Here is a 72,089-nt window from a genome sequence, read left to right as displayed (position 1 = left end):
ATGAACAAACTCCTAGAGAAGCTGTTTGCAAAGCCGATAAGGGGTTGACAAAATTATCATATTGACATGGACTGTGCATCCACAAAATTAGTTTATGAAGGAATGGAAACATTTAAGAATGTGCAGTATTTTATGAGATTTGTGGCTAGAAAATAAGTTCTTTTTGTATTTTCAATACATGAGTCTGGGCACAGTTTTATTGTTTAACTATTAAACAACCCTTTCAGAGCATCAGTCACAATCAATGCTGAAACATAGAGCTATGGTGCTATGGTGTGTTAAACCCAGGGAGCAGACACAGACCTTGAGCTTTCCAATTTCTTTATTATAATTAATTATTTTTCCCTTTTGGGGAATGATATAGTATCTAAAAGGGGGAACACCTACCTTAAAGTTTTTCTATAACACGGTCTGCATGTATATTTTTTGTCCAAATATTGCTTGTCTAGAGTTGTGTGATGCCAGTTTTTGCACCTGTTATTTGGTATCAACTTCAAATGTTTTATGCAAATTTACCAGACTAAAGCACATGTGGAGCATTTATTGTTTTGCCATCTGAAAAACTTATTGTCCACTCGCTTAACCAAAAGCTCTTCATGGCATGGGCCTCCTTCCTTATCTCTTAGTACTTAAAGAAGAAGTAAACCTATTTTTCTATCTTTAAAATTACCTTTAAAGCGATACTGACAGAGGTTTAATTTTTTTTTAACTTGCCATGTTATTTACTTACCTGATAGCTACTGAAACACTATTAAAAAAAATCCCATGGTCCTGCTGGTCCTCTGTCTGCACCTTCTGAATCTTCTGAGTCCCACAACGCCGCCATCTTCTTTCTTCTCTTCCTGGTTCCTGGATCGCCGCCCCTGCAATAAAAATAACGCTTACCTTTACACCAATCGGCGACGGGCCCTGTGCTGCCCTTTCTTGCTACAGTGCGCAATGACGTAATCGTTTAGAGTAATTTTAAAGATAGAAAATAAGGTTTACTTCTTCTTTAAATGTGGATGTTACATAAATTTGCAATCATGTTTTTTATTTTGCCATTGTATTTGCCTGTTTGTTCTATACAATGATTTTATTTTATTGTAGTGCTGTACGTACAAGTGGGGCTATTTAAATAATATACATGCATACACACATTTTTAGGATTTCAGAGGATGCATAAAAGAGAAGTTCATTGTGAAGGCTGAAGTTTAGAGTTGCTCTCTCCCTTACAGGTACTTCATGCAGGATCTGGATACCTCCATATTGTCCCCTTAAGCTTCACACAAAAAATAAGCATCCATATTTATATTGCACTTAGTGCAAGAACACTAAGAAGTACGAAATTGGGCCCCACAGTGCACATTCACCCTCCCTTTGCCAATACAGTACTAGGGAATACAGGCAAGATGTAAACTGTTGCACCTTCTGGAGGATAAGGTGTAAAAAACCAGGATGCCTTCAGATATTTATTGCAGATCTCCCATTGCCCTTAATTTTGTAAATTAACTCCTGTGCCTTCCATACCAAATAGAGAAACAAATGTGGTTAAAATGACACATTTAATGAGCATGGTGTGCTTTATCTAATCATTACTTTAGGATGAACATGTAAAATAATGGGTAAACTATTCAAAGAGATGTACACTATTATTTTGGGGGTTAAATAAGCTTTAAATTGGTGGAATTGAATCATGTCTCTAAGTGTAAATGAGAACATAAAAACAACAGACACCAAAGGATACAATGAAAAGCAAACCTGCCTTTCAGGATACTGACCTATCTCCGCATTGCCACAAACAGTGCCCTTCATAAATAAATGATAAGATAAACTGGATCATGGCACTGTGCTCATTGTGTCTTGATCGCTCTCTCCCTCTCCTGCCACTGGCAGATCTCTGAGAGATGACAAAATAACCAGTGATTACAGGCAGGTGTTTTGTGCACTCAAGCCTGATCAGCCTCAGACATGTCATTCCTGTAATGTGGGTACAGAAGTTAGGCCTTCAGTTTGTGTATCCTGTCACAATCAAAGCTAAAAGTAAATACGGATGTCTATCTATCTTTATCTATTTATCCACCTATAGTATCTATAAAGAGAGAGAGCACTTTCATGAAATTAAATAATTTCGAGACTGTATGCTATTTAACCATTTTATTCATACTCCAATATGCACCCATAGCTGAATGGAGGAACACATCTAAATAAACCAGTACTAATGCTGACATGAGATAAAGTGGTAGACTCACCTTTACATTAACTCAATATAATGTAGGCGGTGATATTCTGAGATGATATGCAGCTGGTCTTCATTTTTTAATTTAGTGGTTTTGAGTTTTGTTCAGCAGCTTCCCAGGCTGGAATTTCAGTGGCTATCTGGTTGATGGGGTCCAATATTCCCTTAGAAACCAGGCAGTGGTGTAAGTGAAAGAGTGGAAGATGAATAGAAGAAGACCTGAATAAAAAGCTAAGTAACAAACAAAGTATCAGTGATCCCTATTTAAAAGATGGAAAGAGCCAGAAGTAAATGGCAATTCATAAAAATGAAACATGAAGCCCAACTAAAAAGTCATTAGGAATAGGGTACTCTATAATATGCTAAAAGTTAACTTAAAGGTCCCTAAGCCCAACCATTGTGCCCTATAGATCTTTATAAAAGACGATGAATTACAATGCTACTAACCAAAACAGATAGATTGCCAATGAGAATGCTGAGCACTATGTTAAGTAGCATGCCCTTATTTTTCTGAGATTCTCATATAAGGATTATTTTGCATTTTAATGTAGCCGTGGTTCGGTAGAGCTGGTAAAAAGTTTAGTAAGCAATATTACTTTGAGAATACAACCCCAAGACCCCAAGGTCCCAGCATGCATTAATCTGGATAATAAGTTAAAGTATGCTGGAATTAAGTAAGCGTAGTTGAGTCGTACAATACAGAAGAGTATAGGGTCCCTTTAAAGGTGAACTACCCCTTTAAAGTTAATCACCTCTTACTAGGCAGAAAATGTACAGTTAGCAGATAAAATATCAAACAAAATCTGAATAAGATGTATTTGAGCCACGCTTTTGCATTACAATAGGTTCAGTTTTAACTGGTAATGAGCAAATCAACAAGAAAAACATGGGAGAAGAGTAGATATAATAAACCTAAACTGGTTATACCTTCAAACATTCCTGACTTAGCCCAATATTTTCTTTTACTTTCTCCAACTATAAACCCATCATGATAAAAAATACAGTATAAGTCATTTACAGTAGAGTTTATATACTAAGCCCAATAAATATTGAAAATTAATGCTGTCCCATTCAAGGAAATGGAGGAATTTAAACAACATGAAAGAAGAGAAACACTGAAAAACAGTTGTGTTAAAGGGGTTGTTCTCCTTTAAGCTAACTTTATTATTAAATGACCAGTTCTAAGCAACTTTTTAATAGGTCTTCATTATATATTTTGTATAGTTTTTGAATGATGTGCCTCCTTCTTCTGATACTTTCCAACTTTCAAATGGGGGTTACTGGCCCCAGCAGCAGAAAAACTACTGCTCTGTGAGGCTACAATTTTATAGTTATTGTTACTTTGTATTACTTATGTTTATATTTAGGTCCTCTCCTATAAATATATCAGTGTCTCATTCAAATCACTCCCTCATTGCTAAGGTAATTAAAACCCTAGCAACCAGATAACTGCTGAAATTCTAAACTGGAGAGTTACTAAACAAAGAGTGAAAAAGTTAAACCACAAATAATGAAAAATTAAGGCCAATTGCAAATTGTCTCAGGATATATTCTCTACATCATACTAAATGTTAACTTAAAGGTGAACAACCCCTTTATTGATTAATATCAAGCACTCATTATGATAGAAGATGGAAATCACTGTAACAGATATGGCCACAGCTAATCTGCTCAAGCCATCCAACAAGAGGTAAGTCAGTACTGAGCTGGTTGAGGTCTGGGCAGAGACATTAAATTAGCAGTGGAGAGGCTAAGTAATAGTAATATCCAAAATACTCTTAAGCTGAGTCCAAACACATGTAGCTGATAATAGCAACACAGGTTTGTGCAAAGCAAGTGTTTCACACAGGTCACAGGTGAATGGCAGGCAGCCCATACTACCTAACAACCCAGTCCCTCCCCAACATTTTTGTGCTGTCCCAGTCCCACTACTGATGCTGTGGCACTTACTTTTATACACCTGCTCAGAGATGGGGTGGGCAATATAAATCAGAGCAGCAAGCAGGGTCAGTCTCAGGTTGATTTAATGCAGATTAGGCGTGGTGCATCGCCAACCCACATTTTACTAATGCTTGTCCAGGAAGTCATCCAAGCCACTCTTAAAGGCATTAATAAAATCTGCAGTCACAAGCTCGCTGTAAAGCTTTATTCTTTGGGCGCAACTCAGCTGCAGGGTACTGGATAAAATCCTGGAGCTACTGCCTGGTCAAAAGGTGGGGGTAGCTCCAGGTTCCTCTGCGTCAGTAGTCATAGCAGCGCCCAATACGGGACAGTGAGCAGGAAGGACGAGCGACACCGGCTCCAACTATAGGGAGGAGCATGCATTTGATGTACCTTTAATAAAAGTAGTTTTCCACTCAACTGACTGCAACTGTCATGTGGGCATAAATGAGCACTTCTGTGGTTTATCTCATGAAAAAAAACTCCATCAAAGTCCCTTGGGGAGTTGAGAATTGAATTAGGAGCACAAGTTTTTCTCATTCAATTAAATTTTGTTACACTGAGCTTTGAAGTGTCAGTATCGATTTAACTAAAAATCAGCCTATACCTGCCAGGCACAATTATTTCTTAGGTTATGCTTGTGATTGATTTTGTACAAGGGGTAAGTAATGTTTAGTACTATAGCTCAAGAAAACAATTTAAATAGGCAGCAATACACCATTGCATAGGGGTACCTACAAAATATGAAAATATAACATAAACTGTAAAAGCAGAAATGGCTCCAACATTACTGAGCTGTTGTACCTACTTTTGGGTTATACTTTTGTTATACACCTAAATGCATTATAAGCAAGCTTTGAATTGCAATCCTGTTAATAAAAACAGAAAAACAGGCATGGATACATGCTTAGAGCATCACCCTGGGAAGCAATATCTTCTTATTCTCCTATGTATAATTTGTACATGTTGTATGTTTTAAAAGTAAATGCACATCTTTGGTGAATATGGGATGCTGAATGGTACCTGGTTGTTCATTTCATTCAGAGCAAATCTAGTGATGCACAGTGATGAAGAGGGAGATAGAGAGTCTTTTTTTCCTACAGTTTTATTGATTTTCTTCAGTGGATCAGGTATCTTGCTGTGTCAGTGGTGAGATACAAACATGCCAATGAGTTAATAACAGATTGATTCAGAGCCCACCTCTCAGTTCACAACCAGGCAAGTGGTCCCCACTATACAACAGTATACTTTTTATTTATATAGCAACAACCTAATTCACAGCATTTTTATAGAAATAATAAATAAGGGTAATGCCAGTATTCACATTTTGCAAAGAGAATAACATATTTTCTATTTTTGGGAAGACTGCTGTCCAGGGTCCTGAACAATATGCTTTGCCTTTCCTTGCAGTGATTCCTTGTAAGTTTTCTCTGTCATTTGATCATGTAAAAATGTATAAAGATCCCTTGCTGACTTTTACTTTGCCACATAAAAATATTTAAAGGATGGCAAACAGATTTTTTGTGGTTTGCATGTATCTTGTGTTTTAGCAGTTCTGTCACAAGATAATTATTGCTGCCAGATATATGGTTACAGTGACAGAGAGCATTAACAGTCCAAGAGGAAGGATGAAATGTCATAACTAATATACCTCAGCCACGTTTTAGGAAATCTCTGTCTAGTAAGACTAATCCTCTTGAACTGAAGCTTTCTTTTACAAAGTAAAAGGTCAGCAACTATGCCGACTTTATTTTATTACTTTCTGCTAAGGAATGTATTCAAAATTTGAAAGAAAGTAAACCCTTTCCCTAGCCTTATACAGGAGATTGAAATTGCTTATTATTAAAGCATACTGACAGCATTAATGGGGAATAAACTCTATGGGAATTTTATATGGTTATATCTTAACCATTTCTAACTGAAACTAGTTGCTTAGTCCCATTTCCAGAATTCATAAAAAATTTGGCCTCCTCACTGTGCAAAATGTAATACAATAAAGACAATGGGAACAGCTAAGGATCTATTTTGAAATGCATGTGAAAATGTACTTTGTTTCCCAAAAAAACAGGAAGTCCAGTTTACCAGAAAATGTCCACAAATGCATAAAATGAATGTATACTAAATACTGATTCCATTTGAAAAAACAATGCATTGTTGGGTGCTCCCTGCAGATACTGGATCAATAGAATCTCAATAATAAGTACATTTTCCTTTTTTTTTAAATCCAAAATATGCTTGCTAAGCCAAATGATTCATAATAAATTAAAAGGCAGATGTTATTTTTATAGTAAGCAATTAAGAGATCAGAATTACTTGTACTGCTCAGCTGGGCATTTGTCAGTTATTATTTTTAATTTTATTTTTTTCTGGCATTTAATGCTATGTATATTAAACATGCCTTAGCTATTTTACTAAAACGTAGCGTATATTGTTTTATTCCAGTAACATGGAAATTTGTCACATCGGTCTGCATTAATGTCATCTCACCAAATCCGCTTTTACCCCAGGGGCCCCTAAATCACATGCCTTAGGCCTACATGATGAAGTCTCCAAGACTATGCTTAAAAGGGTCCATTCTCAGCAGTAGGAAAAATACATTTTCCTTGCATCATTTACTTAGTCAAAGAGCATAGAGTAAGTGGCCTGAAAGATGAAGCGCAATATTCCCAGCCTGCACGCACATTTGACAGTATAATTTTTTTCTTTTTAGACAGATTTCGTGCCCTTTCACCTCCACAATCTCTTTGAGATGTTTACAATAATATGCTGTATAAGTGCTTGAAAAGTACATTTTCTGTATTCAAATGAATTAGTCAACAAGCAATGTAAATAGAGCACACGTTGACACTAAAAATAGATGAGCATTTTTGTGTTTTTACAGGCTGAGTGAGGGTTACTTGACTTGGGTATGACAGATATCTGGTCATTACTGACCTGTGATTACCTGTGTTGTTATTGCTAATTGCAGCCTGCTTGAATAGTAAACATGTCAAACAAGGACTTGTTTTCTGTGTTCCTCCATTTTTATCTTGTTTATTTTTGTTTTCACTTATATTTTGCACAAACATAAATGCAGGAAAGCAGTTGTCATAGGAATCAAAATGTTTTCACAAAAATAACCTTGTTTTATTGTACTTTCTTTATTAACACATTGTACAGAGAAACTAATATGTATATATTTTTTTTTTTTTTTCATACTGCAGATGTAAGTCATTGTTTGCTCACTGTGGTACAATTTATGGCAGGGAATACTGAATAGTGAATGTAATGCTTTTTTGGTGGATGAGATAAGGTATTACTGTAGCTGCTGTGCATTTCTTAAAATCTATCCCTGGCTGTACCCTTCTGCTATCTCACCATCTAGCTTCTTATCTTTGTCTCTTAATGTATGTACATTTTATGTGAATAGTATGTAAATAAATATGTATATACATCACTAAACCTTCAAATAATACATAAAAAAGCATACAGATAACAGTACAATAATAGAAAACACAACTATATACAATATATACAGTTAAAGTCAAGGTTACGTTTTAAAATGAAAAAAGGGGAGGATGCTCTTGCCCAACAGAAACATATAGTAGGGTTGTTAAGTGTTAAAATTTACAGAAACCGATACACTGCCTCATAAGTGCCAAGCTTAAATCAGATGTTTTGCCAGTGCTCCATTTGAAATCTTCTCATTTGAGATGACTTTAAAATGAATTTCCATTTTTCTGTGATACACCATTATACTGTATATGCCATATTTTCCTCATTTGTGTAACTGTTTTATTCCTCTGCAAACCAAATTATTTTCCTTTATCCATCAAAAACTTTACCCCTTGGTGCTTGATTCAATCCCACTTTCTGGAACTCTAGTAATAGGCAGGTCTGGGTCATCAGCTCTGCAAACTGATGTGCTTAGCCCAATCACAAAAGAAAATTTAGGGCTCCGTCCCTGTTGTGCTGACTGCCACCCACATGTGCGTGGATGTAAACTTGGCAGCTGGAATAATGAAATGTGGCACCTTACAGCAGAACCTGTGGCTGGTCTGGGCTTCCCTATTTTTCCACTCCCTACCCCCAGCTGTATGGTAGTTATGCAACTATTAGCCACCTTTTTGTGTCTGTTAGCCTTTAATCAGTTCAAATGTAAGCACTACATGGCAAAGACTTTATTTGTCTCTGGATTCTTAGAAGGTATTGTAATAAATTGGCTCTGTTTTATTGTTATTCTTATTTTTAATGTCTCCTGGTGGCTTGGGTAATTAAGTCATAGCAAACTGATTACAGTTAATATTTTAAGACTGATACCTGCAGACCACAAAATATTCATATAAAAAAAAAAACACCAAAAAATGAAAATGTAAACTATTTATATTCTTTTTATACTAAAAGTTCATTTTTCAGGTAAGTTATCCTTTTAAGAGCACTCACTCTCTTAAAATGCTCTGCGTGTGACGTAACGGATAATTCATTCTTATAATGTTGCATTACTAGACGAGGACCCAACAGCCTGGAAGAAAAAATTGTTTTCTCAAAAAAATAAATAAACTGCACAGTAGCTCAGGTTCATTTAGGATTTGGAATCCGTTACATATAAATATACTATTGTTACTGCATGTTGCTTGATAAGGGAATGTGACAGTCCTCATGAGAGTTTTATTACTCCTGACAGTGTTGGTTTACATATTGCACTTATTAAGTATTTTACAGTACTGGCAAAAATGAAACTATAGCTAATGCTTTAATAATACAAATATGCATGCATTTATTTAAGTGTGCTCGCAATTATCAGCCCATAGAGATTTTCTGATATTTGCTAGGAATTATTAGTCTGTTTCTGTCTCCATTGGTTCTGCATGATTATCCTCCTAGCTGGAGAGCAGCGGGCAGCTTGGAACAGCCGGGGTGGAGAGTGAAGGATGAAGTGCAGAGGAGTTCAGACCTCAAATCCATTGTTTTTACAAAAGAAAGCACTGCATGGTCGCTCATTACTGCTGTTTGTGCTTTATTGCCACTTATAACCTTATAACCTTATAAGCACTTACTGCACTGGAGTATATGTTCGGGAAGCAATATCCAATTATAATTGCAAATACCCACACTGAAATATTTTCCCAGTCTTATATACAACAAATTAAAAAACAACAGCCAATGGCAATTCATTTGGCATGCTTGTAATCATTATTCTGCATGTAAAGGGATAGATACATTATTGGCATAACCCTCAGCACATCTGACATTATCAGTATGGCAAAGCTAATTTCCTTTATTAAAACAGTTTCATTTCACAACTTATCTGTCTCACTGGGCAACACAGGGCTAAGGGCACCACGCTGGGTGGCATGCCGCCCCTAATTTTGTGCCACCCTAGGCTCAGGCCTTTGTGGCCTCAACACAAATCCGGGCCTGTGTACACTGCTCTTAAAGCAGCACCAATAGCAAAGTAGACAGCCACAAATATGGGACACTTTGTAAGAGTCTGACACTCATCACGCTCACATCATGCATTATATCTATCACTCCAGTTCCTGGGTCTCAGCTGTTCAAGTCCAGAGCAGCATCACAGTATGACCAACATTGTGAGCTCTGTCCCATATGAAAACATACTGTCAGCCAAGAGCTTTAACACTTCCACTGTGTATAGCAACAGGCTGAGAATGTTTCTACTCTAAGGGGCTGATTTACTAACCCACGAATCCGACCCGAATTGGAAAAGTTCCGACTTGAAAACGAACATTTTGCGACTTTTTCGTATGTTTTGCGATTTTTTCAGATTCTGTACGAATTTTTCGTTACCAATACGATTTTTGCGTAAAAACGCGAGTTTTTCGTATCCATTACGAAAGTTGCGTAAAAAGTTGCGCATTTTGCGTAGCGTTAAAACTTATGCGAAAAGTTGCGCATTTTTCGTAGCGTTAAAAATTAACGCTACGAAAAATGCGCAACTTTTCGCGTAAGTTTTAACGCTACGCAAAATGCGCAACTTTTTACGCAACTTTCGTAATGGATAGGAAAACTCGCGTTTTTACGCAAAAATCGTATTGGTAACAAAAAATTCGTACAGAATCCGAAAAAATCGCAAAACATACGAAAAAGTCGCAAAATGTTCGTTTTCAATTCGGAACTTTTCCAATTCGGGTCGGATTCGTGGGTTAGTAAATCAGCCCCTAAGAATGCAGAGAAGCAAAGTATTCCTAGGACTCATCAGGCATGAAAACATGTAGGGGCAGACTTAGCAAAATGTGAGATTAGAGCTCATCATAGAACAATTCACCCAGTTACTATTAATTCGTATGAGATTTTTAGAAGTGTATTTATCAAATGGTGAACAGTTACTCTAACCCACTGATAAATATGCTTCTAAAAATCCCATAGGAATTAATAGAAAGTGGGTGAATTCTCACATTTTAATAAAGTTGCCCCAAAGTGAAGAAGTTGTGAAAAGGGAATGTTCTGGAATTTCTATATTAAAATAAATGTGCAGTCGATAACAGTAACATGGCTGGGAGTTGTGAAATACATACTTGTGAGGGAGGCTTTTCAGATTTCAGGCGAGAAGAAACATGAGCACTGAAATGTATGGATATGTAGGAGAGAGCATGCCTAGTGATGGCAGTTAAGCATTACAGTAAAATGCTGGGAACTGCACATGATAGGGGCTCACATAATACCTAAGGAGTAGTTGGGAACTGTGAGAAATTAAAAGAGGGTCTCTAATTAAAAAAGTTGTGCACCACAGCCATGATTTTGTATTACTTTGTAATGTTTTGTCTTTACTTGTAGATTATGAAGGATAAATATATAACCTACTAAATTGTAAGACTATTAGAAACAATTTTTAAGTTCTGTGACCTTTATAAAAGCACTCAGCCCAGGCCTTGCGCTTTTATACAGATACATCTACTGTAGGTGACTTCTAACAGCCTTATAAAATACAGTGGGGGTACATTATTTTTTTTATAAATTGTATTTTCTGACATCAGAACTATTTATTTATAACTTATATAGATAGCAATACTGAGAGGCACTGCTATGAGTTCACAGACAAAACAGTGCTTTTTGCAACACTGGCAAGCAGAATATCAGCGTACTGAGGGTTTGAATTGAAGTTTCAAGCAGTGCAGCGTGACATTAAGAAGGGAGGTAAAGTAAGTAAAGAAACCTGTGTGGAATTAGGAGAGGGTAATTAATTTGAACAATTCTAAAGAATAATATATACCCTACTAAACTTAAAAAGGACTTGTAGTCCCTTGGAGTAGCTTCCAAAAGGTTGATAATCACATAGAGGGTAGATTAACCTCTCTTTATATTAACAGCTGTCAATCTCTCTCTCTCAGGCATCCTACCTGGCTATCAAAATATTTATATAATACATGAGGCATCAATATTCAGAAAAATATATAGTGAATAATGTACTATCTGTTGTAAAATATAAGATATTATGACACAGAGGCGTTCCATGACCATTGCACCAAGATGAAGGCTTTATCAACTGTATAGTATGGTGGTAAAAGCATGATGGCCTGCTTTGCTGCATCAGAATCCCCTATGAATTCTCCATTGCAAGGGGTCAACGGACACCCTGCTTGGTTTTCTGGGTAAAATGTGGGCTGTAATCTAGGCAATCTGGCCCCCAACTCCATCCTAAGGATAACCATTAAATAAAGCCAATAGTATTGTTTTGCTATAGTAATTAAACATTTTACTAAGTAAAAATAGCAAAAAATAAAAAAATAACAAAAAAATAAAAATAGCAAATAAATAAAAAAAAAAAGTAAAAATAGCACCTGTGATAATTAAATATTTTGATTTGTTAATAGCAGAGGCCATGAAAAAGCTTAGCCAACAAACTTTTAGAAAACGTTATATATATTTTTCTATATATATATATATATATATATATAAAATAAGAATCTTTGAAATCATAGAAAATTTGCTATTAGTAAAGCATGTGTAAAAAAATAAAGTATAATTATACGTATAAAGATGGAAAAGAAATATGTTTTGGCAGTATCCTTTTATGGATCATCCATAGCACATGGGGCATTCTGACTGCCATAGCTGTGGTAATCAAAACACTATTCCCTTCCAGCAGAACACTCACATTAAATGGGAAATTGACTGACCAGGACAAGTGGTGCCATGGGTTTTTGTTTACTTTTACATTCCTGAGCAATAGGTGCCAGCTGTAACTTGTGTCTGTCTAGGCATTTTCCTTTCAAATAAGTGGCTTTAGAGGAACAGCTTTCTGATTTTAGTGCTTCTCCCTGAGAGGACTGGGGTGATCCATACAGTGGCTTGCAAAAGTATTCGGCCCCCTTTAACTTTTCCACATTTTGTCACATTACAGCCACAAACATGAATCAATTTTATTGGAATTCCATGTGAAAGACCAATACAAAGTGGTGTACACGTGAGAAGTGGAACGAAAACATGATTCCAAACATTTTTTACAAATAAATAACTGCAAAGTGGGGTGTGTGTAATTATTCAGCCCCCTTTGGTCTTAGTGCAGTCAGTTGCCCATAGACATTGCCTGATGAGTGCTAATGACTAAATAGAGTGCACCTGTGTGTAATCTAATGTCAGTACAAATACAGCTGCTCTGTGACGGCCTCAGAGGTTGTCTAAGAGAATATTGGGAGCAACAACACCATGAAGTCCAAAGAACACACCAGACAGGTCAGGGATAAAGTTATTGAGAAATTTAAAGCAGGCTTAGGCTACAAAAAGATTTCCAAAGCCTTGAACATCCCATGGAGCACTGTTCAAGCGATCATTCAGAAATGGAAGGAGTATGGCACAACTGTAAACCTACAAAGACAAGGCCGTCCCCCTAAACTCACAGGCCGAACAAGGAGAGCACTGATCAGAAATGCAGCCAAGAGGCCCATGGTGACTCTGGATGAGCTGCAGAGATCTACAGCTCAGGTGGGGGAATCTGTCCATAGGACAACTATTAGTCGTGCACTGCACAAAGTTGGCCTTTGTGCGCAAGAAGAAAGCCATTGTTAACAGAAAACCATAAGAAGTCCCGTTTGTAGTTTGCCACAAGCCATGTGGGGGACACAGCAAACATGTGGAAGAAGGTGCTCTGGTCAGATGAGACCAAAATGGAACTTTTTGGCCAAAATGCAAAACGCTATGTGTGGCGGAAAACTAACACTGCACATCACTCTGAACACACCATCCCCACTGTCAAATATGGTGGTGGCAGCATCATGCTCTGGGGGGGCTTCTCTTCAGCAGGGACAGGGAAGCTGGTCAGAGTTGATGGGAAAGAAAGTTTGCCAGCGCTTAGTTTGCCTTTAAAAATAATTTTTGCAAAAAATGAGGTGTTAGTACCACACTTTGCCCAAAATATGTAAGCTCACATGCCACGTCAAGGCCCCTCATTGTACGTGAGTCCTACACTGTCTAATGACTTTGAGTCTGTGATGCACACACTTTCATGTGTGTGCTAATGAGCTTGGGCTTAAAAGCTCCCTGCTTTTCCACTAGAGCCTTTTTGAGCTAAAGGTAGGTGCAATAGGTCTTACTACTCAGTCACATTGTTTTCTGGGGGACTTTATTTTTATTTTAATTGCATCACAGACTCAAAGTCATTAGACATTAGACATACATATTTTGGCCAAAGTGTGGTACTAACACCTCATTTTTTGCAAAAATTATTTTTAAAGGCAAACTAAGCGCTGGCAAACTTTCTTTCTCTTTGTGTATAATTAATGGCTTTTTGTCGTTTATAGCAGCTGGTCAGCTCCAGATTGTGGGTTAGACCGAGCGCTGGCACAATAGTGTGTTTCTAGCAGCTGGTCAACACTACAGCGCGGGTTAGACCGAGCGCTGGTGACTTCTTTCTGAGAGTTGATGGGAAGATGGATGGAGCCAAATACAGGGCAATCTTGGAAGAAAACCTCTTGGAGTCTGCAAAAGACTTGAGACTGGGGCAGAGGTTCACCTTCCAGCAGGACAATGACCCTAAACATAAAGCCAGGGCAACAATGGAATGGTTTAAAACAAAACATATCCATGTGTTAGAATGGCCCAGTCAAAGTCCAGATCTAAATCCAATCGAGAATCTGTGGCAAGATCTGAAAACTGCTGTTCACAAACGCTGTCCATCTAATCTGACTGAGCTGGAGCTGTTTTGCAAAGAAGAATGGGCAAGGATTTCAGTCTCTAGATGTGCAAAGCTGGTAGAGACATACCCTAAAAGACTGGCAGCTGTAATTGCAGCAAAAGGTGCTTCTACAAAGTATTGACTCAGGGGGCTGAGTAATTACGCACACCCCACTTTGCAGTTATTTATTTGTAAAAAATGTTTGGAATCATGTATGATTTTCGTTCCACTTCTCACGTGTACACCACTTTGTATTGGTCTTTCACGTGGAATTCCAATAAAATTGATTCATGTTTGTGGCTGTAATGTGACAAAATGTGGAAAAGTTCAAGGGGGCCGAATACTTTTGCAAGCCACTGTATTCCCAGGGTGCCAGACAATCCCAAAGCCTCTGGAACTAAACTGAATTGTTGATGGAATTTAGCATGTGGCATGTGCATGTTCATATTATCTGGATCATGTGATCAAAAATTGCCCCTATTGTGTGCAAAAGAGCAGCAGCATTAGGCCACATGTATAGTGGAGTTTAGTTTCATGCCTGTTTGCGATGTTTTAGGGTGGAAACAAGCTGTACAGAAGTTTGATCAAAATCTCGTTCAAGATCATGCTGAAAGCAGAAAAACGCAGTTCTATTTTTAAGTTTATTATCTAATGCCTTACAATGCTACCCTTGCCATGTTATTCACTTGGAATAAACTTGCGCTTAAGAAGTATGTGTTATAATGATAACCACATACGGTTTCATCATAATCTCTACCTTGTATTATGACATTCCATTATATAATTATACAATTAGGGCAGAAAAGCTAGAGCACAACACCGCCTGCACCCTGCAGCTCTCACACTCTTCTTCTGCCACTCCAGCAAATTGAGCCGTCCCGCCAATCGATTGCAGATGCAATTATCCCCTTAGCGGCCAGAAGGTCCTGCAGGCAAGAGCAATGGATGGCAGATACGATAAGGAAGTAGAGGAGTCGAAGCTGCGGCTGCTAGCGGAGGCGAGTGACTCGGCGTGTGCCAGCTTACCCAGGGCTTACACTGCCGGACGCAATGAGTGAGGCTCGGGAGGTGTTCCTGCGAGCTCGGGGCAGGAGCTTTACTTCATTTAACAAAGGTACCGGTATGCTTCCATGGGTGACTGCAATTATAGTGTTACCTGTCAAACTTATCACTTTCCTCTTTCCTGCCTCTTCTCAGCTGCTGTTGGACAAGAGCTGTCAGTATGCCCTACGTGCTACCAGCTTTGTGATTTGGCTACTGCTAGGAATATCTAATTAAAGATTAGAAGTAATAAGTAATAAGTCCCAGCTCTCCTTGAAGTGAAAGGAACTTCCAAAGCCACCTTCATTATAATTAACTGAATTTATAAGAAATAATTTTTAGTTTTGCTGGTGGTAGTTTTATTTGTTTTTTTTAATTTTCTAACAGTAAGAAGTACAGTTTTACAGTAGTAAAGTTACTAAGACAATCTGAAAAAGTGGTATTTTTAAGAGAGCTGCTTCTCTTTGTATGTATGTATGTATATCTTTATTTATAAAGCGCTACTTATGTACGCAGCGCTGTACAGTAAAATACATTAATACAAACAGGGGGTTATTACGATAATAGATAAATACAAAGTATTACAATAAAGACAAATAAAAGATACAGTTGCAATAAGAGTCAAAGACACAAGAGGATGGAGGTACCTGCCCCGTAGAGCTTACAATCTATATGGGAGGGGTAACTAACAGACACAAATAGGCAAATATAAGTGCTGTAGGTCACAGTGGGTGACACTACAATATAAGTGTTAGTGTGAGTGCTCCAAAAGGTAGTCTTTAAGTTTAGTTTTAAAAAGACTGAGGGAGGATTCTCTCCGGAGGAAATCAGGGAGGGCATTCCCAATGTAAGGGGCAGCAAGGCACAAAGGTTTAAGGCGGGAAACGGCAGTAGTAGTGGGGGGCGCAACCAAACGATTGCTCTGCGAGGAACTAAGGAGTCAGGAAACGTACGGAGACACAAGGGAAGTGATGTAGTGAGGAGCAGAGGAATGGAGGGCTGTGGAAAGCTCTCTTTGGTAACTCTCTCTTGTGCCCCCCTCAGGTTCATGATATTCCAATCAGGATGTTTTGTGTTGTAAAAAAAACCCTTGCCCCGCTGCTGAGTATGTATGCTGAGTTACAGTGAGGATCAGTTTATTGGGATCATGATAATTTGCCAGGGTGTTAAAACACTTAGCAACAAAAATAGCGGGGATGGGGTAAGGTTAAAAAGGTTAAAGAAAATACTGTATTGTGATTGGAGAATCCTGTTTGCACAAAGGGAGCCTTTGGGGCCAGAAAATGTATTGAACTAAAATAAACTCTTACCAAATAATATATAAACTACATGGCATATCTTGTAAGATGCTGTTGGAGCAACAGAACCCATTCTACAAGTCACATCTAGATGCATCTGTCTGGAAAATGTAATGTATAAAATACATAGAAGATATGCCATCCGACACGGCACACATATTGGAAGGAAGCCCTACACGCTACGTCTGCATCCGACAAGTTAAAATCTATCTTTTTATCTCATTGAAATACATTGACTGTCATATGTAAAAGCAGGAGCTAATCCCACCATTCAACTTTATCTGATCTGACATACATACATACATACAGTACATCTTGAAAATATATTCTGCCCATTACTTTAATTTAAAAAAATCCATAGTTAGCTTTTTTTTGCCATTTTGCCTATATTTTTATGCCTAGCACTTTACATCAGTACTCAATCCTGTTAGGTCTTCACACTGACCTCCTGCTTTATTATAGGCATTTTATTTTTTATAGTGCTTCTGTGTTACCACACATTTCATAGCGGGAGTGCTTGTTTCTAAACATAAATGCTAAACTGAACCAGTGCAGTTACCCACATCAACCAATCAGATCTTTTATTATATTTTGTAACTTGTCGAAGACTGATATATATATATATATATATCAGTCCTGATGGTGTCTGCACTCCAAGGCTTTAGTATTCTGTGGGGTGCACAGCCAAAATCTGAGTATTTAGCATGAAATAATCCATGGCCGGCACACCCTTAAAATTCAAAAAAAATTTTTTATTGAAAACTCATTGTTTAGCCGGCCATGGATTATTTCATGCTATATATATATATATATATATATATATATATATACAGCAATAGTGGAATAGACATACAGTGGAGGAAATAATTATTTGACCCCTCACTGATTTTGTAAGTTTGTCCAATGACAAAGAAATGAAAAGTCTCAGAACAGTATCATTTCAATGGTAGGTTTATTTTAACAGTGGCAGATAGCACATCAAAAGGAAAATCGAAAAAATAACTTTAAATAAAAGATAGCAACTGATTTGCATTTCATTGAGTGAAATACGTTTTTGAACCCTCTAACAAAAAAAGACTTAATACTTAGTGGAAAAACCCTTGTTTGCAAGCACAGAGGTCAAACGTTTCTTGTAATTGATGACCAAGTTTGCGCACATTTTAGGAGGAATGTTGGTCCACTCCTCTTTGCAGATCATCTCTAAATCCCTAAGGTTTCGAGGCTGTCTCTGTGCAACTCTGAGCTTGAGCTCCCTCCATAGGTTTTCTATTGGATTAAGGTCCGGAGACTGACTAGGCCACTCCATGACCTTAATGTGCTTCTTCTTGAGCCACTCCTTTGTTGCCTTTGCTGTATTTTTTGGGTCATTGTCGTGCTGGAACACCCATCCACGACCCATTTTCAGTTTCCTGGCAGAGGGAAGGAGGTTGTCGTTCAGGATTTCACGATACATGGCTCCGTCCATTTTCCCGTTAATGCGAATAAGTTGTCCTGTGCCCTTAGCAGAAAAACACCTCCAAAGCAAAATGTTTCCACCCCCATGCTTGACGGTGGGGACGGTGTTTTGGGGGTCATAGGCAGCATTTTTCTTCCTCCAAACACAGCGAGTTGAGTTAATGCCAAAGAGCTCTATTTTGGTCTCATCAGACCACAGCACCTTCTCCCAGTCACTCACAGAATCATTCAGGTGTTCATTGGCAAACTTCAGACGGGCCTGCACATGTGCCTTCTTGAGCAGGGGGACCTTGCGAGCCCTGCAGGATTTTAATCCATTGCGGTGTAATGTGTTTCCAATGGTTTTCTTGGTGACTGTGGTCCCTGCTAATTTAAGGTCATTAACTAACTCCTCCCGTGTAGTTCTAGGATGCTTTTTCACCTTTCTCAGAATCATTGACACCCCACGAGGTGAGATCTTGCGTGGAGCCCCAGAGCGAGGTCGATTGATGGTCATTTTGTGCTCCTTCCATTTTCGAACAATCGCACCAACAGTTGTCACCTTCTCTCCCAGCTTCTTGCTAATGGTTTTGTAGCCCATTCCAGCCTTGTGCAGGTCTACAATTTTGTCTCTGACATCCTTGGACAGCTCTTTGGTCTTTCCCATGTTGGAGAGTTTGGAGTCTGCTTGATTGATTGATTCTGTGGACAGGTGTCTTTTATACAGGTGACTAGTTAAGACAGGTGTCCTTAATGAGGTTGACTAATTGAGTAGAAGTGTCTAACCACTCTGTGGGAGCCAGAACTCTTAATGGTTGGTAGGGGTTCAAAAACTTATTTCACTCAATGAAATGCAAATCAGTTGCTATCTTTTATTTAAAGTTATTTTTTTTATTTTCCTTTTGATGTGCTATCTGCCACTGTTAAAATAAACCTACCATTGAAATGATACTGTTCTGAGACTTTTCATTTCTTTGTCATTGGACAAACTTACAAAATCAGTGAGGGGTCAAATAATTATTTCCTCCACTGTAGAAATTGTCGGCACTCGCAGGATTTTCACGATCGTTTTCAGAGACAACAAGTCATATTTAGATGCAAAAAAGAGTGAGGTTTATTATCCTACGTTTCAGTTCCCTACTGGAACCTTCGTCCAGTAGGGAACTGAAACGTAGGATAATAAACCTCACTCTTTTTTGCATCTAAATATGACTTGATGTCTCTGAAAACGATCGTGAAAATCCTGTGATTGCCGACAATTTCTATGTGTGTGTGTATATATATATATATATATATAATATATATACACAGTGGTGTGAAAAACTATTTGCCCCCTTCCTGGTTTCTTATTCTTTTGCATGTTTGTCACACAAAATGTTTCTGATCTTCAAACACATTTAACTATTAGTCAAAGATAACACAAGTAAACACAAAATGCAGTTTTTAAATGAGGGTTTTTATTATTTAGGGAGAAAAAAAATTCAAACCTACATGGCCCTGTGTGAAAAAGTAATTGCCCCCTGAACCTAATAACTGGTTGGGCCACCCTTAGCAGCAATAACTGCAATCAAGCGTTTGCGATAACTTGCAACGAGTCTTTTACAGCGCTCTGGAGGAATTTTGGCCCACTCATCTTTGCAGAATTGTTGTAATTCAACTTTATTTGAGGGTTTTCTAGCATGAACCGCCTTTTTAAGGTCATGCCACAACATCTCAATAGGATTCAGGTCAGGACTTTGACTAGGCCACTCCAAAGTCTTCATTTTGTTTTTCTTCAGCCATTCAGAGGTGGATTTGCTGGTGTGTTTTGGGTCATTGTCCTGCTGCAGCACCCAAGATCGCTTCAGCTTGAGTTGACGAACAGATGGCCGGACATTCTCCTTCAGGATTTTTTGGTAGGCAGTAGAATTCATGGTTACATCTATCACAGCAAGCCTTCCAGGTCCTGAAGCAGCAAAACAACCCCAGACCAACACACTACCACCACCATATTTTACTGTTGGTATGATGTTCTTTTTCTGAAATGCTGTGTTACTTTTACGCCAGATGTAACGGGACACGCACCTTCCAAAAAGTTCAACTTTTGTCTCATCGGTCCACAAGGTATTTTCCCAAAAGTCTTGGCAATCATTGAGATGTTTTTTAGCAAAATTGAGACGAGCCTTAATGTTCTTTTTGCTTAAAAGTGGTTTGCGCCTTGGAAATCTGCCATGCAGGCCGTTTTTGCCCAGTCTCTTTCTTATGGTGGAGTCGTGAACACTGACCTTAATTGAGGCAAGTGAGGCATGCAGTTCTTTAGATGTTGTCCTGGGGTATTTTGTGGCCTCTCGGATGAGTTGTCTCTGCGCTCTTGGGGTAATTTTGGTCGGCCGGCCACTCCTGGGAAGGTTCACCACTGTTCCATGTTTTTGCCATATGTGGATAATGGCTCTCACTGTGGTTCGCTGGAGTCCCAAAGCTTTAGAAATGGCTTTATAACCTTTACCAGACTGATAGATCTCAATTACCTTTGTTCTCATTTGTTCCTCAATTTCTTTGGATCTTGGCATGATGTCTAGCTTTTGAGGTGCTTTCTTGATTGAAACAGGTGTGGCAGTAATCAGGCCTGGAGGTGACTACAGAAATTGAACTCAGGTGTGATAAACCACAGTTAAGTTATTTTTTAACAAGGGGGGGCAATCACTTTTTCACACAGGGCCATGTAGATTTGGAGTTTTTTTCTCCCTTAATAACGTAAACCTTCATTTAAAAACTGCATTTTGTGTTCAATTATGTTATCTTTGACTAATAGTTAACGGTTTTTGATGAGCAGAAACATTTAAGTGTGACAAACATGCAAAAGAATAAGAAATCAGGAAGGGGGCAAATAGTTTTTCACAACACTGTATATATATATATATATATATATATATATATATATATATATATATATATATATATATATATATATATTTATATATATATATATATACACATAGAATTGTTACAGTGAGTTTCAGTAAGAAACCAAGGCAATTGCATTTGATTTTATTAAACCATTTCCCTTTGCGCTGTTACCACCTCTGAGGTAAGACCTTAACCACAAATGTTATAACAGAGTTGTACTCTGTTAGCAGCTGGAACATGGTCTATATGTAAGCCTGCTTATAAGGTATTTTTATATGCACATTTAATTTTTTTACACAAATGATATGTAAAGTTTTCTTTTCTGCTGCACAACTTGTATACTGTTCATTGCTGTATAGAAGAATGCATTTTATAAGTATTCTTAAATAGTGTGCATGTTTTATATGGGCATACCCCCGCTTTCCGCGGGACAGTCCCGCTTTCTATAGCGCATCCCGCTGTCCCGGATAGTTCCCTGAATGTCCCGCATTTTCGTAATAGATTACGGAAATGCGGGACATTCATAGAAGGATCCGCGACAGCGGGATGAAAAGGCTTAAGATGAGCGCTCCGACTCCTTCCGCTGCTTCTCTCCTGTGGCTCCTTCTCCGGCAGTCCCTGGCCCTTTTATAAGGTTGCACCCGTGCGTAATGACGTCACACGTACACACAGGCGCAACCTTATAAAAGGGCCAGGGACCGCCGGCGAAGGAGCCACAGGAGAGAAGCAGCGGAAGGAGTCGGAGCGTGTATGGGGCCTCTGTGTATGGGGGGGCCTCTGTGTTTGGGGGGGCCTCTGTGTATGGGGGGCCTCTGTGTATGAGGGGCCTCTGTGTATGGGGGGCCTCTGTGTATGGGGGGCTCTGTGTATGGGGGGGCACTGTGTATAAAGGGTACTGTATATAAAGGGTACTGTATATAAAGGGTACTGTACATGGGGGGGCTCTGTGTATGAAGGGCACTGTGTATGGGGGGGGCTCTGTGGGCTTCCTTAGGTAGTACAGTATGAGGGTATAGCACATTTGCATCTGATCCCACCATTTCAACTATATAAAAGGAGTATTTTTAGAAAAAAATGGGGTGTGTTAATTGGGGCGTGGTCACAAAAGTGGGTGTGACCAAAAAAATTTGCGCCAAATCTTTTTGGCCCTCTTTTTGTTTTTCAAATGTTGGGAGGTATGTATGGGCATGGTAGTTCATTTAAAAAAAAAAAAAATCTTTAGTCTTGCTAGTCTCCTATATCTTTTGTAAGGGTTTTAGAGGAGCAACCACATTTTTTTAGCAGAGATTACTGGATCACTCTCAGTGAGATTGTTTATCAAAAAAGCAGGCCAGAGTAAAATGTATTAAACCTGCTTGAATTGGTTTTGTGGGAAAAGACTTGTGGGAACGTAGAGTTCCGCTTTATTTTAATGCTATCATTTGTGTAAAGTAGCTGAAAGAGACAAATGTTTTACAAAATAAGATTCTGGCACACAGTACAATCAGACCAATCAAATAAGTCAGGCTTTCCGTTTTTCACATGCTAATTATGCTCCAGAGAGGACACATCGCAGTGAATTACATTTGAATTAAAATTAACTAATTTAAATCAAGTCTCTGAACTATTCAAGGGAAATCACATTCCCCTTAAAATGCTATGCATGTAAATAGAGCATTGCAATACTAAACATTCCCACATAAAATAAATCACAAGGCTGCGCTTTACTGTTAGTGTGCTACCTCTTGCAGTATGACAGTGTGCCAGCCCAGGGTAGACTTAGGGCTTGGGGTCACTCATGTTTGTATATTTATTATCAGCCATAAAGGCTATGTACCTTACACAACTGCTTTGATCAGAAGGTTGTGCAGTGCTGACAATGCCTGGTGCAATAAATTTTATAGGTATGTGCTGCTGTGGTGAAATTCTGAGAGATCATGTAAGAATTTTATTGGTGAGGAAGAAAGTTTTAAAGGACATGTAGTAGTCTGTTTCACTGGGGTGTCAAAATGTTAGAAACCCCCCAGTGAAATAGATTGCCATGGTTTCCTTGGCCCAGTGTGCCTGTTAAGAGGAAAACTGGATGGGCCCCAGGAAAAAACCTTAGTGCTGCCCCAGCATCTCAATACCTTCCTTCCTCTATCCTTGGCGCTTGCCGATCTGATTTACGCATGAGTAGTACAGTAGATCTGCTGGGTTTACTCTACTGTGCATGAGCAAACAGGGATTTTCACAAGGGATGCCTGGAATGCCGGTAGGATGGTAAGTAAAATGCCAGCGCAGGGAGGTTTTTCAAGCCTGGGGAAAAATTTGGCAATCTGTTTCATTGGGGGTGCCTAGTATTTTGGCACCCCCAGTGAAATACACTGTACATGTCCTTTAAGGTCATTAGAGGAATAAAGTGGCTGTTATGGACACTGTTCAGAGATAAGGTTTGAGGTGGTATGGCACTGCTAGATTGTATCTAGTCTTGCTCTGCTACAATTTTTGTTTGTTTTTCAAGCAGTTGTGGGTTAATCATCATTATGTTATGTGTCATGTCACAACAAGAACCCTATGTTTTTGTTTGCCTGCAAACCCTTAGCCTTGAGGTCAGTTATATAAATTTACATACAACATTATAAGCCTTCTTTTATTAGAGAGTTCCAGAAGCAATACATTGTTCTTTTAAGCAGCACTTACCTTTCTGTAGAGAACCTACATGCATGAGCATTGTAGGGACAGAGTTAGAATAGATATATAAAATATGTGTAAACACATTTTCATTTCCAAAAACAGAAACTAATGAAAATTCTTGTGTTATCTTGCTTCAAGTTTCCATTTTATGCTATTTGATTGGCAAATGCTAAAAAGCATTAAAGGAGAAGGAAAGGCAAAGTCACTTGGGGGTGCCAAAATGTTAGGCACCCCCAAGTGACTTTAACCGCTTACCTCGTACCCTGGGCTGGTGCCCCTGTTCGGAGAAAACAGCACCAGCCCGGGGCACCTGGAGCGGATCGCTTCCGGCTTCCGCTTTTTAAACTGCCGGTGGCCGGGCATGCACAGTAGAGCGACTATAAGTTTAAGTTCGGCTTTTCACTCTACTGCGCATGCACGCGCAGCGAATCGCAAAGGAGGAAGCGCAGGCAGCTACCCCGGGCTGGTGCTGTTCTCTCCGAACAGGGGCACCAGCCCGGGGTAAAAAGTAGGCGGTTAAAATCACTTGGGGGTGCCTAACATTTTGGCACCCCCCAAGTGACTTTGACTTTCTTTTACCTTTAAAGAGTTAGTTCACCTTTAAAGGGGAATTTCCCCCAAACACAACCTAAGCTTTTTGAAAATTAACATAATTTCAAGCACCTTTGCAAAATACATCAGTATACATCATTAAAAAAATCATGCAACCTTTTCATAATTTTTAATGTAACAATATGGTTTGGAACAGTTACCAAAGCCTGCACCCCAGTTATCCTGCTGATCTGGCTGATTACTTTGCGACTGTCCTCCGCCTGCTTTCAGCCTGCATCCTCTAGATCTAACAATTCTCTGCACGCATGATATTAACAAGGAAAGGAACATCACAATACAATGTATTGTGGGCGGTGTAGTTCCTGCATGCTCTTTATAAGCTGTGCAGCTGTTTTAGTCCCTCCTCCCCTGCCAGGATTTCAAAAGATGCAGAAAGGTAAGAACTGTTTTGCAGCTGGATTTCAGCATATATAATTGTATTTATTCATACTTTTTGAATGAACATATTACTGTGATATATATTAGGGGTTTCTGTGTTGTGCAGTACTCGGAATTTTAGCTCGGAAGCTGGAGTTAATATGATGTAGACATCAATATTTTGAGACAATTTGTTCAGCAGCTCAGATAGTAAGAATAAAGAAGAGGAATATAAAAGGCATGGTTGGAGGTGTGTACAAGGTAAAAACTAAACTAAAAACCAAGAGAAGAAAACTTAAATAGGAAACAAAAGTGTTAAAAAGCAGTAATAGAAAGCCAGTGTTAGGTACCGTCAGTTTTGGGCACACATGTATGTGAAACACATTTTGAGTTAATATTGAATCCAAATATAACTACCAAATAAATCAGATATCCCAAAGACAGGGTGTCCAATTACTAAACGTATACTATTGAAACTGAATTTGAATGGGACTTAAAGGAGAAGGAAAGGCTAAGTCACTTGGGGGTGCCAAAATGTTAGGAACCCCCAAGTGACTTTAATGGCTTACTTTTTACCCCGGGCTGGTGCCCCTGTTAGGAGAAAGCCGTACCAGCCCGGGGTAGCTGCGAGCATCTCCTCTTCGTTCTTCGCGCACTTGCGCAGTACAGTGAAAAGCCGAACTTAGCCTTAGTGACAGCCTTTCCTTCTCCTTTAACCCCTGCTTTGATCAACAAATTAGTTCTATCATTGCTGCTTTGTTTTTATGGGGTATGTACATTTTAAAATAATTTTTATGTGTTGGTAGTGGGGAAATAAACATTTTGAGTTGAACCAGTTGTTGAACCATTTCTCTCAAGGCCATAATGCACATTAGGTTTATAAGATACACAGTTGTGTGGTTTTATTTCAAAATTTTACATTAAAGGTAGTTTCTTAGACCAGAGTTACGATATGTGTATATAGTTTCTCCCCCAAAGTAATTGTTCTTGTTTTTATCAAGAAAAAAAAAAACCCGACATGAATTTTTGAAAAGCACTTTAACAGCATGTAATGATATTGCTTTGCTGAATCCTATGGTTATTGCTTATTATTTCCAATTGTATTTTTTCCCCTCAAGATGCAGAATCACAGTGGAAAGGCCCCTTCTACTTTATACAAGGAGCAGATCCGCAATTTGGCCTTATGAAATCCTGGGAAATTGGTGATTGTGATTATGGAGGTGATGAATGGGAGCAGGAGATCAGATTAACTGAAGAAGCTGTGAAGGCCATTAATAAGCTAAGCCCCAAACCGAAGTTCTTTGTGCTGTGCGGTGACCTCGTTCATTCAATGCCGGGTAAGAGTCATATGAAAAGTAAATGACGTGGTAACAAAGAAAAAGTGTTCATAGATATGCGGATCTCAAAGTCTGGTATTTAAGGAAACCACTTGTCACTAAGAACCTCGGTCTTTACTTAGCAAGTTACATCTAAGTAATCTGCAACCACGCAGCTACTGAACACTCAGTGCATGGAGAGCTTAATCTGTTTAACAACCCTGTCAAAGCAATTGTATTGCTATTATCAGTTATTTATGAAAGTGCTGACATTTTCTGAATTGTACATCTGAGAGGTAATACGTCAACAAAATAACACATTGCTACAAAGACATTTTAATGAGAGCCCAATCATAAAAACTAAACTACTGCAAGGTTACTTGGTTCTACCACTGTTACTGAACTACAGTATATCAGTATCCATAACTAGAGTTCATGGAAGCATGTATATTTGGCCACATACAGCTTGCACAGAGGAAGTCTTGCCTCATGCAAGGCTGTTTTTAAGGCCCAAATCTAAGTTAATCTAGAATAAAATAATAGATACAGTATCATGTGTGCCATTAGCCTTAGACCTTTTCCCGAGAAAAGTCAAGACGAAATGCAAATAATTAGCTCTGAAAGAAGTATAGGGCAGCTTCCTCCAAGTGATTTTTATGTGTCTGCTCAAGGGCTCTATAGCCGTCTCTGTATGACCTTATCACTTTTATAGAATGTGATATGATAATCAGTCCACTACATGTACAGAGTTGCACACCACTGGTATAGGGCAATCGTAGAAAACACAATTATTACCCAAATGGACATTCAAACATTCAAAACCCCTGTGCAATTATAGCCTTAGTCAACTATACCCTCCGGAATCATCCAAGAAATTCAGAAACAGAAACAGAATTTCAATAACTTTTTTTTTTTTTTCAAATCTGCAATTTAGGATGATAAAACATGTAAAATAAAAGCCTGATGCCACACAGGAAAAACGCAGCCCAAAAATCAGCCCCTCCACTGGCATCAGCTTCCTTCTATGTGTTTCTTTGCCAGTATCCACTGCCTGGGCCAACACAATGCTTCTGGGTGCAGGCAAGGTAGAGGCTTATGCCAGTGGAGAGACTGATTTTTGCACAGGCCGAGAGTCAGTGTACACACTAGGGGATCATTGATGATGATGATGATGATGATGCAAAGCAAGCTGCTGGGGGAAGTTTAGCACACAGACACTTGAGGTACTGAAATGCTTTAAAACATCTTTGAGGTGGCTAGGGCTCATATTGATACTTGCCAAATGCTGTGACTGTTTTAAATAATGGTTCTTTCTGAAAGTTTCATTTTTTTTAACCACTTGCAATTTTGGCCCATTTTGCTGCAAGCAATAACTGCTATCTTCTCAGAATAGTATAAACCGTTGAACAGAGCATCCCTTAAAGTGTCAGAATCCTAGGTTTAATGTCTAAAAAAGAAGTCTCCATTATAACTTTTTGAAGTCTAGTCAAAAAGTGACATCCTGTCAAGGGACCTGTGCAACTCTCCTGTAACCATTTACTTTACTTCTTTTATTATGTAATAGAATGTCTAATTATTTATTTTTCAAAGTTTTAACTATTTTTTCCTCTTCTGCCTATTTCAAGGTTTTAAATGGGGAGTCCCTGACCCCGGTAACAAAATTACTATTGCTTTGTGTTGCTGCAGCTTTATTGTTGCTGTTTATTACTGCGATTTGGACGCTAGCAACAAAAGAGCTGCTGAAATCTTAAACTGGAGAGCTGAATAACAAGTAAAGTTAAATAATTCAGACACCAAAAAAAAGACCAAAATCTTGCAGCATCAATCTTTACTGCCACTTTTTTCATTTGCTAGCACTGTTTTACGCATTGTATAAAACACATCTGTAGACTTGTCATAGAAAGCCTTGGTTATATAAATATGTAGCAGGTTTCTGGTCGTAGGCTTTTTGTGGTTACTTAAAGGGTCAACCGAACCCAGTAACTGTTGCATGGTTTAGAATATTTCTGTTCCAGCTCTTCATAGAGAGATGTAGCTCATATCCCAATCCATTGACCTTCTAAGCAAGTAGTTATATCCTCTGCCCATTCTGTAACTTAAAGTGGGGCATGGTGTATATAGTGAAGATTAATTGTAGAGAAAGTGGATGTTGGTGTTTGATTGCATTGAGTGGTCCAGCTGGTTTGATGAAAGACACATTCTGGCAAAAGACCAAAAAGATATTGGCATTGATGTTCAGAAGGATCAGTGCCATTAGCTGGCCTATTTTGTGTGACTTCCTTTAACTTCATAATTGCCTGCAGTTCTCTTAGAGTAAATTACCTAATTTAAAAAAAAAAAATATATATATACTGAAGAAATTAAATTTATATGGGAGGTGTGTCTGTGCTCCCAGCTAAGATCAGAATTCTAACTCTGGTATGCAGAGGATCTGAAAGTTTTTTGGGGATTTTTTTTTTTTTTGGATTTCTTCCTATATATCTTATCTTATTTGACATTTCTTTCTGTTTTGGCCTCTTCAGATCTGAACAGGTTTCGAAGAAATAGAGGAGATATTAAACAATGAACTAATTTTTTATCATTATAATATTCTCAGTAAGTTTAACATCGATGGGAGAAATCTCGGTTTAACAGTCACTTGAAGAACTGCTCAGCCCTAATGAGCTGTGCAATATTTAGAAACAAAGCCAGAGGAAGTGCAGCACATAGCTGCTTGTGCTAATGTTAAAATAGATTCCATGCAGGATTTCTCCACTTCGTTTGTAAATGTATTTTAAGACACAACTGGCAAAGGTAAAATTTTAACAAAAGTTGAGGGCATATATGATATACACATCGGGCAAATAGCTTCACATATAAGTTATTAATAAACACTTCTGTTCTATTTTACTGGCACTGGCAAAACTGCACCATATTACCATCAAGTGCCAGCATATCCAGCAGTCCTGTATAATGAACACAAAGCAGCGTAATATAAAAAACAAAACCATTAAAAACTATGCAACTCGCTTACATGAGTTCATAGTCCCTAAACTCTAAACTTTTTCTCATTTTTATTCACTATTGGTTACAGGTAGATACTAGGGATGCACCGAATCCAGGATTTGGTTCGGTATTCGGCCTTTTTCGGCAGGGTTCGGTCCTGGTCGAACAGAATCTAATATACTAATTAGGATTTAGAAGGGTTAATGTTACTGCAACATTTGAAAGGCTTAAATGTTGCGGCGACATTAAACCCTTCCAAATCCTAATTAGCATATGCTAATTAGGATTTGGTTCGGCATTCGTCTGAATCCCTAAACTGGACTCTGTGCATCCCTAGTAGATACACCCAGACATTTTGTTGTGCATATAGTAGATTTTGTACTACTTGCTTTGTATCTTGCAGTAAATGGGCTTTATGTTTTAAAGCTTGAAGCCAGTCAAAGGCTGCCCTGTGCTCATTATGTAATCTGATGCATATTTTCCTATCTGTGCATATTTTGAACTTTTGGTAGATGAAATGTTCCTGAAATGGATAACTTTACTCTGCTGGATGGAATAATTAAGATAAAATATGCCGTTTTTATTGTTTTATGCATGTCTGGTCTTCCATTCCCTAGCAAGTAGGTGTTTCTATAAAGAGATACTGTCCTGATTTTTATGGTGTAATTTTTAATTGTAAATGACACTGTTGCCATAGCAAGTAATTCACTCTACCATTAAAAATGTTATTCTTTAACCAACAATATTAATATTTTGTTTTGTTGTAATATTGGTGTATAGGCAGCCATCTTAGTGCCTTGTCGCTATGTCTGAGCTTTCAGAAGGAGCCAGTGCTACACATTAGAACTGCTTTCAGGTAATTGTTTCTCCTACTCCCATGTAACTGGAGGAGTCCCAAGCCAGACTTTCTTACTATTGAGTGCTATTCTGATATCTACTGGGAGCTGCTATCTTGCTACCTTCCCATTGTTCTGCTGCTGGGACAGGGGTGATATCACTCCAACTTGCAGCTCAGCAGTTAAGTCTGACTGGAGTTTATGAGAGTACAGATCACATGGCTGTAGCCTCTTTGGAAATGAAGAATATGGCTAGCCTCATGTGAAATTTCAAAACTAAATATACAAAAATCTGTGTTTTCAATGTAGGATTCTGCTGGAGAAGCTCTATTAACTGAAGCATTTTGAAAAAAACATGTTTTCCCATGACAGTATTCCTTTAATATTTATTGTTTGTATTTTTGAGCAGTCAGCCAAATGTCATTTAGAGAATTGTTGGACAGATTGGGTTATTCTTAGTTTTAAACGGTTTGGTTACTGTGTTGTAGAAGCTAAAGCACCCAAGGTTCAGGTAGAGAGAGCACATTTAGTTTTTTGTCTCTTAATGGTATTCTTAGTCCAATCCGGCCCACATGATTACTGTGTGAGGAGTTGGTTTTGTGATGTCACGTGAATGCATACCCAGTACAGGTATTGGACCTGTTATCCAGAATGCACAGAACCTGGGATTTTCTGAATAAGGGATCTTTCCATAATTGAGATCTCCATACATTAATAATAATAATAATCTGCTTAAAATAATTTAAACATTAAATAAACTCAATAGGGTTGTTTTGCCTCCAGTTAGAATTATGATCAAGTATCAATGTACTTTTGTATTTTTACTGGAAAAACCGTGAATTATTTGTTTAAATGGGAGATGGCCTTTCCCTAATTCAGAGCTCTCTGGATAACGGCTTTCTGGATAACTGATACCATACCTGTATACCTCTGCTTGCTTTTAGTGTACATTTTATTAGTAGTTCTAGTAAATTGCAAGGCTGAAATAGTGTGGCTCTTAAAAATCTGATGCTGGCAATTATAATTCTACAGCATGTGGAGAACTAGTAGTTAAATATTACTGGTAGATCCATGTACATTGCCTGGGCTACTAGGGTTAAATATATTTGTATCCACTTTTTTATTTTGAAGGAACTGGTTATAAAAACAAACAAGGTTGTGAGTCTAGTAAAGGTTAAAACCACTCATACATGTATAACAGCATTTATTTTTTCTGTATATTTCTTATATTACATTTTTAATGATAAACCTGCTTTTGTGCCTTTACCCTAAGTCATTTCATATAAAGTAGTATTATAATGCGTTTTTCCAGAATGCCATGGTTTATTTTATGGAAGGGCCACTATGCCTTACGTGCAAATTGAATAATTATTTTTTTTATGTTTTTTGTTTCTGTGAATATGTTACAAACCTAGCATGCAGTCTTGCATAAGCCATTTATTTTGGCAGTTATTTTACAGACAACCTGAGAACTGCATACTCTTATGGTTTCCCTTTGTTTTTATTTTTTAAAGGGGAACTTCACCAAAACACAATATATGCTTTTTGAAAACATAATATCAAGCAACATTGAGATATACATCAATTAAAAAAAATATGCAGCCTTTTTTATGATGTTTAATGTAATAATGGTTTGGAACAGTTACCTAAGCCTGACCCGCTGTTCTGATCTGGCAGACTACTTTGATACTGACATTAAATCAGTAGTCGACTGTCTTCAGCCTGCATCATCCATATCCCACAATTCCCTGCACATGTGATGTCAATGAGGAAAGAAACACACAGTGCATTGCATTGTGGGTTATATGGTTCCTGCATGCTGCCTGTCAGCTGTGGAGAAGTTGTTACAATTTGTAACCACAATGTTTTAGTCCCCCCTCCTCTGCAAGGATTTAAAATGACGCAGAAAGAGAACTGTTTTGCAGACGGATATCAGCATATAAACATGGTATTTATTCATACTTTTTGAAGGAACAGATTACAGTGACAGGTATCTTGAGGGGGTTCTGTGTTGTGTGGGGCTCTTTTGGTTCGGCAGCTGGAGTTCCCCTTTAAATCTTTTTACTGGTTTCTGAGATACAGTATTCTGCAGAGAGCCACTTGTACAACATTTTTCTGAAAATTAGGCCATTAGGCCAAAAATATCACTGCTGATAAATGCCTGTCAGTTAATAAATCATAATGCCTTGGCAAATATAATCACAGTAAGCAATTTGCTCTGGAGGGAATGAATTCTGCATAATTTAGAGCTGAAACACAGGAAATTTTAGGGGAAAATGGCAAAACTGATTGGGGACAGTTGGGTGCACACAATGATCATCTTAAATACTTGTTTTTTTTTAAATTTCATTAAGACTAAAAATGTTATAACAGTCTGCCACTACATGCTTTTGGTTGAATTCATGTTTTGCTAAGCCTTTAATGGTATACAGTCCTGATACTATAGAAATACAGAGTGCCTATTAATGCTCATGTAAGAATGTACTGTGCAGGTATAGAATCAGTTATCCGGAAACACATTATCTTGAACGCTGTGAATTATGGGAAAACCATCTCCCATAAACTCAACCAATACTAAGTTTTAAAAATGATTTCCTTATTCTCTGTAGTAATAAAACAGTACCTTGTACTTGATTCCAACTTAGATATAATTAATCCTTATTGGAGGCAAAACAATTTTATCGGGTTTTAATAATGTTTAAATGATTTTTTAAATTAGATTTTAGGTATGGTAATCCAAATGACAGAAATACCCCTTATCCGGAAAACACCAGGTCCCGTGCATTCTGGATAACAGGTCCCATACCTGTACTCTTTTTAAAGCACTTCTTTGTTATCATGTGTAATTACTCGGTTATGCAGCTTATGAAGAGAAGTGGTTTGTTAACCCAGTGCACAGCTTAGGGTCGGTGCCCTCATCAGAACATGGTAAACGTTGACTGACACAATGAATGTAATGCAAGCAGGGCTTAGACCTTTCATGTTTATTGAAAGTGTAGCAACGTTTCGGGAGCGTACCCCTTCGTAATGCCCATCAACTTTTTCTAGGTTTCCCAGTCTGGCCAGTCTTGGACACAAAAGGGTAATTTGTTATGCCATGATGGGGTATGACCTGTGTGAATCAGTGGCTATGTGTGCATTGGACACTCATGAAATGCTAGGCTCCTTTCCACAGTCTATGATATACTGGAGACACTTTGATAGTCTGTCAGGGCTAAGGTGCAGTGGAATGGGCCACTATGAAAAATATGCTGGGTCCACAAGTTCCTTGGGACACATAAAATTGTAAATTTATAATACTTAGTTCAACTTCCCATATTAGGGAAACAAATATTTGTGCTTTAGTGTTTAATGGGCATGTGGTGGGTATTGCCTGGTTCACTGTTGGCTGGTGAAAGGACAAGGAAAGTTGTGGGAGGGGTGTAAATCTATTACACCCAGTCAATACAGTTACTAACCTTGGACCCCTGGCCAGTGCTCCTCTTTACTGAAAAATACACCATCCTGGGGCTATTGGAACTTTTTCAATATGGCATCTGTTTTCAGTGGGTGTTTTGTGTGTTTCCCCACAGGCAGATAAGCAACCCAGTGTACTTTAAGCCTCAGAGTAATTGTCCCTCAAGACAGAGCAAGATTAGTTGCTCTATCTGAATGGCTTGTATTTTCTGCATTGCTTGGTAATAATTGCTGTCCAACTGTCTGGGCTTGTATGGCAGCTCAGTTCAGTTTTGACAGACCATCTTGTGATCCTGCTGGATTGCGGACAGTCCATCAGAGTTGAAAATTTCATCTACAGATATGCCATGGAGGCACAGCAAGCTGATGCATTTAACTGCAAAAAATTAGATGGTAGGCAAGCAGGATTTTAAGGGGAGAAAAGACAATTTTCCAAAGGGCAAATGTCCAGTTTATTAAAGGAGACATGTAGTATAAACATTGCCTCCATTATTGTAGACAATGATGAATAATATATGTGTCAGCTTTTACTCTGGGCTAAAAGTTATCATTTTCTTTAAAAACTGTTCCTTTATTGGAGATCCCTATATATCTGCTATGATTCCTGTCCATGTTTCAATTGAGGGGTGGGTGTGTTCTAATGGTCCCTGCCAAAAGCACAGTAGGAAGGAGAAAAGGACAGGCTTTTGTTCCAGGTCAGCCTAGTTGTTGAATAGTTTCTGTGCCACAGAGCACATGTGATGAGTGGCTCTTGGGAAAGAAGGCAGCAGGAAGTGGAACAGATGGAAGCGACTACTAGGGTTTTTGGAGACATTTCTGATAAACTTAAAACACCATAGTTTTATGCACATTCTTTTTATATTTAAAGGAGTATAATGCGCTGGCACATTCTTGTTTTTTTACACAATACAAAGCAAGACCTTTACTAGTCCTGTCCCTTACTAGGAATTTTAGCAAGGAAGTAAAACATTTCCAGTGTATATTTTTACCTTAATCACCCTTTCAGAGTCCCTTTTAGAAGTCTGCCATACTAATGTTTTTCTCTCAGTACAACACACTGCTGCATGCATAGAGACTTCCATTGGATCCCTTCTTTTGAATCAGGCTGCTTCTTGACCTGTAACACACTTTGTTCTTCCAGTGACTTTAACACTCTGCTCCCAGACTTTCTCCCAGTCTTTGTGGAACTCCAGTCACCAATCATCCTGTCTCTGCTACTTCTCAGCTCTAACAGCCCCTTGCTGAACATCTGAAGCACACAGAAAATCGGTAACACTTGCCATTTTAGCAAAGCCAAGTTTACATGACTAACCAGTCCTTTAAGCAGGTATATGTACCTTAAAGGGGAAGGAAAGGCTAAGTCACTTGGTGGTGCCAAAATGTTAGGCACCCCCAAGTGACTTTAATCGCTTAACACGTACCCCGGGCTTGTGCCCCTGTTAGGATAAAACAGCACCAGCCCAGGGTACATTCTTCTGCCGGCAAAATCTAATGCGCAAGCGCGCCAACGCGGAAAAAGGAAGCGCCCACTGTTACCCCGGGCTGGTGCTGTTTTCTCCTAACAGGGACACCAGTCCAGGGTACAAGTGATTAAAGTCACTTGGGGGTGCCTAACATTTTGGCACCTCCAAGTGACTTAGGCTTTTCTTCTCCTTTAAAATCTTTGCCTACATCTGAAACATCATACATGAAAAAAATTAGCTTTTATAATGGTAGGTGTGCAGGATTTTAAGCAGAGAAGGAAATGCCCAGTTTATTAAGACTTCAGGCAGGCCTACTGTTTTCAGAACAAATCAAACAAAATCCTTGACATTCTTGTGCTCTAAATCAACACCAGTAGCAATACCCTTACTAGTCCCACTAGCCTACTGGGAATTCTGTCAAAGAAGCCAAAACAAGTTAATATACCCTTTAGTAAAAATTATCATTTTTCTTAGCAGTTCTCTGCAGTGCTGCTCAATGCTGCCATTTTAAAATTCTGGTTACTTTATAGTGCTGGGGCACTAGGTCATTATGCATATCTGTGTCCAAACATGGCCACCCATACCAGGCACTTCCCAGTGTGGGGGCACAATAGCTCTCACAAGGGAGAGGGTTTGCAAAAAATACTTTTGTTTTACCCATCCGGAGTGTGGGCTCTGTTAGCCCATACCTCTGGTGTTTGAAAACAGTTTTTAAGTGACAAGTGCCCTTTAAAGCTTGTGGAAAGTTGAATTAGTATAATCGAAATTGGGACAGAATACCATTAATTGTCTGCCCTGGGATAGCAGCTATAAGTAGAATTTACTGGAAATGAAGGTGGGGGGAATAGTGATTCTTATTTCATATAGTTGCTATGGTTTTAAAACGCAGCTTCAATGTCAGATTTGTTTCATTGAATTGTTGCTGTAATCAATCAGATCTTTTGTTATTTAAAAAACAATCACTTTTTGGTGTCGATCGAGGTTAAGGTTTGTCAGGTTATAACCCTTGTTTGTATAGATGCTTATCAACCAAGAAGCTTCAGTGCCATATGCCAACAAACTGAACTGTAATGTACATAATAGGATTGTCTTGGTTCATTTAAGCTTATTAAGCACAATGTTTTAAAGATGGTATTACAAATGTAATAGACTACCACTTTGCTTACTTCTCTGACATTAAGGATAATGTACTTCTGTGACATTAAAGGATAACATTTCACTGGCTCCTGACTGTAAACAATTTTTAAAAGCACAAAGCGAGTCCTGTTTGTTTTTTTATGCCACTTGTTGTGTATTCTGGTAAATGTATGAATACCTTAATAATTATAAATGGGTGGGAGGAGCAAAACCTCTCTTTGTAGGTAATGTTTCAGATAAATGCCACTGTATTAGTTACATAATGTACATACAAGTATAGGATTGATTACAGGTTTGGGACCCTTTATCCAGAATGCTCGGGACCTGGGGTTTTCCGGATAAGGGGTCTTTCTGTAATTCGGATCTCCTACCTTACGTCTGCTAAAAAAAAAAATTAAACTTTAATAAGGATTAATTATATCTTAGTTGGGATCAAGTACAAGCTACTGTTTTATTATTACAGAGAAAAGGGAAACCATTTTTAAAAATTTGAATTACAGGTATGGGATCCCTTATCCGGAAACCCGTTATCCAGAAAGTTACGAATTACGGAAAGGCTCCCATAGACTACATTATAAGCAAATAATTAAAATTTTTAAAAATGATTCCTTTTTCCTCTGTAATAATAAAACAGTACCTTGTACTTGATCCCAACTAAGATATAATTAATCCTTATTGGAGGCGAAACAAACTTATTGGGTTTATTCAATATTTAAATGATTTGTAACAAACTTATGGAGATCCAAATTACAGGAAGACCCCTTATCTGGAAAACCCCAGGTCCCGAGCATTCTGGATAACAGGTCCCATACCTGTATTTGATTAAAATGGAGTCTATGGGAGATGGCCTTTCCGTTATTTAGAACTTTCTGCATAATGGGTGTCCAGGTAAGGGGTCCAATTCCTGTACTCAAAAGGGAACAGAGAGGTTTTTAAGGCTTCTAAAACATAAATCCATAAGTTTACAACTCAGAGAAGTACACTGTAGAGCACCAATGTACATTATAGGCAGTAGTGGCTGAAGTTTGATATAGTAGCGTTATTGCACTCAACAGACATTCCTTGCATAATGCATATAACTTTGAATTGGAAAAGCATGTATGATAAATTAAATATAATCACATTCTTTAAAATGTAAATGTATATTTAAAATTAAAAATGGGTCTATACCGATCTATGTATGTGTTTCTCTGCTAATAATCCTAACATGCTGTATAATAATGGTGTGACAGCCTCTCGATAGATTTGTAGTATGTCAGGGAATTCCAGGTTTTTCTTTTGCTCAATGCAGGTTTTAACCAACCCATGCCAATGCATTTGAGAATGTCATATTAATGCTGAGCATTTCCTTGTCTTGGCATTTAACAGAGTTTCACTTACATGTACAATGTTTAAAACACTTACAGTACCACATCACACCTTCCCTATGCATTTCAGCCACCTTCTATGCAAACATATGTTGATAATAAGTTTTTAAATATTATTATTCAATGGGCTTAAATTTTGCATAATATGACAATGAAATCTTTCTTCTTCTTCTTTGGTATGCAGTAGCCAGAGAGGAATTAAGGTGAAGTTGTCACATTCAAACAGAAACCTGTCTTACTCGCACAGGTTCATAATAAGAAATATGAAGGATTGTTATCAAGCATGACATCTCATTAAAATCTCTGCATAGCCTTGGGTGGTTGAACTGTTACACTTTAATCGGATATTGTGTGACAACTTGGATTCTGAAGGATGTACCTCAGTAGAGCAAATCAACAAATCCATACATCTGACTAAAAGAAAAATCAATCTTTTGTCTCTGCAGCATTTAGCATACATCTGAAATCCTTGGCATATATATTTATGTACATATATTACATTGAACACACAGCTAGAAGATGCAGTCCTCTTTGGACTCTTATTACTGTTTTTCACTTGGTTATGGTTCCTAAAATTAGCACTATTAGTTATCTTCAAACCTTGCTTTTTTATTGATTTCACTTTTTGCATTGTAACACTACAATCTATAATGGGACAAACTACATAAAACATTTCACTTTGTGGCATTCTGCTTTGAAATCTGGATTAATGAAGGTCATCTCTGATCATTGAACAAATTGTGGTGAAATCATAGACCAGGTTCTTGTGCCTTTGTTCTTCTAAAGATCAGCACATTTTAGAGCATACGGTACTCTAGTTGCATTGATTAATGAAAGGCTGACTTTCCTGGTGTTCCTTGTATAGGAGGATCAGAGTGAGGTGTTTAAGACCTTAACAAGATTACTTAGAAAAGTAACCAAGAGAAGAAAGTAAGTAAGGCAGATATCTAAATAGTTTTAAACTATGGTCTCAGAGTTCTCAAAGTACCACTAATGACTAATTCCCTATGCACTTTTATAAGTCCTAATAGAAGGGATTGAAAACACTATATTGAGATGTGTTATACAAAAGTAAGCTCTTAACTTTAAAATGATATACAGGTATGTGATCTGTTATCTGGAAACCCATTATCCAGAAAGTTCTGAATTACGGAATGGCTGTCTCCCATAGACTCCATTATAAGCAAATAATTATAATTTTTGAAAATGATTTGCTTTTTCTCTGTAATAATAAAACAGTACCTTGTACTTGATCCCAACTAAGATATAAATAATCCTTATTGCGGGCAAAACAATCCTATTGGGTTTATTCATCATTTAAATTATTTTTAGCAGACTTAAGATCACAATTATGGAAAGGTCCCGAGCATTCTGGATAACAGGTCCCATACCTGTACTCAGAACATTAGTTCATTAATAACAGTAGGATACAAATTATAGTTTTTTGAATGAACGTTATATTTGGTGCAGGCCTTGGAATTTTGGAGAACAAAAGTAATATGTAAATGTATGATACATTCAGGTTTTTCCTAAATTTTATTGGGAAAAAAAACATTTTCAATTAAACACAATAAATTCACTTGCATTAATTTGCGTCAAAAGAAGTCAATTGCAATAAAAATTACATTGTTGCATTTATTTTTTACAAATTTGAAATTTTATCCACCATCTAGCCACGGATGCGGTCTTCTCCCAGTTATTCTACGCAGAACCCTAATGTGATAGGCTTTGGTGAGCCAGAGTGATCTTAGCAAGGTTTCCAGAGGGAAATGAATGATTGTAGCCATGTAGTTAATATGTTTAGTTGTGTGCAGTCTCCTGCAGTGAATCTGGATTTATGTGCCAATGGTTTTGCCTTCAGTGTGCACAGTTAATTTGGCTGCAACCCACTGGAATTACCGGTTGGTCAAGGCTGGCTTTGATTTCATGGTTCTCTTCCTTCCATCAGAGCAAATGATACTCACAGCAAGGTTCTAAGGACAGTGTACAGTATAAACAAAGGTCCCTCAGTTTTACATTCTTTTGAGCTCTTTAACCTTTCCTTATTGCAGGCTGCATTTTGCTTTATTTTTAGCAATTGTTCTGTACTTTAAAACATTCAACTAGCAACTCATTAAAAACAGATTAATTTTTTATTTATAGGATAAATATTGCTTCACATAAAACCATTAGTTTTCAAAATGATTTAAAACCTGTAATTATAGAAAAAAATCAACAGATTAGTTTCCCAAATAGAAACAACAAATTGAAGTGCCAAGATAGTGGGAAGCTATATTTTTCACTTATATTGGATTCTTATAAACTTTTGTTAATAAAATAAAATTAGTTAAGGGAACTTTATTGCTACACAGGAAAATGTCTGTCACACTTTTTATATGGGGGTTGGGACTTGTTTCATCAAAACATGGTCCAATTAAAAATGCTGCAACTGTTTGTAGTAAAGGGGCTGATTTGTAGGTCTTGTCTGTATACTAAGTAATATAATATGAAAGGGTCAGTAACCTTCCTGTTTCCAACATTAGTTCAATAAAGACTGTTTGTGCTGAACATAATTAAAACAATAAGCAACAAATGCAACATATCACATTATAATACAGTAGATGAAGTTACTGTCACTGTCACTAAAAAGGCATTTAACTTTTTTTTTTTTAAACTATCTGGTCCTTCTACCAGTAAAACTGTTTTAGGAAATGAATTCAGCAACTTAAAAGCTTTCTCTCTTAAAAAAAAAAAAAAGTCCCTTTTGCATCTTAAGATGAAACCTCTTGTCTTCTAACCTGAATGAACACCTTTGCGTCTGCTGGAAAGATCTACTGCTGAATAAATTATCAGTGGTTCTTGCACAATGTAAACATTCCCAATTTGGCAAACCTTTTCTCATAATTGAGACCAATTTGTTTGATACAGTCTGTGCTTTATAAAGCCATGCTTTAAATGCCATTCTTTAGAACATACTCTTGAATGTGATCCCTTAAAAAAACCTTCAACAAATTTGACCACAGCAGATGCCAAACTTACAGACTAATAAATACCACATGAATATTGTTATTGCACCAGCTTTCTTCCAATCTATTGGTTCCATACCATACCAGACTTTACATATGACGGTCCTGTGAACAAGTAACATTAAAACTCCAGGGCTTCATACCCTGAGAAAAAATGATATTTATAGTAATCTTTTAACAGTTGACATAACTAAAATTTAGATATAGTGCCCTTTCTTACCAACCAATGAAGAAAGACTTCCAGTCATAAGCAAAAACTTTTTAAAAGGAAGAGAAACATGTCATTGAGCACACCTCCACACCAAAAAGGGTTTATCCCATCAATTTAGGTGTTATTGGTCCTTTACCTCTGACACCTCAATTGTGTGTATGTGGCAGGAGCTGTGTGGAATCAAACTCTGAAGTGAGAACTGAACAGCTCCTGCATTTGCCTTCTGAGCCACTTGGAACTGCACAGTATTTCTAATCTGCATTCAATATCTGTTCCTGCTAATCATTTACCTACCTTGTTAACAACAGGTTTTAATGAATATGCTATTATGGGTCTTTATAAGCTTGCTCCTTGAAACACACAGTTGTTCATCAGAGCTCCTAAGCCTGATCTAGCCTGTGATTCCTGGTTCCTGTGTTTCCTGTCTGGTTCCTTGCTCCTGTTCCAAGCTGGTACCTGTCTTCTGTGGGTTCCCTGGTTTGACCTTCAGCCTGTTTCTCGACCTTGCTTGCCTGCCACTAACCTCAGCCTGCCTTACAAACTTTGCCAGTCTTTTAGTAGCCCTGACCTTCCAGGCAGTTACTGGACTCTGCTACCATTACCCTCACCAAAGGCCTGTATTTGGACTTTAGTTTTCAGTCTGCACCTTTGTTACCTCCCTTATTTTGCTTATTAAATATTTTCTTTCACCTTACTATGGCTTCCCCTCATCATCCAGCCATTAATGGGTGTTTCCTGGGTTACTTAGCCTCCTACCTGCTGGTCACTCACCAGTGGCCAGTCCTGACAATATGAGAAATAAACTGATTAAGCATATTTGCTTTTTCAGTGTACGCTGTAACCAAAATATCTCCATATATCCACACACTATTAATATATTTAATATTAATATACTTTGAAATTACTCTTTACACTTAAATCAAGCTGTTCCATATGTTCTATTGTGCCTTCTTGATTGCTACTTAACTGCACTTTTTGTAGTATTTATAGGTCCTAAAAGAAATCCATCCCCTTTGACTTTTTAAATGCTTTTGCATTCTACTTTCTGTTTTTTGGGAGCAAAAAACAAAACAAATCAGCAGTTGGCTGAGAAACCCTCTGTTTAAAGACCTACTCTTTATCTCAGTGTGTTGCAAAAGCTTCAACTGGTATAAACGAGAGAAGAGCTTCTCTGTGGACTTCTGATTAAAGCAATGTTGATAAAGGGGCTATACTGCCCCTTTAAAATGATCTGCAGGTTCTTATAACACCATTGCAGTCATTTTGTCAATATTAAGAGAGTTAATTAAGTCTGTAAAAGATTTTTTGCTTTTCATATACAGTTTTTGGTTATGTCAGCACTAGCATCGCCATCAACTAATTAGAAAAACTCCTTATTTATTAGTGAAAAGCAGCTTTGTTTCCCAAGACTGTTATTTGCAGAAGTTTTTTTAAACCTGTTACCAACTATAAAAGTATAAAATCACTACATTTCAGTGGGAGAGGAGTGATAGATGAAGCAATACTTTTTCCAAGAGCATGTGTTGTTTGGAGATGAAGATCTGTTTAAATAAAGCGTAAAGTTTTTTTTCACATTGGAAGGTGAGGTGATAATGTTCACATACAGCAAGCTAAATGGACACCCGTGTATTTTAAAGTTAGAAAGATACTTTAGAAAACCTAGTTTAATAACATATAAACCATAGAGCCATAGATAAGCTGCTGATATATGATGGGATTTGAGCAGTTTTCTTGGTTGCAGTATAATTTTTTTTCACACCGTTACCTTCCTTAGCTTCTGTCTCATACCGACTGCAATGAATAATGCGGGACATTATATTGTCTTTTTTTATGTTTTGAGTACTCTTTTTCTACATGCTATGAATTTTTTAATAATTTCCCAAACTTGTATTTTAAGTTGCATGACTGAATTTAACCAGTTTTAGGTCACAGTCACATGTGGCGTACTATGTTTTCTAAAGCATCTTTCTAATGTTAAAATACAGGGGTGTCCATTTAGCTTCCTGTATGCAAAAAATATGTTTAAGCCTTTTTTAACCAGCCCTTCGTCTCAAAACAACACGTGCTCTTGGAAAAAATGGAGCTCATTAACAGGCACAGCATGAGTCTTAGTGCATCTACACTCAGGCCGACTCTGTGCCTGTCCGTGGAGCTACACAGAGCTATGGATTAAAGCAGATTAGGTTCTCTCCTCCTGCCTAAAAAAAAGCAGATGGAGAGAATTGGACAGTATATCACGTGTGACTGTGGCCTAAGGGCAGTTGCCTGTGAGCAAAGTACTACAATCCCTAGTGCCATAAGCAGAGTATTTCCCATTGAAGTGAAAGGTAAGCAGCTGCTACAGGATGAGAGTGTATTTAACTTTGGTTCTCTCTTAGAAATGACTGCAGCTAAAACCCCTTGTGCCATTACCTTAAGGCAGGCATGTTTAATGTGCTAAGTGCTGTAGAGCACTGCTGTCCAATTTCTGGAATCTTCCTGCTTGGCCTACGTGGTGGAGGGCCAATAATGGAAGTCACTTTTTTTAAAAAAAACACACTCACTTCAAACCACACCCATATTATAACAAGAACTTTTAAGACCATACCCACATTAATGGTGGTAGTACACCAAAATGTGAAAAAAGTTTATAATGTCATATTAAGACATACCCATCAATCCATATGCCTCCTCCTCCCCTGTGAATAGCAGAGCAATATACAGTAATTACGCACCTTACAAACCCCTAACAACTATTTCTAAATGCTAAATTACCTCCCACAGGCTGCATAAGGCAGGTAAATATGGCACACACAAGTAGCATAGTGCAGGCAGAGTACAGCGCACATAGGCAAGGTAGAGCAGGGCAGGCAGAGTACAGCACACAAAGTCAGCATAGGACAGGCAGAGTATGACACGCTCAGGCAGGTTAGAGCAGAGCAGCCAGAGTTTGGCACACACACAGGCAGGATAAAGCAGGGCAGCCGGAGTATAGCACACACAGGCAGGCAGAGTATGGCACAGAGAGGCAGGGCAGCCAGAGTATGGCACACACAGGCAGGATAAAGCAGGGCAGCCGGAGTATAGCACACACAGGCAGGCAGAGTATGGCACAGAGCGGCAGGGTAGAGCAGGGCAGCCGGAGTATAGCACACACAGGCAGGCAGAGTATGGCACAGAGAGGCAGGGTAGAGCAGGGCAGCCAGAGTATGGCACACACAGGCAGAGTAGAACAGGGAAGGAGACAGGGAAACCTAACATGACAATGCAAGTAACTGATCATGACCACTCCAGCGTGAAAAAGGTTTTACTCTATTATGTGATACTATGTCGCTGCTGCTTCTGCTGTCTGAGGTGTAACCAGTTAAGCAATGTGGGAACCAACAGTCTGAGTTTGACGTCTTACAGGAGTGAACAGTGCAGGAGTTTACAGCCTGAATCCGAGGAATGTGGGGGGGGGGCAGTTAATCTCAGTACTGAAACCATTTAAAGGGGTTGTTCACCTTTAAATTTACTTTTAATATCTTATAGAATATCCTATCCCTGTTTTTGCAGCATCCACTTTTCAGTCTCTTGGTTTACATAGAGGGTGTAAACATGCACCAAGTTCCAAGGGACTTAATTGCTATGGTGTAATCAATATTATGGTGCCTGAATGCTTCAGGTTTTCATGGTGCTATGATATGGTGGTGATTGTATGTAAGCTTGACAATCTGTTGGCCCTTCAGTTAACATATTTGGCAGAAGGTGTCAAGGTTATAGATCTTCTGTAATCTTTGTAGAGTTGATTATATACCTTTTAAATGAAAGTGAATTGTTTAGTTGTATTGGAAGTGAAACCTGTATTCTCTGTATCTTAGTCATTTCGACTGACCCACCTGTATTGGTTGATGGTAAATGTAATGCCTGGCCTAAAGAGTGTAGACTAATTACTGAAGAACATTTACAATTTTCCTAATTGTCCTCTTTTACATTTCTTTTCTAGGAATAGAATGGAAAGAAGAACAAGAAAAAGATCTGAAAAATGTCCTTCAGAAAACTCACCAAGAAATTCCACTGGTGTTTGTCAGTGGTAATCATGACATAGGCAATGCACCAACCCCTGAAACAATACAGGCATACTGTGACAGTTGGGGAGATGACTACTTCTCTTTCTGGGTTGGCGGCGTTTTCTTTCTTGTTCTCAACTCTCAGCTGTTCTTTGATGCATCCAAATGCCCGGAACTAAAAGACAACCATGACCGTTGGCTTGCTGCTCAACTAGCCATAGCTGAGGAGCGGAAATGTAAACATGCAATAGTGTTTCAACACATCCCTCTGTTCCTCCAGAAAGCAGATGAAGATAATGACTATTTCAACATTGAAAAGTCTCTCCGACAGGAAATATTACAAATGTTTCTTAAAGCAGGTACAGTAGTAAATAGGTAGAGGTAACTCCTAATAATGTATGTGTTTATATTTGTAAAGTGTTATTGGTGTTGGGTCTGCACTGTCATGTTTATACCTGATAAGTATGACATGGCTATAATTTATAGTTATTCACCTCTTTATTTACTTTCTATATGTGATAGTATTTTACAAAAACACACAAAAGGTAATTACTATGGAAATTTACACCAATGATTGCAGGCAAATCCTGCTAAAAGAATTTGTTCAGCAACCCTTGCCTGTTACTAGTAAAATGAGATTTGTTGAGTTTAAGTATATTAACATGCAACATGCTCACAGTGAGCCTTGCATAAAACCTGACAGTTTTGGTCCAGGATCTTGATTGCAGCTTTTCTCTGGTCCCCACGACATAAAGATTAGTTCTTACCAAAGTATAAGCATCCTTAGATAGGGTCATATAGGCTTGTAATTCCTGCTTAAGTGGCCCTAGTTTAAAGTAGGATATTAAGTTAGCACACAGTATTTGGAGCTGAGTTTCTTAAAATACACTTGATCTAGAGCACTGGCAGATTTTGGCATCTCAAACTTTCCAGAATGTTTTTAAAGACATAAAAGATAACCTACTTAAAACTTGCTGCTTCTCGCTATTGTGAAAGCCTACTGCAACTATACTGGGATTTCATGTAAGCGTATTGGTTATAACCCCTGAAAAACAGGAGATAAGTCTACCTACTAGCTTCGGGGCAGATTCATGGACTCCTCTCAGCCAACAGATGCAAAATCCATTTGGTATGCCACAGGAGCAAAAGCGTCCCATATAATCTTTAAAGCTAAAAAGTTTGTCTCTGCTATTAAAAACATGACTTTATTGCTGACTTTGTCAACTTAATACAGTTTTAAAGATTAATATAGTTTACTACATTTTTTGCCATTATTGGATTTTTAATCCTCAGTTGTGAAATTAATTTTGTGATTACAGGTTTCTTTTTACATTCGCATTTTTTTAAAAGTGGAACGATCATCTTTAACTTACTTGTATGTTGTACATAGTGACATTCTGAGATGATTTTCAGTTGGTATTCAACGTGTATTTTGTGCAGTTTTCGAATTATTTTGCTTTCTGTTCAGTAGCTCTCCATTTTGGAAATTCAGCATCTATCCAGTTGCTAGGGTATGGTACCTTATCCAGAATGCAAAATGTGAATTATTGATTATAATAGAGTATATGGGAGATGACCTTTCCATAGGAATTCAAAGCTTTCTGGGTAACATGTTTCCTTTATAGATAATGAATTAATTACCTGCAATGCTGTATTTAAACATCTGCCATATCCAGTGTACCGAATACAGAATTTACACCATCTTGCAACAATCCCTGTCTGCTCCATCTAAATGTTATATTTCAGATAGTTTAGGAAAATTACATTAATTGCTGTGTATTTATTTGCTTGCCCCATGTGTGCTTACCATTTACAAGCACTAACATTTACACAACAGCTTTTCAAATGCTCCAAAGTTACTAAAAACATATTATTTTGATCACATTAACAGGTAAACATGCAGGTGGGCAGGGGGCCTAAAAACAACTCAAAAAATGAAACAATCTACATGGCTGATTTATAATTACAACATTGTTACTATAGAAACAGATGCACTAATGTATGCATGTGAACTGATTGCTAAACATCCATACAGAATATTATTTTACAGGTGTCCATTTTTACTCTCATTTAAAAGGGATTTATGGGACACATGCAAAATAAAAGCAGGGAATTGGGGATCAGAAGAGTCCAGATAATTATATTTTCTTATCATAGCATATTCTACATTGGTGACTTTGCAGCAATTCCTCTTAAACCACACTTCCCATATATTGGAGGAATAATTATAGGAATAATTATAGGGTTATCCACCAAGTACAGGCTACTGTTTTATTATTGCACAAAGGAAATCGTTTTTAAGAACTAGAATTATTGGCTTCAATTTTTTAAAGAACTTTTATTGGCTTTTTATTAGGGGGGGGCGCCAGGCAGGTACCTCTTCTTTCACCTACCACTAGTTCCGGGCCCTTTCACCCTTACTGTAGTCCCCCTGCCAGTGGCCCTGGCAACCCCCCGCCCTGTGTGCACGCATCGTGCACTCGTTTGTGCATGCACACAAGAACACACTGGGGGGGATTGGGGACAGGCGGGCCAAGCTGACCAGATTGCCTAGGGTGCCCAGCCAGCTTGGTCCAACACTGCTTGAAATGGTCTCTATGGGAAATGGGCTTTCCATAATTCAGAGCTTTCTGGGTAATGGGTTTGCAGATAAGTCATCCCATACCTGGACACAAACACTTATTATTACTAGGCGTGAGTATAGTTTACTATAAAATATTACGAGGTTGGTGACAAATGTTTTTATCCCTAACGTGAAAATGGAGGCACTTATTAAACCTTTGTTTTAAATTTTGTAAAATATAAAAAAAAGGCCTTTTTAAGAGGTGCCATCTATACCCATGGCTTACCATTAGCACTACTGTACGCTGGACTGGAGAATGAATTGCAGTCAAATATTAATCTGTTGTGAGTGACATGTGACATAGGCTCTAGTGGTATGGGCCATTAAATCCCTGTTATTTGAATACACCCAATTGATTCCTATGCATTTATAATCCGGATTATGTATTCATCAGTGGCAGTAACCATATGATGAAAAATTTTGGATTGTAAGCTCTTAAGCAGGGCCCTTTTTACCTCTTGTATTGATTATTGGTGGTTTTCTATGTTTTCTATTATGTTTAGTATTTAAATCCTTTATCATAGAACACTACGGAACATGTTGGCATTTTACAAATACTTATTAATAATAAAAGTGATGCTTCCTAGAGATTAAGTGATCAACCTTTGATATAGGATCTCATGCTAAAGACACTGGTTTGATTGCTTGTGGCAACTCCTTACGACCCTAAACCAGTCACTTACTTATTAGGGCAGATTTACTAAAACTCTAAAAAAAAAATTTTTCATTTTAATATTCAAATAAACTTGTTTCCACAAATGACTTGCATTTACTAAAAAGTCTGCATTGGAAAAGTCAGTAAAAATTCCATATTTTTCAACTTGGAAAACTGCTACTTTTTTTAATTTTCGCACAAAAAAACAGTGTCAACATTTAGCAGCTCGTAGTTTACTATAAAAGCTATAAATGAGTGTGTCGTGCTTTCTCTATTGTGCCCCCCCACCCTGCAACAGCCCTTTCATTTGTTTTATGCTTGCAGATTTGTTTTTAAATTGGCCTGAATGTTTGTACATAGTACAAAGTAATTTTGATAATGTGTAAATAAGAAGTTAGTAAGGCAGAGCAGGTTCAGTTATTTTCTCATTCAGTATGTAGTGCTGTGATAATCAATTTTCAGCACATCCTTCCTGAGACTGGCTTTTGCCTTATTCTGACTTCTGCTCACTTTGAGGACCCAAAGACAGACTGCAGATAATGAAATCCTTTTCACAATGTTCTACTCATTTTACCAGTTCTGACTTTTGAAGTTTAAGGAGCTTAACATTTTTGAACATTTAATATTTATTCCAATTTTCTGAATGTAATGAATACAGAGATATAATATTCAGGCTCTTTGATGAAAGTCTTTTTTCCCCTCTCAACAAACTGTTGCTTCCTTGCATCTCAATGCTCTTATTGGAAGTGTGTAATAAATGCAAACTAGGTCAACCTGTAATTATGGAGAAGCAAAAGGGGAAAGGATCACAACTGTGAGTAGTATTCTAAAACTGGAAATGCAGGGCAAATGCAAATACGTATTGACAAAGTAGAAAGGTGATGTAAGGATGCCCTCCTTAATGTATTCTGAAGTTAAAATTCATTTTTGTACCTGATCTATGAAATATATGAAAATCAGAGATTTTTTTCTGTTCCTGTTTAAAATAATGTGCAGTAATTGAGATATTTGGTAATATGAAGCTCCTTAAGCTTTAAATGGAGCCTGAGCCTGAGCACAAATCTAGTGATGTGCCATTTTGACAGGTTAATATTTTTTATAGTACAGGTATTGGACCTGTTATCCATAATGCTTTGGATATGGGGTTTTCCAGATAAGGGGTCTGAGATAAGTCTATCAATACATCTTAGTTAGGACCAAGTACAGGTAAAGGACCTGTTATCCAGAATGCTGGGGACCTGGAGTTTTCCAGATAAGGAGTCTTTCCATAATTTGGATCTCCATAACTCAAGTCTACAAAAAAACAAATCATTAAAACTTTCAAGGGATACAGTCATGATTTTTGTGGTATACTTTTTATTTCTGTTTACACTGCATACTTAGCAAATAATTTACTCTACCATTTAAAATTTAATTCTTGAACCAACACATGTATATTTTTTTGCTGTAACATTTGTGTGTAGGCGCAATCTGAGCTTTCAGAAGGAGCCAGCGCTACACATTAGAACTGCTTTTATATGTGTGTGTGTATATCTATATATTCACAAATATAAACTACAAATACAAATAAATATGCTAAACTAACTTTAGATACAATTATTTAATTAAATATTAAAATAAGTCTGGGGGCAGATTTATTAAATCAATTAAAGGAGAAGGAAAGTCATTTTGGCATTTTACTGCCAATCAGGACTTTAGTGCCACCTAGAATGCAATATTTATTCAGCAGAAAGCTTTACCATACCTGAGTCTGATAGCAGCTGCCACTTTAACAAAAATTGAGATGAAATTCAGAGTTAAAGGATGGATTCAGGAATCTAGTAGGTTTCACCAATTCATATTTTAATAGATTTTAATAAATCTACCCCCAGACTTCATTTTAATATTTAATCATTTAATTTTAAAAAATTGGATCTGCAGTAAGAGTAGCACAGATATCCGTATTTGTAGTTTATATGTGTGAGCGTATAGATAGGACTGTTTATGTGTGTAATACATGTGCACTGAGATTTTAATAAATCTGCCCCCCAGATTTATAATTGAATATGTATTGCGCATATTATTCCTGCAGCGCTCATCTCACAGTAAACAAGGACAATCCAAAATGCATCCCCTTTTTAATATTCATTAAATAAAACATTTGTTTTTGCAGATGTTATTCTTCCCTGCCCAGTTAGATTTATGGATGCAATTTAAGCCTTTTTTTCTCATTTGCCATGTGAAGGAACACAATTTAAATTGTTTTATATGATTAGCAACACTTAATCTGAGAGAATTTACCAGACTCTTTTAATCAGCCTAATGATGCAAAGATAAAATATCTATATCTGTGAGCTAGAAATATGCATTTGGCTCTACCTTACAGTGTGTTTCTTTGTAACATAATACATATATAATTCATCCAAATACTTTCTGTCTGGTTCAGTAACAAAACATATCTCTTTTATATGAGGTATATTTAAAAGTCAACATAATTTAATACAGAATAATGTGTTAATCATAAAAAATTCTGAGGCAATTTAAAGTTTATTTGGCAACTTACCACAGTTCATTCTGTGTAAGACTAGCCATGCGTTCCCAAACAAGTACTACTATTTAGATTAAAAGTTATTTTTAAGGCTAATAGATTAACATAAATCCACTACTCATACAGTATCATAGTAACACAGTAAATTATTTTGAAAAAAGACATACATCCATTAAGCATAATCTTTTATATCAATAGGAACCCTGCCTAACTGCTAGTTGACCCAGAGAAATGCAGATAAAACCCTTCTGAAGCATCTCCAATTTGCCTTCGAGAGTTGTACTAAAGGTGGCCATACACGTAGCAATTACGATCTTTCCAGTGTCCATTGGGCGCAGGAAAGATATTTCATTTCCCCCACTGACGTTCAAGGCTGAAGAAACAATAAGAATTCTACCTCCATCTGCCGATTCAGCCCTGAACGTAGATTTTGAGACGACGAGACGACTGATATCCGCAGCCTTTGCAATATAGGTCATCTCGTCAATCCGCCATATACGCACTGAATATCATACTAGACACTAATGGTGCGTCTATGGCCAGCTTATCGGCTTTTTTTAATAACTCTGGTAACTTAATTGAAAATATCCATTATTTATATTTTTTTATATTCAGAAGTATTGTTCAGTTTCTTTCTCTGATGTGGCAGAATACATTATTCATTTAAACCTGTGGGCAGTAGTTGTATAAAACCATATTGATGAAGTTTGCAAAAAAAATTAGTATAAGGTAAAATGAATGTGGAAAGAATATCGATGAAATGCAAAATAAGTAAAGGGATAATAAGTCTAATGTTAAAGGAGAAGGAAAGGCAAAGTCACTTGGGGGTGCCAAAATTCGAGCGCTTCCTCCTTCCTGAACGATCGTGCGCGCATGCGCAATAAAGTGAAAAGCCGAACTTTGAACAGAGAAGTCGACTTTTCACTCTACTGCGCATGCGTTTGTCCGGGACAACTGGCTGCAGTGCGAGTAGGAAGGAGGAAGCACTCTTGACAGGTACCCCGGGCTGGTGCTGTTTTCTCCTAACAGGGGCACCAGCCCGGGGTACAAGGTAAGCGATTTAAGTCACTTGGGGGTGCCTAACATTTTGGCACCCCCAAGTGACTTATCCTTTCCTTGTCCTTTAATGCATACCAAATGATATAACTGTATTCACATAAAACACTATTCCCAAGTGCAGAGATTAGTAGTCAGCAACGTGCAGTAAGTTATCATTATAAGGGCATAGTTGGGGTTAGTAAGAGAAGAAAATGCATTTAAGGCATTTGAGCTAGCTGGGGCAGCTGTACATTTTATTAGTTGCAAAGAGACTAGTAAAGAACGCAGAAAAGCAATTGGACAAGCTACAATACAGAAATACAGCGAAGAGTAAAACAAATGGAAATTATATATTAAATATGCAAATATAGTAAAAAAATGAAGTGGAAAGGGGTTGGGCTTTAAGTATCAGTAAGGGGTAAATTGGTTAGTGAGAGCAGAGAAGAAGCATTTTAAAACAATTGTCTTTCCTGGGTATCAGGAAAGATATAGGATTAATAAAAGGACATTATATATTGATTCAGTAATACCAGGTCTTGCTTTGGGTCACTTCATTAAGTAGCCTATCTATTTAAGAATACTGTGTGAATTGTGGGTAAGAAAGATGTTTTTTATTTTATTATTTTTAAATTAAACTTGTGTGACCTTAGAATATAGAGACTGTTCTCTTCTTGTTTGCAATAAATACATTGTTATATTATTTGCTCTCATATCAGTCTTGTAATTTCTTGTTATAAAGCAATCACCTTTGCTACGGGAAACAGACTCTGCAGTGTAATCTGGTAAAACAGGATGTGTTGTGGTTTTAAAAATCTAAAAGATGGTTGTAGAAGTTGTTAGCTTTCGTGCTACCTTATGTTTCTACCGCCTAGGGGACTGCAGCTCTGATTAGCAAACTTGATTTTTGTGGTTTCCTTGAACAAACATGTGTCAGACCACTGATTCTTGAGATTAGATTTCTGAATCTAAAGTGAGAGAAGCTAAAGATCATTATAGAAGCAGATTTGTAAGTTTGGTATGTAAAACTAAAATTATAAATATTCTGAAAATTCAAGGACACTGCGTTTCAGGTTCTAAGTTTAAATTAAAGTGACTTTTTGTACAGTGCTGCAGAATATGTTGGCGCTTTATAAATAAATGTTAATAATAATAACCTGTCACCCAGACATAAAAAGCTGTATAGTAAAAGTTCTTTTCAAATGAAACCATTTTTTTTCCTCTCTATACATGTTATAAACAGATTTAAGAATCTCAGCTGTCACTCATATATTGCCTGCCCCGTCTCTATGCCTCAGACACAGAAATCACTTTTACTTTCATTCCTGCACTTCCTTATTGTCACTGCCCTCGTAAATGCTCCCTCTCTCCTCACAGTTCATAACTATGTAGCCTGTGTATCGGCATGGCCATCAGGTCCATTCTAACACATAAAAAAGATTTTGCATTGATTCCAAGCTTGTCTTGATAACAGCTTATACAAAATGGCTGCTGTCTGCTTTTTGTGATGTTGGATTCCTAAAGAAGAAAGAAAGCAATAGTTAAATAATCTATGTAGTGTGAGTAAAGTTTATTTTGCCTGACTAACCTAATAGAAGAGGAATTGGAATTATTTGTTAGTGTGACAGGTCCCCTTTAAACCAATGGAGGTATTTGTATGGAATATTGTTTTATGTTAACAATTTTAATAAGGATAATAATAATACCTGATTATGTGCTGTGTAACAAAATTACTGCAATAATCTTGCACTGTGCTGTGTTTCCTGTGCAGGAGGGCTTTTTACTGGTTATTCATGAGACTCATAGGGTCAGCCGAAACCCAGCAGTAATTTTAAGGCAACTGTGTTGCACCAAGTAGATCAGCCACTATGTGTATTTCACTATGCCACTAACACTATACCCACTATAAAAATTGTGCCCCGCCTCTTAGGGCTCTGGCACACGAGGGAGGTTACTCACCCGCGACAAATCTCTCTTGTTGCGGGTGACTAATCTCCCCAATATGACATCCCACCGGCGAAAATGTAAATCGCTGGTGGGATGGCATACGCGGCGCCACAATTTGCGGAAATCGTGCCGTCGCGTGTGCCATCCCACCGGAGAATTACATTTTCACCGGTGGGATGTCATATCGGGGAGATTAGTTGTCCGCAACAAGGGAGATTTGTCGCGGGCGACTAATCTCCCTCGTGTGCCAGAGCCCTTACGTGCTGTTCAAGACTACTGGTCACTAATTTGTGCTAGTGTTGCTACATTGCACACTGCAGTGGTTGCTTCTTGGGGGGAGTTGAAATTCTGTCAGCAATTGCTACATTTTGCACTTAGCAGTTTGCACTTACTTTATAAATGAGCCCTTTAAGTTTCATGTCTCTTCCAAAGACTTCATAGGCTACTTTTTTTTTTTAGAGGATTATTCAGCAGATTAGGCAGGGTAGACACAGTGGCACTTACAACAATACTTACCTGCAAGGAGTATTTTGGACACAAAGAATGAGGTCAATATGCACAATATTTGTGTCCAAGTTACTTGCACTTGTGATTGTAAATGACCCTTTATTTGTATTCTGTACACTTAACACTATGAAGGGGACTGTGTGGAAAATATAACACATGTAGGCCAAAAACATTTCAACACAGCACCTAAAAACATTTCAATGCAGCTTAATTGCAACCACACAAAATATAAACCACAGAACTAAACCCTGGATGTTCTGAAAACACCCTGGAGTGTGTCAGTATCACTTTAAATTATGGTTCTTCTACTTATTTTCCTAACTAAATCCCTCACATTCCGCAGTCTAGTGATTCTCTTTTCTGTACATTCGCAGGCTGTTTCTTATCAATAACAACCCAGTACAAAGGTAAATTCATACCTAGCTTTATTGGTTAACCTTGGTGCCTGCAGTACATAAAATCCTTCTATGGTGTATGGTGGGATTTGAAACAGCTATTGATTCTGTTACAAGAAATCCATTCTCAAAACGAGCATGTTGCAGACAGAAATGAATAAATAAACTTTTATTAACCATTTTGCTTGCCGCAAGCCAATTCTTTTCTTTTGCTGAAGTCTTTCTGAAAATAATGGCTATTACTAGTTCACAACAAGAAATTGGGTCAATTTATGACCCAGCGCCCCAGGAAAATGCAGAACATGATTATTGTATTGCTGGTAAATTGTATCCAGGTTTTGTTTTGGGAAATTTAGGCCAGAATGTATCAAAGGGCAGACTGCACATGTGCCGTGTCATTTGTATCTCGGGCTTTCTGCCTGGCTATTGATGCTGAAAGCTGTGCACATATTGATGAAACTGCAAATGAGGCAAGCAAAAACAAAAATGGCAGTAAAGGCTGATGGAATGAAAGTTATTAAAATCACTTTATTTACCAATCAAGATTTACTTAGCATGTAAAATATAACATTTGCCAGCCGAATGGCACATTAATGCATAAGGAAATGCTGGGGGTGGGGGCATATTTACCTAGAGTATGATGTTCAGAACCCAAACCCATGCTTGCCATTACCCTTTCATTAAGCAGACAAATCATGGCATCTCCATGGTTCAAACTTCTTAACTGGCATTTACTAGTGGCCCCTTTGTGCGCACTCCCCTGCCTGTGACAATTTATTCTCTATATTTATTTTCACAGTAGCGTTACTTTTTCAGGATTGCGTGCTCCCAAATGTTAGGGACATGCAATTCTCTTCCTCATTTCGAGAGGTTATCGTTTGTCGTAAATAAGCTTTTGAACAGTACACATATGACAGGTTTAGCAACCAAAATACAAAATTAGACAGTGGCTAGGATCCATATCTAAAGAAATCCATATTCTACAGGTATAAAGAGAGCTGTGAATGACAATTAAACCCTGTTTATATCCACATAAGTGCTGTAATCTACTGTTTTCCAAACAGGTCATCTGTTGTCTGATATATGCAAATGTGCAAATCTACTTACAAGGGCTACACTGATTGCTGTTAATTTTAATGCAATCAACTTGCAATAAGTGCAGCTCAGGAACTTGCATTTATGGGAATTGGCCATGATTTTTAACGTACAGCCATACCAAACCTTGAATGGCATCCTCCATAGCTGCATAGTAGCTCATTCGTTTAAACTATATTAGACCTTCTAAACCAGGGATCCCCAACCTTTTTTTTTACCTTTACCACACTCAAATGTAAAAAGAGTTGGGGAGCAATACAAGTATAAAAAATGTTCATGAGGGTGCCAAATAAGGGCTGTGATTGGCTATTTGGTATCCCCTGTGTGGACTGGCAGCCTAAATGAGGCTCTGTTTGGCAGTACAACTCTTTTTATGCCTCCAAACCAGGAATTCAGAGATAAGCACCAGGTTTGAGGCCACTGGGAGCAACATGTTGCCCCTGAGCCACTGGTTGGGGGTCACTGTTCTAAAGCATACACTTATGGGCAGATTTACTAATCCACGAACGGTCCGAAGGCGTCCAAATGCGTTTTTTTCGTAATGATCGGTATTTTTGTGACTTTCTCGTTGCCGTCGCGACTTTTCCATATGTTCCGCTACTTTTTCATCGCCCTCACGACTTTTTCATATATTTTCAGCTACTTTTTCGGCGCCGTCACGAAAAAATCGGATTGGTTTTTCCGCCGTTTACAATCGCTCAATATGAAAAAATCACGACGGCGACGAAATAGTTGTGCAAAATACGATACAGTCACGGCGGCGACAAAAAAGTTGCGACAAATACGAACAAGTCGCAACGGCGACAAAAAGACGGCAAAATTTTCGTTTCCAATCCGAATTTTTCTCTTTCGGATTCGTGGATTAGTAAATCTCCCCCTTAGTTTTTACCTATTTAGGATATCTGTTATATTATAATGGATACAGAACATTTTTGCTTCTCATGTTACTGGCAGCAGTATTTTTAACTTTATTTCATTAACAAAAAGATGTTCATATGGCCTGTTTTGCTTTATTGCAGGTATTAAAGCCGTATTCTCTGGACACTATCACAGAAATGCTGGCGCCAAGTACAATGATCTGGATATGGTGGTAACTTCAGCCATTGGTTGTCAGCTTGGTAAAGACGCCCATGGCCTTCGTGTGGTTGTTGTCACAGAAGACAAGATTGTGCACAAATATTATAGCTTAAATGAACTCAATACCAATGGGCTTGACCAGGAACTTGTGGACTTACTTAAAACAAAATAATACTTATTAGTTCTTGAGAACTAGTCTACAGCATGGTCAGATTTCCTAGATCTCACTAGTGACTGGGCAGATGCATATCTCCCAGTATGCTCATTAAAAAAAAAATAATAAAGGCCTGATTCCCTTGGAACCGCTCCATATTCACTACACCACCATATTCCTGCCCTTAAGCAGGACTGTCTTACAAAATGTTAGCTTTTGGGAGGTATGCACTTTTTATATGATCCTTGGCATTACAAGATTTATACTTTTTTTTTTAACATAAAATCTTCTAATTAAATATCATTACACTATTACTCTAACTGCTCAGTTCATACTAATAATCCAGTTTGAAATTTATGAATATTGCAGGGGAGCTTTGCACCTAATCACAAAAAAAAAATGATTTAGGAAAATACGATAGGAAGTAACAATCACAGTATCTTGTATTTTTAAAATAATTTGTTTGTATAAATTTGACGCCAATGGGGGTGTTGATCCTGAGGGTCTCTGGTAGATTATTTTGGGGTTACAGATCTGTTAAGATGATTTATCTATTTTTAAATAAAAGCCCACTTTATTGTATGCGTTATTTTTCTTTTGTATTATTGAATATTGAGGTGCATATAATTATTTTATTCTTGATTTGTGTCCCAAACTTCTATCATGGTGTTGCTTCTTTAAGTTTAGTTCTCACACTGCCTATGGTCTATTGCAGTGCTGTCCAACCTCTGTGTGGTCCCCCACCTGTCTGGCTTCTTTGATGGCTTACCCTTGTGTAAACTTTAGTAGCAGTAGTAGCATATGGATTTAAGGGTATGTCTTAATATGACATAATATAATTCTTTCACATATGAATGACAATTGATATCCCCGCAGTGAGGACTAAGCATTTGGGTTTTTGCTGCACTACCGCCATTGTGATAAAATGGGTGAAGTGGCTTGAAGTGGTTTAAAAGGGGGCGTGGCCAAAACTGGCTTCCATTAGCGGGCCTCCACCATGTATGCTAGAGAAATCCCGGCCCTTGGCACCGCAGAAGTTGGACAGAATTGGTCTATTAGATTAGAGAATCAAAACACAGTACACAAAATTGAGGGCTTTAAAGGGGCTATTCACTTTTAAATTAACTTTTTATATGATACAGACATTGAGATGCTGAGACAATTTGCAATAGGTTTTCTTTTTCTATTTTTTGTGGTTTTTAAGTTTGCTTTTTGTTCAGTACCTCTCCATTCTGGAATTTCAGAAGCTATCAGGTTGCTAGGGTCTTGTTTACCTTAGCAACCAGGCAGATGTTTGAATGAAAGACAGGAATATTAGTAGGAGAGAGTCCTAATGCAAAGATAAGGAATAAAAAGTAACAATAACAATGAAATTCTAAGCTCAGCAAAGAGCAAAGGTTTTTTGACTGCTGGGGTCAGTGACCCCCTTTTGAAACCTGGAAAGGTATGAAAGAGGAAGGCAAATAATTAAAATAAATAAATAATGAAGACCAATTACAAAGTTGCTTATTACTGTACATGCCAGGACTAAGTACCTTCTATACTCTTTGACATATACACAAACAGTAGAAATGGTATGTTTTGGTTGATGAGGGCTAAAAAAAGCCTTTAAATAAACCTCTCCCAGATCAGTAATAGAAATGGCTTGACCAAAATCTTTTTAATCTATTCCCTAGTCTTCTATTTAAACTAGAATATACATTTTCCATTTTTGGGGGAATGCTCCACCAGTCATTGACTTCTAGTGGTTTTCCCTTTCTGTATCTACTGTGTATATATTTGTGTATGTATAACGTACAGTATGTGGTACATAGTAATTATTGTAGGACATTTGTCTACTTCATATTCACATTGCCTCATGGGGCGAACTCTGTCACCACAATAAGCCTGAAAATGGTAACAATCCCTTAGCTGTTCTTCTTTACTACATTTATATATGTGTTAAACACAAATGCACAAATACCATACCACTATTTTCTGGAATTTGAAATATTTAATACCCATAAGTATGAGGTTTTTTTTTGCAGCCATTCATTCCACATGTTTATAGTACAATCTTACCCACTGAATGGTGGTTTTTGTTTGATCTGAAAAAGGCAAGGAAAGATATTCAGTGCTCACAGCTCACTATTCCATGCCCATAAATGACTTTCCGCTCATAAATAGAAAACATTTTCTTTAGAAAGGAGAACAGAAATCTTTAGTCCTCTATCTGTGAGTAATGAATATAATAGTAAATAAAAGATCATTTTCAGTCAGTAAAGCTGAAAAAGGGCCCATAGTTCTTATGCAGTCTCGGTACCTGGGTTCTCTATATTAATAAGCAGGATGTTTAGGTGTTGCATTGAGAGATCCTTACATAATGTAGATCAAACACAGAGATAATAAAAATAGGCCTTACCAGACATAAGCTTGTAATTCAGGTTTCTTCCTCCTTTGTCTGATATACCTTCGATGCGCTCACTCTAATTGCCAACCTTTTTTTCCATTTTCCACACCTATTCATACAGCGGAAAATAGATGGAAATCAAACTTTTGTTCCTGCTAATAGCATTTTTGTATGATAGCCATGTGAATTCTTACACTTTTAAAGTATACTCCTTGGGTGCATCATTCTCAGCTGCTGGATCCTTTCTTATCTGTGATGTTCTTGGACCTACATAATAGGGAAATACAGGTATGAGATCCGTTATCTGAAAAAACATTATCTAGAAAGCTCCAAATTACAGGCAGCCCATCTCCTATATAGTCGTTTTTCAATGAAATAACTCACATTTTTAATGATTTGCTTTTTCTCTGTAATAATAAAACAGTAACTTGTACTTGATCTATTGGGTTTTTATTAATGTTTAAATTATATTTTAGTAGACTAAGGGGCTGATTTACTTACCCACGAACGGGTCGAATGGAGTCCGATTGCGTTTTTTTCGTAATGATCGGTACTTTGCGATTTTTTCGTATGTTTTGCGATTTTTTCGGATTCTTTACGAATTTTTCGGATCCAATACGATTTTTGCGTAAAAACGCGAGTTTTCCTATCCATTACGAAAGTTGCGTAAAAAGTTGCGCATTTTGCGTAGCGTTAAAACTTACGCGAAAAATGCGCAACTTTTCGCGTAAGTTTTAACGCTACGAAAAATGCGCAACTTTTTACGCAACTTTCGTAATGGATACGAAAAACTCGCGTTTTTACGCAAAAATCGTATTGGTAACGAAAAATTCGTACAGAATCCGAAAAAATCGCAAAACATACGAAAAAGTCGCAAAATGTTCGTTTTCAAGTCGGAACTTTTCCAATTCGGGTCGGATTCGTGGGTTAGTAAATCAGCCCCTAAAGGTATGGAGAAAAAAAGAACCCTTATCTGGAATCCCCAGGTCCTGAGCATTCTGGATAACGCATCTCTTACCTTTATTTAGAAAATGGCACAGGCACTAAGGCTCTACACTATGTATGTGAGTGGCGTATGGGAGATGCCTACATCAAAGACGTATATGCATAACATCACTATACGTTTTATAAATGGATTTAGGTGTATAACTAGAAGATATTGGGCCTACAGCAATAGTTTCTTATGCCACTAATGCTGCACATAACGGCATCCCTTGATAGGTAGTTCTATGTGAGTATCAAAGCCAGGCGTGACAGCATGTTCTGCTTTATCCATAGTTCTTTCCTGGAATTCCAACATTAGCACTGCACCTACCCTTTATCATTGTCAGTATGATCAGACTCAGTGAATTCCTTTGGTGTGCAACTAACCCTTAATGTCCTTCTGGGTGGTAACACTGCTAGTGCTTCGTTCATCTTGTATTTCCATTTTCAAACATCAGATTAAATTCATCTGCACGTTTCGTTTTTTTTTTTCTTTTCCACATAGTGGCCAATTTGTAATAGGCAATTAAATGTACATGAAGATATAGTTTTAATATAAAATGAATGGTCTTGTGGTGAGCACAGCTTTCAAAAAGAATAATCTATAAAATATATGTTTTGCAAAAATGGAGCATTTTCCTATCTACCGACAGCTTTCTTCAATAATAAAAATGTTACAATCATTTGAAAAGTGTCAACAATAAGAGTAACCTATGGGAAAACCTAATATTTCAAAAACATTTAAAAAAAAAAAAAAGTGAAGCCCAGTTGAAAAGTTGCTAATAATTGCCCATTCTATAACATTTCTTAATATACTAAAAGTTACCTTAAAGGTGAACCACCCTATTAAATTCATGTTTGTATTATGTATTTGAACACTGGTTATAATAAGTGACTTTTGAAGTGCAGAGCAGCCATTTTTTTTGCACATTTGCACCCTGCCCCATGTCTTTGTGCAGCATTTTTCAGCACTATATTCTTGAGAGACAGGCTGTTGAGCGCACATAGGTGTTTCCTCATACCTAACACTAACAATCATGTCATGTCAATGATGGACTGGGATGCCAGGGCTCGCCAGAACACTTTAGACCATAGGCCCACTTTTCAAACTATTTTTTCCTCCTCCCCTAACTCAACCTCTTTGTATCATTTGTTAACATACTAAAATCTGTCTATCTATTCCTTCCTTTTTCTTCCAAAACAGAAATAGAGAATGACCATGAATAGGCCAAATGGTTAGGATTAGGAGGGCACATTAACACCTGGTATCCTGATGGGCCAGTCCAACATGGTGTCATACGGACAAACAAGTTAGTAATCGTTGGCAGGGGCAGGGGGCAAATGAGCCCCATCCTTACCGCCTTCCCTATGGCTGCCTTGCTCCTAACTAACTAATGCCAGAGTGCTGCTTTGCTCCTAATGCAGGTGCATCTGGAACATACATAAATAAGGCACATAATTTGTTTCTGTTAAAAGCACAAACCAATTATGAGCTAAAGGATTATGATTGCGGTATACACTGAACATACATATTACATACGGGGGGAAAAAAAAACTGTGAAACGATATAAGAGGCAAAGAGGGCTCTGCCCAAAATAGCTTACATATTATACGAAATAGGAATCATTTTTCCTTATAGCATCTAGCTTGTACTGCATCAGCGGATCCTTATGAAGAGCCCTGTAATATCAAGGCCCTAAAACACATTTACAGAAATTAGTTTACATTGACTTTGCACTTGCTGCATTTTAAAGAGAATTTTATTGAACACTTATATATTTAGTTGCTGAGCAGGTTTTGCTAACAGGATTTAGTTGGATGCACCTTTGCTGTATTTGCCAAACTGAGATGGTATCCCTGCCATCTGTTCCAGCACAGCCCATCTGCTTTTCTTTAAATCCATCTTTACCACTGCGCGAAAGTTAAAGACCGCAATAAGTATCCAAATAAGATTTTCTCTTTATAGTTTCTAAAATATCATACTGTATATGCATTGAATGAAAGGCATATTTCTGATTAACCTTGTGCATTTTGCAAACAGTGCCGCTTGATTAATATTCATACACACTAAATCAGCCATTATCTGTCTACTTAGCGTATTAACCTAATACTAAGCTCTAGTCTTGTATAAACTGTATTTGGTAAGTTTATTTGTCAGGGACTACAGAATACATAATGCATTACAGTTATAGAGTACATGGGGAAAACTATTACTGTGTAGGGAAATAAACATGTATTAAAGAAGATATTGAAGTACCATTCATTAGTAAAATTCTAAAATTCTGCATTTAAATAAATGGGGGTCCAATGGGTTCTGCTAGGAAAATGTGGATACAAGGTGCTTGTAGAGGGGGTGACTGAGTTCAAACAAATGGTTCCTTAAGGAGAAATAGAAGAGCAGATTTATTATACCTAGTTTTATGAGCAGTAAAGAACAGTTAAGATGGTTACTGCTTTTTAAAAAAAAAAATGGCCCTGATTTAAGATTTCTGTCAGGCATCACATGTTCTGTCAGGGATCAATGTTGACAAGTGCAAAGTTATGCACTTTGGTAGAAATAATATAAACGCGAACTATCTACTGAATAGTAGTGTGTTGGGGGTATCCTTAATGGAGAAGGATCTAGGGGTTTTTGTAGATCACAAGTTGTCTAATTCCAGGCAGTGTCATTCAGTGGCTACTACAGCAAATAAAGTGCTGTCTTGAATAAAAAAGGGCATTGACTCAAGGGATGAGAACATATTTTTGCCTCTTTATAGGTCCCTGGTAAGGCCTCACCTTGAGTATGCGGTGCAGTTTTGGGCTCCAGTCCTTAAGAAGGATATTAATGAGCTGGAGAGAGTGCAGAGACTGCAACTAAACTGGTTAAGGGGATGGAAGATTTAAGCTATGAGGTTAGACTGTCGAGGTTGGGGTTGTTTTCTCTGGAAAAGAGGCGCTTGCGAGGGGACATGATTACTCTGTACAAGTACATTAGAGGGGATTATAGGCAGATAGGGGATGTTCTTTTTTCCCATAAGAACAATCAGCGCACAAGAGGTCACCACTATAGATTAGAGGAACAGAGCTTCCATTTGAAGCAGCGTAGGTGGTTTTTCACGGTGAGGGCAGTGAGGCTGTGGAATGCCCTTCCTAGTGATGTGGTAATGGCAGACTCTGTTAATGCCTTTAAGAGGGGCCTGGATGAGTTTTTGAACAAGCAGAATATCCAAGGCTATTGTGATACTAATACCTACAGTTAGTATTACTGGTTGTATATATAGTTTATGTATGTGAGTGTATAGATTGGTTAGTATAGGTTGTGTGCTGGGTTTACTCGGATGGGTTGAACTTGATGGACAATGGTCTTTTTTCAACCCTATGTAACTATGTAACGATCACAATGTCATTGAAAGGACTGGATAAAGAATTTTACCAGTCGGTAAAATCCTAAAGAGCAGGATGAAACTGGAGTGCCCAGGAAAAACCCAAGCAACCACAGAGGGAATGTTCAAACTCTGCACACAGTGCCCAAATGAAATTAAATCTAGGACCCTAGTGATTAACCCTGCTGTCCATCAATCAGAAGTTTGGGTCTGGAGTGTTAGTGCCAAGATGCCCTCCCTGAGTCAGGCTCTAGGCCAATGTGTGAGGTTATATCAGGCTCAGATAGGCCATAACTCATGTCAAATGCAAGGCAGCAACTCATGGCAATAAATCAGCAAATATTCATAAACAGTTTACTGTAAATTAGACACTAAGGGAGTTATGTAATAAAAGGTGCTAAGTTTGCCCAGGAGCAGTAACCCACATCAACCAATAAGCAGGTAACATTTACTGACCTCCTGTTTAAAACCAAACTTCTCATTAGTTGCTGTAAGCCACTGCTCCTGGGCAAAATCAGTGCCTTACACATGGTGGTCTAAGAATATGTCTGGTTGCTTGCTACGGATTAGTGCACTAGTGCAAAACTGTCTAATGTTTGTAAATGAACTACTAAGCCTCCACCAGATATCCAGAGAACTAGAAATGAGAGAACTGATTATATCTTGTGGTTGAAGTTGACTGACTGCTCTAAAATGTGAAATTGCTGCAGGTTTATACAGTGTTTATTGATTGCATTGCATGGCTGAAGGCCCCCTGAGTTACACTGTAGCATCTGTTGTAACCAAGGCTTCAACACTGGTATGAGCCAAATGGATCCTGACCAAATATTATACTGGAAGGAAAGGCTTAATCTGAAAAGTCTGGAAAGATCTGTTTTTATGTGTCAAAATAATCACTGTTCACGGTTCTTGCTCAGGGAATAACTAAATTGCTTTGAGTATTCTGTTACCTTCATGATAAACTTTCTTACATTCTCCAGCGTAAGCAGTTGCCACACAGCTAGAACTCCATCACAGCCATCACTTTTCTGCTCAGGCTGTGGCTCAAGTGTTTTTTTGTTACACAGGACTCTCGGTTTGTTTCATACTATGCCAAGGTGTCACGGCTTCTGCATTTGTTACAGTTTTTGAGATTCAGAATGATTCCTGTTTCAGTTCTTTATATGCAAAGCAATTTAATCCAAATGTCCTAAAAAAGGTATAGTAAAGTGTTTTTTTTTCTTATAAATAACCAGGATCATGTGGGAACTGTTCACAGATAAACGTTTGTATCCACTGAAAGTGTAAAAGTTAGACCTCACAGTTAGTATTACAGGTATAGGATTTTTAAAAATAGAATTATTTGATTAAAATTGAGTTTACTGGGAGATGGCCTCCCTGTTACTCGAGAGCTTTCTGAATAACCCGTTTCTGATATCAGATCCCCATATCTGTATTAACTATTTCTACAAACAGATTCAGAGTAGTGCATTGGAGATCCCTACTAATGAAAATGACTTATTGTTTATTATAAAAGCACTGGAAACATGAGCTCAGTGCAGGGGGAAAGCTTACTTTAGGTCTAGCAATCCATAGCAACCAATCAGATATCAGCTTTAAATTAATTACTACCTGCTAACTTGTAAAAATTGTTTTTTATAACAGGAGCAAATTACATGTTATTACTAGGGATGAGTTAGTTTTCTTGGCTGATACCAAATCGCTGTGATATTTGTGTTTTCGCAAGTTGTGTACATTTTGGTGAATCTGATGTAGGTACCCATAGGGTTAAGTGCCCTATGGTGTGATATCCCTACCTCTTCACACATTCCCTTGTTACTGGGCAGAAGCCTTTGTAACACTTTACAGTTATACGTCATCCTTTATTGGCCCATATGGTTGTGCACACCCCTTGTAGCCTCATATAGTGTTTAGCAATGAGGTGTGGCTTCCTCTTTGGCTGCCTGTCTGCTATCCAACAACAGCTTCACTGAGCCTGGGCGCAGCAACAGGCCCCAGTACAGCCATTATCACCTCAGACCCCAATATCTCGTCTGAAGGAAGTCGGGGACAGGGCCCCATGAACAAGGCTTAGACAGAATAGCAGTTCTTATCATAGCACCCTCTAGGAGGAGTGAGATTAGTTAGACCTAGATAGTAAGGGCAGCTCAGCCCCAACTAGAAGTCAGCGGAAGTATTTCTTCCACTAGGCAATGTTGCCTTAGCTTTGGGCCACTTACTAGTGACAGGATACAGGTTAGTTTAAACCCTGATCTCTGCCCAGCCGTAGGACCCACAAAAGTTAAAGGTTATCAACCTGGGGATTTACTTCACTATCCAGACTGCCTTCGGAAGTGGTGCCAAGCTGACAGGTACTTTACCCTGCCCATACTCCAAAAGAGGTGGGATGAACCAGTGGTACCCTCCTTTACTATCCTCAGTGGGTTCTGCTATATCTGCATGTCTCTGTGAGTATTGATCTATCCCTGTTAACAGTTTGATTGCAAGAGCTCCTGGCGTCCATTTTACTTAATCTAAACTAACACACTACACAGTACCAGTGGAAGTTGTAGTACAACAACATCATTCAGCCCAATGTGCCCCATGCTCTATCCATAGCCGTAGTTTGTCTAATTATAGCCAAAAAGGGGTTACACTGAGATAGAATTTCACAATGCTTTTTGTTTCCTGGAATAAAATTGCATTTTTTGCACATGTAGGGTTACTGTGCCCCTATGGCTTTAAACCCTACCTTTCCTTTTCTCCTTGTTACTGGGCAAGGATGAATGTATGTATTTGGTATTTACATATACCTCAGTTATTGGCCCATAGGCTAGACCACACCCTACCAGACTTTAATATAGTGTTTGGGAAGGGGTGGATCTTCACTCTTGGCCTGCAGCAGTTTACTTGTGTGGATGTCTGCAACAAGCCTGGGATCCACACCGGTCCAGAAGTGTTTCTGCCCTAACGGTACCATCACCCTGAGTGAAGTCAGGAGCAGGGACTGCCCACACTCTGTTGAGAGGGATAAAACAGTGGACACCATACTCTAAAGCTTGATCTACAATATCATCATCTGTACAATAGCATCATCTGTAATGCTGAGAAAATGCTATACCTCCTCAGATTGTGAATATTGTTAACCCTGCATTTACATCATGTGTCTGGGACAAATATACAGTTACTATTTTGTTTGCAAGAGCTCCTGGCCTCCATCTATTCATTTATTAAACCCTGCACTTACACTTGGCAGTGGGAAGTGTAGTTACACAACACCCTCCATTAAGTAACTTCCCCTTAGCCAAGGCCCATCCTGTGGAAGAGGAGTCCAATGTACCCCATGCTCTACTGCTAGCTGGACATTTTGAGTTTTATAGCCAAAAAGGGGTTACACACAAAAAAAACACAAGAAAAAACATCCATAATTGCATTTGTTGTGAGAAAAAAACTTGAGAAAAATGTCCATTGACACAAGAAAAATTCCCCACTGACTTTAATGCTTTTGGTGTGGAAAAATACAAACTGGTATTTTATCATACTTGCGCATTTTTTTGGCAAAGTGAAACAGGGCAGTTTGCTCACCACTAGTTATCACATTAGCCTCGTGGCACTTTTTGTTTTCCCTGTTTTATCTGCCAATTGACATTAGAACTGGGAACATTCGGATTCTCTGGTTGCCTTTACATTTTAGTTGTGCTCGACTGCCCCCGGCATCACCCAGATCTAGCATACAGGAAGAAGTCTATTAGAAGGCAGGCAAGTGGCAGAACCTCAAGAGGCTCTAGGCAACTTTAACTCTTTCCCTGCCAGCAGATTTGGTCAGTTGCATACTTTTTTTTTGCCAGACATTTTTTTTTTAAACATTTTGCTCTCCTTCACTTTCGTGGCCTTTACTAGGGGGGGGGGGGAGGCTTTTAGTTTACCTGGAAAAACAATATACTGTTTTTTATAAGACAACCTAAGCTTTCAAAATATGCATTTCCACTTCTGTGACAAGATATAGGATCTAAATATTAAATCATATTTTCCATAATATAAACACATATATCAGAAACATTAATTATTTTATGCACAAAAATACAACTGATTTGGAAAGTTCAATGTCTCCTGAACACACCAATACTAAACATGCATAGTTTTATGCATAGGTCAAAAACCCCCAGCAGTACATACATAGCACTGCTCCAGAAAGCTGCATACTTTTTAACAGATTCTGATAAATCCAGGTTTCATCAGCTGCAAAATCAACACATTTACTGCATTTTATGTGGGGTAAAGCCGCAAAAAGTACATTCACTCCAGAAATCCATATATTTTTGGAAAGTGCACATTCCCCAAATCCAAAATTGATAACCATGTCTTTCTACTCCAACATACCAAAGCTTTCCTAAATTTGGCATATTGATGACATATCTCAAAAATCACTTTCAAGCTTCCAGTTTGCAGCATCTTATCTCCCACATATCATAAGGTACCAAGATAAAATACCCTAATTATGTAGCCCAGGGATCCACTGAACAGTTTGATTGTTTACCTAAGTATGTGGCATGTAGGTGCCCCAAGACAACATACCACCATATGATCTAATATTTTTGTCATGTCAGCTCCTGCAAAGTCAACACATTAACATCATTTTGTCTGGGGTAAAGCTACAAAAAAGTTCACCCCAGAAAACCATATATTTTCCTCCAAATTCTACCCCAAAGTACCAACCAGCAAACTATTCTTAAAGATAGCAGTTTTGATGGCATTTTTGAAAATCATCTACAAATATTGCAATTGGCCGCAATTATCTCGCCCAATTTTTTCTACCAAAATACATTTTTATTGTTTTGACATATTAAAGTATACAAGTAACATATATATATATATATATATATATATATATATATATATATATATATATATATATATATATATATATATATATAAAGTAGGTAAATAATACACGTTCTGACAGTATACTGACAGTATTGTAGTGACATGTAGTTTCTTAAGCCTTTAACTATAGACGTGGTACAAACATTGAGAAGTAAGGCCAAAGCTAAAAAATATGGTCTATTCTAGTGTGGATGTGTCTTGTACAATTTTTTACTTACCCTAAATATGAACATCAGAGTTCTGCTGAACATTTTGATGTGGTATGTGCAGACCCCAAATGAAAATGCATATGAGTTTTCTCGGCTGCCAACAAGGCTTCTGCAAACAATGCACCCTTCCGGCATATTATGGAGCTTATTTTTTATAGTGTGTAAGGCAACATCACTGGTGATGCTGCCCATAGCAACCAATCAGATCTTTGTATTTCTTTTCTATCTTGTAGGTGACTGTTCAAATTTAATTGTTGATTGCTATGATAAATAAATATGCCCATATGTTTCATAAGACCCCCTAACTGTACAAATACGCCTAGAAAACCATATATTTTTCAAAAGTACACAATCTGAGGAATCCAACATAGATAAAGACACCTTTCTACACCAAAGACAAAGCTTTCCTAAAGTTACCAGTTTTTATGACAGTTCTGAAAATCACCTAAAAATATATTGCAATATTCCACATTTATCTCATTGAATTCAGTGTCGGACTGGCCCACAGGGATACCAGGATTCCCAGTGGGCCCAGGTGTCAGTGGGCCCTCCTGCTTCTACCATTTGGCCTAATTCATGGTCATTACTTATTTTTCTATGGGAACGAAGCAACTAAATATTTAGAAAAATAGATTATAGTATGTAAAGATAATAAAACTACTAAAATATAGAGACTGAAATAGTTTGGAGAGTGGGCCCATGGCTAAGGTTTTCTGTTGGGCCCTTGGGTCCCAGTCTGACACTGATAGAATTTCTTACATACAATGACACATCACCCTAAATGAATGAATGCCAGATGTCAAACTGAACAGTTTGATGCCCAATATGCACAGGTATACTAAAATATGTGGTATGTTCAGACCCCAAATGAAAATAGTGTATATGAATTTTCTCGGCTGCCAACTAAGCTTTTGCAAACAAGGCCCTCGGCCTGAGTATTATGCATCGTAAGACCCCCTAAATGTACAGAAACCAAAACAGACAAAAAGGTAAAATAAATAAGTACAAAAGGTGTTTTTGAGTGTTTGTGTATACATGTGAGTCTACATCTAAAAGTTGTGTGACAGTGTGAAAGTGTATATGAGTGATATTTGATATTTAGCAATATTTGGTAAAATGTCTGCTGTGTGTGTGTAAATCTATGAAAGTGTGTAAATAAAGGCCACTTAATGTTTCTGGAGCAGGGGGGACACTGTCATCACTGGAGGTCTGTGCTGCGCAGCAGGAAGTGAGTGGGCGGAGCTGGTGAAAGTAATAACAGGCCAAGCAGCAGCAGGATTGTATTGTGCGTCTTCTGCTTGGCCTGCAACAATAACGTTAAAGGACTAATATGACAGCCCCCTTAGTTCTGTCTTCACAAGAACAAACCTGGCACATGCTTGGCAAATAAAGCCTACAGCACTTAAAAGGTGGATAATTTATCCACTGTGACCCTCTAGAACACTTGTACTATTAATTTTACATAATGAATAGTAAGAAAGAAGAAATCAAGTTGATACAGATTGTAAAGAATGCAGAGAATTGCTGATTTATATGAGAAATCTAAGTACGTACATTTGATTTTCTTGCGATGCTTGGTTTAAATTTAAGATCCAAGAAAGGAAATCATTTTAACATGCTGGTTTATTTGTAGCACATAATTCTAACAGTATTTAAGGTCCGCTAGTGCATTCCATTAAACCATATCTATAGTAACATTCCAAAATATATGTTTAAATATGTTTTGTGCACTTACTGTGCAAGAGCACTAAGGGGGACACAACTAAGCTGCAAGTAAGTGGTTCTTGCATTCAGATATGTAGTGTGTTCTACACCTTGAGTTGGATTAAACTTCTAACTGGGTTGTAGGGTGCATCACAGGACAGCCCTCTACTTAACACCTGCCATGAGTATGCTTTAGGTATAGGGCTCTCCTGCTACATGTAGCCTCTACAGGGGTTTCCACTAGATGCCTATGTGTCAGTCCCCATGACCACAACCAACACTGTATTCAGAGGAAGATGCATCCTGCCCCCAGACTTGTAAATGAACCTTTAGTGTTTGGCCTCCTAAATTTACCAACACCCAATATAGGCAGTAAAGCATAAGTATAAAGTGCAGAGAGCAGTCCCAGCAGGCCTGCCATAGATAAGTGGTAAGTACAGAGTGGGCACCTACCCAGGTTTCCTAGCTTGAGCGTCTGAATGACAAGAAGGGGGTCCCCAATGTGCCTGCCCCAATCCGCCCCTCCTAAATAAACTAATTACAATACTGCTGATTGCACCCCAATAAACCTAATATCACCACCACATACAATTCTAATTACCAGGGCTAATAAGGCATTTAGAGACCCATTACTTTATATTAAACTCATTCACAGAATCACATCATCTTTCATTGTTGGATCCTATGGGCCCTTGAACTGAAATGCCACAAAGCATCAAGAGTATTTTTCTACCACCAAGTCACATCAGATCACCTGGAAACTTAATAAATTATAGAAAAAGCAGGTTCTCTTTCCTGACTGACAACAAGAATGGTCTTTGTTTATAGGTATATGAGAATCACTGGGGCAGGCTTAATTATATATGACAGGGATGCCACTTTTAGGGATTTTATCTACTACTAAGGTTTTTTTTTTTATTCCCAAGAAACAGTTTAAGGGTAATGCAATCAATCTCAGGATTTCTGAAGTAAACTCAATTTCACGCATCTGCGGATTTTTTTTACTATCTGTAGTTCACATTGGTTGACGGTTTCTATATGCAAGACTTAGGGGCTGATTTACTAAGACACGAATTCGAATCCGAATTGGAAAAATTCCGATTGGAAAACGAACATTTTGCGACTTTTTCGTATTTTTTGCGATTTTTTCGGCGTCTTTACGATTTGCGCGAAAAAAACGCGAGTTTTTCTTAGCCATTACGACTTGCGCGAAAAAACACGAGTTTTTCGGAGCCATTCCGAAAGTTGCGCAAAGTCGCGATTTTTTCGTAGCGTTAAAACTTGCGTGAAAAGTCGCGCCTTTTTCGTAGCGTTAAAACTTAAAAGGCGCGGCGTTTCGCGCAAGTTTTAACTCTACGAAAAAATCGCGACTTTTCGCGCAAGTTTTAACGATACGGAAAAATCGCGACTTTGCGCAACTTTCGGAATGGCTACGAAAAACTCGCGTTTTTTCGCAAAAATCGTATTGGTAACGAAAAAGTCGCGATCATTTCCGAAAAAATCGCAAAATACCGATCATTACGAAAAAAACGCAATCGGACGCATTCGGCCCGTTCGTGGGTTAGTAAATGTGCCCCTTAGAGTGCATGTATAGAAATTTAAGGTGTACTGAACAATAAACAGGGTACAGAATAGGGTAAACCCTGAGGAAGGTGAGTGTTTGCAGTCTAATACAAACTAGAAAATAAATAAGGGCTTTGAATAGTTGCTTATTTACAACCACATCTGTACAAAAATGGATGCAATGTGTCCGCCCAGTGTGTTCTGATGAATCATGTTCCAGTGCAGCTATTGATGTAGGAGGACCCTGGAGCTACTGCCACCTAAAACTGTTGTGGTAATTCCAGGGTTGCCACTGTAGGCTGCGTCCATAGGCAGAGGGTGACTTTTTTATTTGGGGAGGCTAAAGATGGGCCATACAGAGACTGACCTACAGCTAATGTAAGACTTAGTGGATTTGCTGCTGGTGCAAAAAATTAACTTCCCAGCTACCTGTTGCAGTTCCCACTGACTCCCAAGGATACTGTGCAAAAGTGCGGGTGGGAGAGCTTTTTTACCCTAAAATGCTTAGGATGTAAAAGTATTCATACGTGCATTTCTGTGAGGGGTTTTCCATCCATTTGTGTTTGGGATCAGTTAGCTTAAAGGGGTAGGTCACCTTTAAATTAACTTTTAATATAATGTAGACATTGCAGTTGGTCCT

General features: G+C 38.0%; 1 protein-coding gene across 1 annotated transcript; it reads left to right on the top strand.

Moving 5' to 3' along the window:
- Window positions 1-15,250: 15,250 nt before the first annotated feature.
- cpped1 (calcineurin-like phosphoesterase domain containing 1) lies at window positions 15,251-56,495 on the top strand. Its single transcript, NM_001016142.2, has 4 exons — window positions 15,251-15,384; window positions 25,672-25,890; window positions 44,294-44,716; window positions 56,161-56,495. The coding sequence occupies exons 1-4, from the start codon at window positions 15,321-15,323 to the stop codon at window positions 56,388-56,390; spliced, it is 936 nt and encodes a 311-aa protein (NP_001016142.1). The 5' UTR covers window positions 15,251-15,320; the 3' UTR covers window positions 56,391-56,495.
- The last annotated feature ends 15,594 nt before the right edge of the window (window positions 56,496-72,089 follow it).

The sequence above is a fragment of the Xenopus tropicalis genome, chromosome 9, assembly GCF_000004195.4.
Source record: "Xenopus tropicalis strain Nigerian chromosome 9, UCB_Xtro_10.0, whole genome shotgun sequence".
In the NCBI taxonomy this organism is placed as follows: domain Eukaryota; kingdom Metazoa; phylum Chordata; class Amphibia; order Anura; family Pipidae; genus Xenopus; species Xenopus tropicalis.
Note: the sequence above shows the minus strand (reverse complement) of the source record. Positions and strands in the feature narration are given on the sequence as shown.

Excerpts from the sequence above, each read along its gene's own strand:
- cpped1 (NM_001016142.2), top strand. The coding sequence starts at position 15,321 with ATGAGTGAGGCTCGGGAGGTGTTCCTGCGAGCTCGGGGCAGGAGCTTT. Across the intron at positions 25,891-44,293 it reads CCTCGTTCATTCAATGCCGG|GAATAGAATGGAAAGAAGAA; the intron begins GTAAGAGTCATA and ends TTTCTTTTCTAG. Across the intron at positions 44,717-56,160 it reads ACAAATGTTTCTTAAAGCAG|GTATTAAAGCCGTATTCTCT; the intron begins GTACAGTAGTAA and ends GCTTTATTGCAG.